The sequence below is a fragment of the Dicentrarchus labrax genome, unplaced genomic scaffold (assembly GCF_905237075.1).
Source record: "Dicentrarchus labrax unplaced genomic scaffold, dlabrax2021, whole genome shotgun sequence".
NCBI lineage: Eukaryota > Metazoa > Chordata > Actinopteri > Moronidae > Dicentrarchus > Dicentrarchus labrax.
In genome coordinates, this window is record NW_026136861.1 from 78,757 (window position 1) to 142,785 (window position 64,029).

The following is a 64,029-nucleotide window of genomic DNA, read 5'->3' on the forward strand; positions in this document are numbered from 1 at the left end:
GGAGCCTGTCTCACCCAGCTCATAGCATGGTCACTGAATGTGAATCCAGAGGTTGTACAGGTCAGTGTGTGAGATTCTCCAGGCCTTTTAACCACTGGTTCAGATTCTGTCAGAGTCTGACCATCAACACCTGTCAAGATAAAACAAATATACAGTGGTCAGTTGCTTTAAGCTAGAAGCATTTTGAAGACAACTTCAACTAAAGATCAGTGAAGATGTTCACCTGCCCAACAGATAGTTAACAGCAGCAGTCCTGTCCTATAGTCCATCATGTTAAACTGTGTGTCCACTGTTCTCTGTCATCCTCTCTGCAGTCAGATAAGTAGAGGTGGAAGACATCTGAGTTTTGCATTGACTCCTCCTCACTGTGTAGAACTGCATTTGACTTGGATCTCAGTTGATGTTTGGTGAAACTGCAGAATGAATGTTCACTGTACATTAGTCATTCCTCCAAGAGTCCCTCTTGCATGTTTCAGTATAATTTGTGCAACAGGTTGACAAACACATTGTTTAAGTTGGTTGACCCTTATTAAAGATTAATTAATAGTTTATTAATTTTACCATACACCTAAAGTGAGTATTTTTAATAACATTTTAATGTAAAGAAATATAAACAAAAAAACCCTAACAAATGTTGTTCATTATGTTACAATGTTGAATTTCTCACAATCTTCCCCCGATGTTGTTTCCCTCCTCGGCATCCTCGGTGTGTTTTCTCCAGAGTTCAGCTGGTAAATCAGCTGTTCTGTCCACTATGCTAACCGGCATTACTACATCAGCTGTTCTCCGGAGTAAACAAACTCAGCGTGCCTGACACTCATTTGTCCTCCTTTTGAGAAAATAAAAAAAATAAAAAAAATAATAACAACTTGACACATTACCTTGTTAGTTTAATTCTTATTGGCTAAAAATGTGTGTCAAAAAAGCTGTGCGAAAATAAGTAATTTCATTGGTTACATTTTCGTGACCTATAAACACATGGCTCATTTGAATATTCAAATAAGCCATGTGTTAATAGCCACAACAGGCGCTCACCCAGTCTGACTGTCAATCAAGCTCTCAGCAACAGAGAACTTAATGTCGGTTGTTGGACTGAAATTTTGAAAATGCTCATACTTATATGTATAGGTAAAGCCTTAGCAAAGCCTGAAAGAGAAGGTGCTGCATTTTTTTTTTTACCCTTTATCTATCCAGATAAAAACATTAAGAACAGTGTCTGTATGATGTTTATTAGACCTATGTAATCTGAATTGGAAGGGCACATTTTGATGAGCTGTATCTTGTATATTTATTATTAGCTATGCGGTATATGTATGCACCTTTATGTAATCTGGTGGAAAAGATAAGATGAGATAAGATATTCCTTTATTTGTCCCACAATGGGAAAATTCCAATGTTACAGCAGCAAAGTGGATATAGAAAAAACAGTATAAAAACAGTAAGAGTACGAAGATAAAAAAATAATTAAAAACACTATGTACAAGAGAAAAAACTAAGAATCCACAAACAACAGATAACACAAATAGTAGCAGCAGCAGTTGCACATGGGCAATATATTGCACAGTGAATATGGAATGGTATTGCACAGTAATTATTGCACATTGTTATTGTATATAAATATTATATATATTAATTAATTATTATTATTGATGCCGAGAATTTTAAGATATTAAAATGTAAAACGGGATCATACCAAACAAATATCTGCTTGCGTGTATGTATGACTGTGTATGCAAAGTGTCCTCCTTTCTGATGTGAAGGAAATGGTCGCCCTAGTGTCCCGGTGGAAGCGGCATTAAAACACGAAATAAAACACAAAAACTCTCTCAAACAACATCGTTAGAGAGGGCAGGACTTCAGAGAGTTACAGTGAAAAAATAAGAACGAACAAAAAGAGAATACAAGTTAAGAAGTTAAAAAAGCAAACTCAAAGGCGGGAGTAACGTAACAGGCAGCATGCAGCTTTCACGCACTACTGATCATCTTAATGTACATATATATATATATAAGAGCATTTCACTTGTATGTGTGAAAGCATTTCAGTAGTATTTATAAGAGCGTTTCGGTAGTGTATATAAGAGCGTTTCAGTTGTATGTGTGAGAGATTTTCAGTAGTGTATATAAGAGCGTTTCAGTTGTATGTGTGAGAGATTTTCAGTAGTGTATATAAGAGCGTTTCAGTTGTATGTGTGAGAGCTTTACAGTACTGTGTGCAAGCAAATTATCTTCCAGTTGTTTATGTGAGAGTGTTTCAGTAGTGTATGTAAGAGCATTTCACATGTGTTTGTGAGAGGTAATTCTGAATAATGTCCCTGACGGCCCCTCATAAATTTGCTCACTGACTGTACTTACTGACTGTATCTGCTTCAAACAGAAATACAGTGACAGCAGCGAGGACCATGTAAATAATATGAGAACTGTCTGCAGGTTTGCATTAAAGACATTTAACAGTTCCCATGTTTGCAGATGTTTGAAGACGACTTAGAGCTGAACTGAAACCAGTGAGACAAAATGCAGAACTTTGGTAGTTTGTGCATTTATAAGTTACTGTTTGTATTTATCATCACATTTTACTTACATGTGCAGTTGGGTCAGAAATATGTAACAAGCCACCATTTGCTTTTTAAAAATTCAGCTGTTTTATTGCAGTAAATTGTCAATATTCTCTCCACAACTTTTAGATATTTCTCTGCAGTTATAGTTAGTGAACATGACAATAATTATTTAATTCCTAGATCCTTTCTTGAGATATAACATATTTTTATATAAAGTATTTATTTCCATACACAATATATGTATTAAAGTAAACGCATTTTGTTTCCACCACTTTCTTGCTGTCTCTCATAAATGGTTGTAATGGAACAACTGAATGTGATGGAAACAATTATGAGTACTATGAATACTTAATGCTAAGGCTCCACCAGCCTGAAAGATGAGTACTGTAGGATTTTGTACAGCTGCTCAACCAACTCCAGTCACTGTGGGTCTCAAGCACAATAATAAACAGCAGAATCTTCAGTCTTCAGACTGTTCATCTGTAGATACACCTGCTGTCTCATTTCCTCCTCCGCTGGACACTGACTTCACTCACCTGAAATGAGAGCCAAGAGGAAGAGACTTTGTACAGCTGTCATGGTGGGAACCTGGCTGAGTCTGCAACTGCAAAGGTTATTATGAAGGATATATAATGTGCAGGCAGAATGGGTGGGGATTGTGTATCAGTGTGTGAATTTGCATTTTACCAGTCAGACATTTTGGAGTTACAGTGTTGATACATAAAGACTAAATCTGTAAGAGAAGGAGGAGTGCTGGAATCAGAGAGAGAAACAGAAACACCAAAAATAAAGATGTTCAGTCTTTCTCCTTTTCTCAGTGTCTTCAATTCAGTGTGAACTGTCTCCTAAAAACTTATTTTGATATTTTGCTTTCTCCTGACTGAGCGTGTTTTTTTTATATTAAGTATTAAGTATATTTCCTTCTATTATTTAATCTAATGTTATCAATATCCTTGTTTTACTGTAAGTCTTTTTGTAACATTTGAATAAATGTATGAATGCCTCTGTCCAATGCAATATACAAATAATCAAATATTGCTACTGATTATAAATCTTCATTAATATTAAAACTTTTTTCAAAGGTCCAGTGTTTAACATTTAGAAGGATCTATTGGCAGAAATGGAACATAATATCCATAGGTGTGTTTTTATTTGTGTATAATCACCTGAAAATAAGAAGAGATGCCACTTAATCCCACACATTGGTCGTTTATGATGTCATTTGTGTCATGATATAAGAACATCATTTCACGCATGAATGAATAAACAGTCGCTCTTTCAGTCTTCCAGCTGTTTATCAAAGGGTGTGAGTATAAAACTCTAGTTCAGTCCAGGGTTTGAGTGTCTGTCAGTTGAGATCAGTGAGATAAGCAGATATGAGAGTCTCCTTATAGTGACAGAGGAGAGAGAAACTTGACACTGACTGCCATCTAGTGTCTTTATAACGGGAACTGCAACATTATTTTTCACTCTCATAATTGTGACTTAACCAAATCATATAAACTTTAACCTTAAATCCCACTGATCCAAGAGGTAAAATTGTTGTCATATCTCAAAGGGGCTTTATTCTATCATTCCAATTTTTAATGATTTTATTAATCAATTTTTATTTATTGACTTCATATTATTCATTGTATATATTTATGTTATTTTATGTTATTTTTAACTTAATTTGTGCCATGGGTTCTGATTTAAAGTATCACTTTAGTAATACCCAATATGCCAGTTAACTGTAGCTTTCCCAAAATAGTAATTATCTGTTTCTTTTCAGATGACATTAACTGCATAACTAATGTTTTCAAAAGAAAGTTAACATTTTTTCTGGCTGTCCCTTGCAGTAGTCTATTCTTGGCTCCAAAGGGACCCCAGTCAGTACTCCTGATATGTTCGGATAAGGGTTAATATGCCTGAAATGTGTACATGTAATATTTATTTGGTCCATTTTTTGATTGAATGATTTCAACTGATTGTTGTGCTGTACTTGGATGTTTTGTGAGGAACTGATCATTAAAACATTTTATTTTTTTTAATGATTTCTGTTGGTGGTTAATAATAATCTTTCAGTTTTCAAAACAACCACAACAAAAGAAAAAAGCCCAATAAAGATAAGTACTGGAGGTTTTTGTACAGCGTTGCTGCTTCCTGTGTCACTGTGAGTCTCGAGCACAATAATAAACAGCAGAATCTTCAGTCTTCAGACTGTTCATCTGCAGATACAGCTGCTGTCTGCTGTTTTCTCTGGAGATGGTAAACCGGCCTTGAACTGACTGAGAGTAGTATTTGCTGCTACCACTGCCACTGTTGATATAAGCAATCCACTCTAGTCCTTTTCCAGGAGCCTGTCTGATCCAGGCCATCCAGTAGCCAGCAAAGTTAAATCCAGAGGCTGTACAGGTCAATCTGTGAGATTCTCCAGGCCTTTTAACCACTGGTTCAGATTCTGTCAGAGTCTGACCATCAACACCTGTCAAACAAAGAAAGCTATTCATGTCATATGTTACATTGGCAGCACAGAATGAAAATATGTCAACTAAAGTTCAGTGAAGATGTTCACCTGCCCAGCAGATAGTTAACAGCAGCAGTCCTGTCCTATAGTCCATCATGTTAAACTGTGTGTCCACTGTTCTCTGTCATCCTCTCTGCAGTCAGATAAGTAGAGGTGGAAGACATCTGAGTTTTGCATTGACTCCTCCTCACAGGGAGGAGAGAACTAGACTGGACTGGTGATATTTTTATTTTTATTTGTCGAACTCAGAGGAAATTTTACAAAAAATCAATACTTTGAGTTTCTCCTTTTGACTTTATTTTTTACGGTGGCCGTGAAACGTGCAAAAAAATGCAAAAGGCCCTATATACCGCCAGTGTTTGCCTTGTCCGTTTGGGGCTACTGTAGAAGCATGGCAAATACAATACAAATAAAATAAGGTAGATAATATTTATAAATATTAATTAATATTATTGTTATTTTTTTAAAATGGAATGAAAATAGTGTGAAATTGAATTCAGTGATCAATTATTCTATTAGAATGTGTTACTGGTTGGCCACATATGTTTCTAGGTATTTGTACAGGTCTGTTGGTGGTTTGTATCACTGTGGGCTGACGTACACAGTAATATACAGTTGTGTCCTCAGGCTGCACATTCTGTCCTGTTAGAGTCACAGAGCTAGTAGAAATGTGTGTTTTGTAAAGGAACTTGTTCTTCAGAGCATTGTTTTGAGAAAAGCTACTTCCACCCCACCGATGCCAAATCCATTGCATTGGTTTTCCTTCACACTGTCTGATCCAACCTGTTGCATAGCTGTTATCAGTCATAGAATAACCAGAGACCTGACAGGTGATGGTGAAGGACTGTCCAGGCTGCACAACCACTGAGTCTGACTGGATGAGATCAATACTGTTCACACCTGTGGAAACAGAAATCAACATTATCTCCATCATTCATCTGACTATTCAGTGTTTCTAATGTGTTTATTAGTGTGAATCCACTGAAAGCTCCTCACAGGATCCAGCTGCCAGCAGCAGTATCAGAGCTACAGAGAACATGTTGATGTTGAAGCTGGACTGATGTGAGCTCTTCTGTCCTCTCACTGACACACACACACACACACACACACACACACACACACACACACACACACACACTTCACTTCCTTATAAGTAACCTTTATTTGCATCTTGAATAATCTTTTATTTAAATCAATTAAACACTGTCGTCTCAAGAGACCAAGAAAGGTAGAGAGAAAAGAACGAAAAAAACTTTTTAAGAAAGAAAGATTTACTCTAAGATAACATTTGCATATGTGCTGTTACATTAAACTACTAATGAACTAACATTTATCTGCTCATTAAAAATTATAAACACAATCTCATATTCCAAATAGAAATATTGTGTGAGTGTAACTTTGTTTTTCAACCAGTTTATCAGTGTTTTTAGGTTATTTCTTTTCATTTTCATTTTCTATTTTTTAATGCAACACCAACCGATTAAATTGATTTGAATGTAGGATTTAGCTGTCTTCAAAATCTGTTATTTTAATTTTAAAAAATCTATTGTTTAATCAACAACAGTAATTGTAAGTATAAGTATAAGATATTTAGGAAAACATTTTAAACTTCTCAAGGAAAAACAGATTTAAAGAAACAATGAAAAATGTGATATAATTAATGACATTAATTAATTAATGTTGTTATCACGCTGATAAATACAAATTGAAACATCACAGCAATGATGAATGTTTAATTTAGAGCTCCTTTAAATTTGGTCCATTTGGAAGCCATCAGTCTACATTGAGTCAAGAAAGGCTAAGATAATGTTATTGTTCTTACAGATACATTTCTGCTCAGCCTCACTAGAAGAGATGATCATCCTGATGAGAGAGCAGCACAGTGTGGAGATTGATCAAGGACTCTGAATTCGGGGTTATTTTAAAAACAACTTGAACAAAGTGGTTTTATTTTCTATCAGTGACTGTCTGTAGTGGTTTCTGTACGGCTCTGTGGCTTCCTGTGCCACTGTGGCTCTCAAGTACAATAATAAACAGCAGAGTCTTCAGTTGTCAGGCTGTTCATCTGCAGATACACCTGGTCCACGTTGTTGTCTCTGGAGATGGTGAAGCGATTCTGGACTGATGTGGAATAAGCTTTAGTGCTTCCACTCGGAGCAGAAATGTAGGCAACCCACTCCAGTCCTTTTCCTTCAGCTTGTCTGATCCAGCCGATATCAGCATCATTATCTGATATTCCTGCATATGTACAGGTCAGTTTGTGGGATTCTCCCGGCCTCTTCACCACTGGTTCAGACTCGGTCAGAGTCTGACTGCAAACACCTGGAGAGAACAGCAGTTTGATCAGAACTAAGCCAAACAGAAACCTTGACACAGAAAAAGAAGAGGACAAAATTTTGTATTCACCAGAAATCAGTGATACCATCAGAAACAGTATACGTGCTGTTAAAGTCATAGTGAAAATGTGTTGTGTGTCTGGATGATGGGTTGCTGTGTCTCCAGTTTGCAGTGAGCTAAATAATAAAGATGGAAGAGATCCAAATTTGCATTGACTCCTCCTCATGGTGTTGAAAAAATAAAAAGGATAACAGTGATATTTATTGACTGAAGGGATCTGATCTACTTACTGAGGGAATACTTTTTGTTGGTTGTATAAAGATATTCATTAGAGGAGTGTTTGCCCAATGTTTGCGTCTTATGTGTTTTTAATTGAGGTTTCAAGGCTGGTTGGACAAGACACAGACCATAAATGGAAACGACTAATATTTGGTGCCAGATTCTGAGCATACAGTATGTAACATACAGACAGTATAAGCAACATATGATTTGGATAGTATCCATCTTCCAAACCACTTGTATTCTTCATGGTCTCAGCTTTTCTTAGCGCACACTGAACAAGGCTGAAACATGTTTAGAGACACACACATTCACACATATAACACATGAAAAAGTTGGAATAGCCATTTTACCTAAATTGCATATGTTCTGACAGAAAAAAAACTTTATAACATATAACATTATTAAACATTTATGTTCCATATTATTATTAACATTAACATTACTGTGCTCAGCATTAAGAACACAGTTGGTCCTTGACTGCCCTCTACAGTTCTAAAGGAGGGACTGCAACTATTTTCCATTTGAACATAATGTAGAGCACAACTCGAGCACAATAATAAACAGCAGAATCTTCAGTCTTCAGACTGTTCATCTGCAGATACACCTGCTGTCTGCTGTTGCCTCTGGAGATGGTGAATCTACCCTGGACTGACTGGGAGTAATAGATCGGAGTACTAGCTGTGCCTATATATGCAATCCACTCCAGTCCTTTTCCAGAAGCCTGTCTGATCCAGGCCATACGGTAGCTGCTGAATGTGAATCCAGAGGTTGTACAGGTCAATCTGTGAGATTCTCCAGGCCTTTTAACCACTGGTTCAGATTCTGTCAGAGTCTGACCATCAACACCTGTCAAACCAAGAAAGATATTCATGTCATATGTTACATTGGTAGTAAAAATGAAAATATATCAAGTCAAAATAATTGAAGATGTTCACCTGCCCAGCAGATAGTTAACAGCAGTAGTCCTGTCCTAGTTTTGCATTGATCCACTAAACTGAAAACCACATTTATTCTAATAATACAAAAATGTTCTTTAAAATGTGTAAATGTCAAGATTGCTTGACTGTGGGCCCAAAATGTTCATTTCCTGAGATTATAGTCTCAGGGCCAGTTTCACAGACAGGGCTTAGATTAAGCACGGAGTAGGCCTTAATTTATAATTAAACTGGAACATTTATGTAGTTTTCATGAACGTGGCTTAAATTTTGTGTAGTTAGTCAGAGACTATGAGGTCCTGGAGTGAGGTAAGCAAGATTAATGAAGAACACCATTGTTAAGTCTCATTAGGTTAAGTGTAAGCACATGCTGTTGGTCTAATGGCACTCAGAACCCAGAATGAAAATAGAAAACATCTTTACTGGTGAGAAAACAATGGCCATCATGTTAAACTGTGTGTCCACTGTTCTCTGTCATTCTCTCTGCAGTCAGATAAGTAGAGGTGGAAGACATCTGAGTTTTGCATTGACTCCTCCTCACAGGGAGGAGTGATGTAGATTGGACTTGGTCATCAGCTGTTAATAAAACAGCATACACATTTTCAAAACAGCCATAGTTACATTGGAATTATTATCATGACACAATATCTCGACTTCATAATGAATAACTTTAGAATAATATTATATTATGTTATATTTCATTTATAAACAGTAGAAGTATTCAACAATTTGCAAGTTTTATTGGAAAAGACCTGAAATGTAATCAGAATCTTAATGGATATGTCACGAATCCCTGGCCGTGATGACTGTTAGGGTGTTTTGTGTTGTCTTGTGTTGTCTTGTGGTGTTTGTGTCACTCTTCTAGCAGTGCTCGGGGGGGGTCTATCTCTGGCTGCTCACACACCTGGCTGAGGTCATCACCACACCTGCTCCTCATCAGTCTTCAGCAGTACTTAGGGAGCAGCCACACATCCAGTCAATGCTGGATTGTTGTGAAGTATTGAGTGTGCTACTGCTTTCCAGCCAGTTATTTATTGTTGCTACTGTTTGTTGCCTGTCTGCTTCTGCCTGCCTGAGCCGTTCTCTTGCTGTCTGTTTTTGTCTGCAACTAACCCTGTCTCTCTGCCTCAGGAATCATTCCCGGGACTCAGCTCTGGAACCCTGTCCACTCAGCCCACGCCTCCTGTAAGCCAGCCACTGGATCCCCACACTCCAGGTCTACCAGCCAGCCACTCTCTGGATCACCCCCACCTCTGGACTCCCACTCTCGCCTGCCAGCTTCCCCTTTTTTTCACTATTCACTCGTTGTCTAATAAACCGCTTAAACTCAACCTCTTGTCCGGTCTGCTTCTGGGTTCCCCTCAGAACCCTGACAGGATACTGTTACGAGTATAGTATAACCAAGTAAGAATTTGGTAAAGCCACCATTATATACTGGGTTGATGGGCAGGTCCACCCCGTAGATGCCAAAGTCTCGGCCGTGCTGTCCTGTCCGATTTCCACATCTAGGTGTGGACTACAGCGTTTCCTACGCATGGCTGGTTATTACCGGTGTTTCTGCAAAAAAACTCTCTGTAGTGGTTGCTCCTCTTACCAATTTGTGTAGCCCTAGTGTTCCTGTGGTGTGGAGTAATGACTGTCAATATGCCTTTGATGCAGCAAAGTCTCTTCTCTCTTCTCTGCAGTGCACCTGTCCTCACTGTGCCTAACTTCTCTCTTGCTTTCAAACTAGTTGTTGATGCTAGTGCTTCAGGAGCTGGTGCTGTGCTGCTGCAAGATGTGTGTGCCATCCAGTGATTGGTATGAAGCTGAGCATAAGTTCAATCAGGAAGACTATGCTGCTCATTCATTTTTTTAATATACTGTTTTTGTTAATCCCCTTTAACAAACAGTTTGCACTTGGGTGTGGGGTGTTACAAGTATAGTGTGGTGTTTAGTTTTGCCTCTGCTCTGTGTGCCTCAGACTGTTTCTCTCTTCACTGTAACAGTGAACTGGTGTTGAAATCATTAGTGGTCTGAGGGCTCCTCCTCTGGTGGCTTCATGTTACAAGTGTTCAGGCACTGAGGGGTTTTTGTTCAGGTCTACTGATGGTTTGTGTTATTGTGTCTCTCTCTGGCACAGTAATACACAGCAGAGTCTTCAGGCTGCACATTCTGTCCGTTTAGAGTCACTGTTTTGCTAGAAGAGTCTATGGAGATACTGAACTTGTTCTTCAGTGAATCTTTGTAGTATGTGTTCCATCCATCACCTGCCCTTCCAATCCACTCCAGTCCTTTTCCTGCAGGCTGTCTGATCCAAGCTGTGGCATAGCTGCTCAGAGAATAAGAGACCTGACAGGTGATGGTCAGACGTTGACCTGGCTGCACAGTCACAGAGGCTGGCTGCGTCAACTGTTCACACTTCACACCTGTTAAAAAAGAAAATGTTTTGTAACAAATGATCAAGTTATACTGCAAAAGAAGAACTGTTGACTTTGACAAATCCAGAGAGACTCACATCCAGCTGCCAACAGCAGCAGCAGAGCTACAGAGAACATAGTTTATGTTGAAACTGACGTGCTGTGAACTCCACTGACAGCCTGATGGGAAGTTTTTATAGCTGAGTAACAAGGAAGGTCACTGAGTTTGCATAGAATCAAACATATGAAGCATCAATGTTGGTCTAACAGGAGCCAATAGAAGAGTCTGTTGACTGTTTTTATATCTGCAGAGTGAAAACATGTCTGAAATCACCTCTGCTTTACATATGATATTTTAACTTTATTACACACTCAACTGTAACATTTTGAAAGTGAAACTTTACATTTACAGTTACAGTTCAATAATAAAAAACTGTAACCTTTGCCTTTTTTTTCTTTCCTATAAACTATTGCCGTCTAAATATTTATTTTAACAACAATTTGGTATTAAAACATTATGTAATTTTTTTTATAATTTCAAACAATGACAAGGATAATTATTCTCTATGTATTAACATGAATGATGGATAATGATATTCATTACAACCAGCACTGCATTAACAATGATGATGTGCATCCATTGAAACCAAAGGAGCAATCGGAATATTGCTTTCTGTGCCATGTTGACAGTGTGTTTATCATGTTTTCAATTGATTGCAGTGTTTTACTGCACCATTAGTTTATGCGTTTATTCACTCACATATTGTATCCGCTGCAAGCAGAAATATAGTGACAGCAAGGATCATGTAAATTGTATGTAAACTTCAGTGTGATGCTGCTGGTTTGCATAAAAATTACTGGACCTGAGGACATTAATCACGTGAGACAGTGCAGGGTCTATCAGCCCACTGAGGATGAGAAAAGACAGTGTTTGCCTAAAAATCCCAGAAAATGTTTGTTACTGCAGGATTAGTTGTCCATCCATCTTCAGTCAGTCTCATAAGCACAAGAACACACAGCAGCCCCTTCAGGCTTCCTGCTGCTCATCTTGAGATCTGCCTTATAATCAAGTTAACACAGGACTTTGACTTTCCATCTGATTGGGTGTAAAATGGCGCACGTTCTGCTGCAACAGCACACACTGTGACTCTGCTTTGTTTCCCCCATCTTCTCCTTCTACTGTATCAAAGTATCATCCAGCCCATCCTCATATACTGCTCCTCCTGTTTTTACAATATGCTAACTGTCACCAAAACAAAGGGGCGCACTGAGTGTGTAACCTGTCATGTATTATTTATTTGATTGTTTGTTTTGTTTTGTTCTGTAGATTTGTTAATTGTGGATAGCGTGTTTCTTTGTTGAGTGTATGGTGTTGCCTGCAGGTGCAGTGATGTGGACATGAATTTCCCCCTTGGAGGACAATAAATTAAATTGAATTGAATTTAATTGAATTTTGTTTAGGATAGAAAAGTATCAACTCTCACAATATCCAGTTTACATGAGCAGCAGGAGTATTACGCTTTAGTTCAGTCCAGAGTTCAAGTGTCAGTCAGTTAAGATCAATGAGAACACCAGATCTTGCGCCCATGATGAATAAAAAACATACTTAATATCAAGCATTTTTACTGCACCAATTTGGAAAAATTCAACAATAAAAGTCCCATATTTATACCTCCAGATTCAACATTTGACCATATTTGAGCTACTGTAAAAAAACTTTGCTCAAAAATTCCTGGCTATGGATGGTATATTTGACTTCTACACATATAAGACTACAAGTATACTTAATATCAAGCATTTTTGCTGCACCAATTTGGAGAAATTCAACAATAAAATTCCATATTTGTACCTGCTTTAACTGTACCTCAAATATAAGAAAATATGCCACTTGGAGATACAAATATGGACTTTTATTATTGAATTTCTCCACATTGGTGCAGTAGAAATGCTTGATATTAAGTATGTTTTTTATTCATCGTGGGTGCATGAAACACTTTAATGTAACATATTTTCATGATAATGCTGAGAATACTTGTACACTCGAAATTTAAGTGCGGCTGATTTGACCACGAAGATCGGAGTAACGGCTGGCTTGACCGCAGTTATTATGTCACAGTCATTATCTCGAGATCTCAAATTAATTGTATCGTTATCTCGGGAAAACAAAGTTTCATTATCTCGAGATCTCGAGAAAATTAACTTGTTATCACAAGTTAACACTTTCATTGCTACGCGGATGACACCCAGCTCTACCTCTCCAGCAAACCAAATTCCACTCTCCCACCTTCCTCCCTCACCGACTGCTTCACCGAGCTCAAATCCTTGTTCTCCTCCAACTTCCTCAAACTCAACAGTGATAAAACCGAATTTCTTTTTATTGGCACTAAATCAACCCTCTCAAAAGCTGACAGTTTTTCCCTCACCATCGACCACTCCTCTGTCTCCCCTTCCCCCCAGGTTAAGAGTCTGGGTGTCATCCTCGACAGCACATTATCTTTCCAATCCCATATCAATAACATCACCCGGTCTGCATATTTCCACCTACGCAATATTAATCGACTCCGCCCCTCCCTTTCTCCCCACTCCACTGCCATCCTTGTACACAGCCTTGTCACCTCCCGCATCGACTACTGCAACTCCCTTCTCTTCGGTCTACCTCACAAATACCTCCATAAACTTCAACTGGTTCAGAACTCTGCAGCTCGAATTATCACCAGAACCCCCTCCATCCACCACATCACCCCTGTTCTACAGCAACTCCACTGGCTCCCGGTAAAACTCCGCATTGACTTCAAAATCCTCCTATTCACGTTCAAGGCCATCCACAACCTCTCCCCTCCTTATCTGTCCGAACTCCTCCACATCGCCAACCCTTCCCGTTCCCTCAGATCTGCCTCCTCTGTCCACCTCTCTGTCCCTCCCGCCCGCCTCGTCACCATGGGGAGCAGGGCTTTCAGCCGCTCTGCCCCCCAACTCTGGAACTCACTCCCACCGGACCTCAGGAACCTGGACTCTCTCACACTCTTCAAATCAAGATTAAAAACTCACCTATTCAGAACTGCCTACCCCACTTAACCATCTACATTGTCTTTTCTTATCTGTTTCTTATTTCTTGCTTTTTTTTTTTTTTTTTTTTGTTGTTGTATGGTGTCCTCGAGTGCCCAGAGAGGCGCCTCTAATAATTTAATGTATTATTATTATTATTATTAAAACGGAGGAAATAAAATGTATGAATGCATGGCCCTTTAGGGCTTCCGTAAGATATAACATATGTTTAAATGAAGTATTTATTTACATAAACACTGCATGTACTAAAGTAAATACATTTTGTTTCCTCCACTTTCTTGCCGTCTCTCAGAAATGGTTTTAATGATTCTACAGAATGCGATGGAAACATTTTCTTGTTTTGTGCTTTAGTTCAGTCCAGAGTTCAAGTGTCAGTCAGTTAAGATCAATGAGAACAGCAGATCTGAGAGTCTCCTTTTAGTAACAGAGGAGAGAGAAAGTTGATACTGACTGCCCTCTAGTGTCTTTATAACTGGAACTGTGACATTATTTTTCACTCTCATACTGTGAGCTACTTTAGATGCCAAATGATATAAACATTAATGTGTAGCTACATGTCTTTCTTTTATTCAGACCTGGACAGTGATTTCAGCAGACTGTTTGGCTGTCAGTGGCTGTTTTTGAAGAAGTGATCATTAAAGGAAGACATTTTATTTATTTAGGTGCTTAATTGTTATTGTTGTTATGATCTTCCTCACAGATTGTTATGTTTTCTTAAAGAAATAAAAGCAAAATAAAAATACAAATCTTTTCTAAAGTAAAGTAAAGATGAGTACTGTAGGATTTTGTACAGCTACTCAACCAACTCCAGTCACTGTGAGTGTCGAGCACAATAATAAACAGCAGAATCTTCAGTCTTCAGGCTGTTCATCTGCAGATACACCTGCTGTCTGCTGTTGTCTCTGGAGATGGTAAACTGGCCTTGAACTGACTGAGAGTAGAATTTGTTACTACTGTCAGTATAGATCAAAGCAATCCACTCCAGTCCTTTTCCAGGAGCCTGTCTGATCCAGTGCATCCAGTAGCTGCTGAATGTGAATCCAGAGGTTGTACAGGTCAATCTGTGAGATTCTCCAGGCCTTTTAACCACTGGTTCAGATTCTGTCAGAGTCTGACCATCAATATCTGTAAGAAAAAATCACATGACTATAGTTTGTACAGAACTATTTATATTAAAAAAGATCAGTGAAGATCTTGGAAAAACTGGAATCAATTTTTAGAAGTCAGTTTAATTGAATTTGCATGAAATGTTACTATCATTATGTCATACTGTTGACCTTATTTTAGCTTTTGCTCTTGCACAAATATTCAGTTACCCCATACAGAGATAAAAGAATCAAAAATCAACCCTGGTTTAACTCCATAACTCATATGTTTAGGTATTGACTCCTCCTCACAGTGTGGAGAGAACCAGACTGGTCATTGCTTATTGTCTATTCAGAGCTGTGACTTGAGTCAAATTAATTTTATTCATGCATCTAAAATTTATGTTAAATTTGAATAGTCTTTCAAAGTTGAATTGTGTACTCTATTTGAAATTTGAAATTGTATTTTTGGTCAAATAATATTCTGCTTAAGAATTATTCACAGAAAAAAGAAAACACAACACACAATTGAAAAATCAAACTCTTATATGTTGTTTTTTTCTTTCTTAAATGAAACCTATGTTGGGCAAAAGTATCTGTCAAATAAGTACATATTACAAAAATAAATGAGATCAAAATAATAATAATTTAGATAATTAATGAGTAAAAACTAGTGCTGTCAAACGATTAAAATATTTAATCGCATTAATGTCATAGTTAACTCGCAACTAATGCAATTTATTCGCACATTTTTATCTATCCTAAATGTCCCTTGATTTCTTTTTGTCCCATTATTTTTCTCATTCTAATGCTCTTATCAAAATGGAGAAGTGGATCGGCTTGCTTTGTGCAAATGTTTGTTTCTTTATTCACCAGAGGCTCAACCCAGCCTCTTATTTCAGAAAGAATGAACAGTAACGGTTAACAATAAAAGGTAAGCCTACTACTTCTTTGCTTTGAGCCAGTTACTCAAACAGACAAGCCTGTTGACATTTTCAGACAACAAGGAATCCATCCATTTCGGCGTCTCTCGCTCACCATCCACTCAAAACGTAACGTCTACTACTCTTAAACAAGTGTGTGCGGCGTGCCTGTTGTTTTGTTTCCGATCTAGCTAGATGCCATGTGGTGTTGTTGTTTTTCTAACGTTACTAGTTGTAGTGAAGACACTGGGATGTTACTGTATATGGCGTTAGTTCAGGGGCTATCACTGAGTTCACACCGGGGTGCCGGCCAGAACACCAACTTAAGGCTAAGTAATGCTCAGAGGTCCACAATGAAGAATGATGATGATAGTGCAGGTGGTTTAATATCCTCTTGCTGGCAATGAGGTCATGCGGTTTTTCTATAGCAAAGGAACAATAACAAATATACACAAATGAATAAGAATAAAGCTCTTAATCACTAATAAACATACTAAAGGAGTACTGAAATTACTACATCCCCAAAATAACAGTCCTGAAACACTCTTCACCTGACTTACTAGCATATTAACACACATATAAACAACATCACATGGTAATATTTAAGTAACACTCACTGTAAGCATTACACTAGCGAGTCGGAGCGATAACAATAACGTAACATGTGACGTGACGTACACTTGATCAGAGGCAGGTGAGCTAAATGCTACAACTAGCTTAAACAGTGACCACATGGCAAGTCTGACAGCTACACATCAGAACAACAAAATAAACTATAGCTGCAGCAACGTAAACACAGTACATCAACAATATATCCGGACATACTCACTTTCCATCCACGCACAGACCACTTGCCGTGGCGTTAATTGTTAATTGAACCGTGAATCCCTCACTCTGCCGTCTCACCGGAGCACACACCTCTCTGACCAAGTACCGTCAGTTACGCTATATAACCAAAGGGGGGTGCTCTTATATGAGCTGACCAACACTACATCTATGAAATCACACACTAAACATAATATGTCCCAACTTTGGGGCCTTTTCTACACTAGTTGTTGCAACCATAGACATATATACATAGACGCTGCATCGACTGTGGAGCGACGTGCCTACAGGGCGGCCATCTTGGAACAGGGCTAGCAGAGGCAGCGGTGCATCAACCTACGAAGGAAAGAGGAACTCCGCAATCTCAAAGTAGAATTAGTCGCTGAATTTTGGACCGATTTCCAAACGTATTGATTTGTTAAAAACGTCACACATGTAGCTATGATACAGGGTGCTTGGATATTTTAAAAGTGCTGGTTTTACTACCCAAATACAAATTCTACTTAATGTTATCAGCAGACGAGCGTCTGACAGAAGATTCATGATTAACTTGAGCACAGCTTTTTTTGTAATTGCAGCATTTCTTTATTCATTAACTTATTCACTTACTGTAGTTACTTACTGTATTTACTGCAAACAGAAATACACTGACAGCAGCCAGGATCATGTAAATCATGTTGTATGAAAACTGCAATGTGATGCTGGTTTGCATAAAGACTTTTAATGGTTTCAGTGTTTGCAGATATTTGAAGACATACAGAGAAAATTGGAGCCCTGAGAGAAAAACAGCTGCTCAAGAACTGAAACCTGTGTGACAAAATACACTATAATAAAAGTCTTTAGATTAGATGAAAACTACTGTAGTTCATTTTTGTCATTATCACAACATTTGTCCTTTGTGTGTGACTGTGTCAGAAATAAGTCTGAATCAAATAGCATGCAGTGTGGTTTATTTGGATTTTTTGTTCTCAGTTTGTTATAATATTATTATTTCCAAATAAAATAAAAATGTAACAAAAACTAAACAATTTGTAACATATGACAGGCACAAGTTTATTTGTGATCATGGAGATATGTAGCTACCTTTCATCCCTAAATAACTACAGTGTATTTCTTGTTTTATTGTATCAAACTGTCAATTGGTCATGAATTGTGGATTTAAATCCAGTCATAAGTCAGTAAATGTAGCATTGTGTGGTGTGTTTTATAATTTTTTAATCTGAGGACATTAATCAGTTGAAACAGTGCAGGGTCTCCTTTTGGAAACAGAAGAGAGAGAAACTTGACACTGACTGTCGTCCAGTGGTTTTATACCAGAAACTCATTTTTATTTTAGTTATTATATTTTTCACTCACATATTATCATGGAGTTTATATCCACATAATTTGCAGTGTCTTAATTTATATAAATGTTTAGTATTTGCAACAGTTGAATTGCTGCAACCAGATTGTGCTGTCTTTGGCCCTTTTATCAACAAGTGCATTTTATTGTGTTTTTTATGTTTTTAATATTTCGTAATAAAATATGAGGAACAGTTTTCTGGACTTAAATTGAGAGACAATTATTAATTTATTCACTAAAATACATCTAAATAAAATGTAATGTAGCATATAAAACTATGTATTAAAAAATCATCATCATCATGTCATATATCATCATATATAATACAAATACTATGAATACTTAATGCACAGACTCTACCAGCCTGAAAGATGAGTACTGTAGGATTTTGTACAGCTGCTCAACCAACTCCAGTCACTGTGGCTCTCGAGCACAATAATAAACAGCAGAATCTTCAGTCTTCAGACTGTTCATCTGCAGATACACCTGCTGTCTGCTGTTGTCTTTGGAGATGGTAAACCGGCCTTGAACTGACTGAGAGTAGCGTTTCCCGTCATTATCATTTTCCACCCAGGCAATCCACTCCAGTCCTTTTCCAGGAGCCTGTCTGATCCAGGCCATATGATAGCTGCTGAATGTGAATCCAGAGGCTGTACAGGTCAATCTGTGAGATTCTCCAGGCCTTTTAACCACTGGTTCAGATTCTGTCAGAGTCTGACCATCAACACCTGTGAAACCAAGAAAGATATATGTTATGTGTTACATTGGTAGTAAAAATGAAAATATGTCAAATCAACATCAGTGAAGATGTTCACCTGCCCAGCAGATAGTTAACAGCAGCAGTCCTGTCCTATAGTCCATCATGTTAAACTGTGTGTCCACTGTTCTCTGTCATCCTCTCTGCAGTCAGATAAGTAGAGGTGGAAGACATCTGAGTTTTGCATTGACTCCTCCTCACAGTGTGGAACTGGATTTGACTTGGATCTCAGTTGATGTTTGGTGAAACTGCAGAATGAATGTTTACTGTACATTAGTCATTCCTCCAAGAGTCCCTCTTGCATGTTTCAGTATAATTTGTGCAACAGGTTGACAAACACATTATTTAAGTTGGTTGACCCTTATTAAAGACCACATTATAGACCACAGTCTGCATCATGGGAAGACCTCGACAATAGTTTACGATTCACCTAAACTGAGTATTTTTAACATTTTAATGTAAATGATTGTCAAATAACACCCTAACAAATCTTGTTCATTATGTTACAATAGTGATTTTCTCACAAAAAACATTTCTTTCAAGTGTTCATAAGTCAAACATTTTCAAGATTTCAGGAAAACAAAAACCTGAGTAGCAATAATAGTGAAGTATACATTTGAGAATATTAATTAAGCATTAAATACAGGAATAACATTCTACATTCAACACTCCTCGGTACATGGATGCCATGAATACCCATGTTTTTCAGTCAATACAAAGAAATTCCATAATTTATATTTCTGAGACAGACCAGAAAAAACACGTTTTGTAAAATGCAACCATTGTATGTTTGATATTATTATTCTATATTATGATGAACTGGGTTTATTCATTTACCTTTTTCAATTCTTATTATCTCTGTTTCTGTCTTCACTGTAACAGTGAACTGGTGTTGAAATCATTAGTGGTCTGAGGGCTCCTCCTCTGGTGGCTTCATGTTACAAGTGTTCCGGCACTGAGGGGTCTTTGCAGTGCCGGCTGTGGCATTATTATTTCTTAGTATGAAAAAAATAAGCCCACATTAATTTAACTGCATAGCAAAGCCTATTAAACAATAATAAGACTTGATTAAGCCCCCCCGCCCCCCTCCTCCTCCTCTACCTGCTCTCTGAGAGATGGTTAAGTTTTCTGACGTCACCCCAGAAACCATTAACAATGTCAAAACGACCAAAACTTTCCGGTGCCCAGGGGAAGGAGAAAAAGAAAAGAAGATGAGGAAAAACACGACATAGACAGAGGTAGAGTAAAGATAATGAGATGAAATGATTTGTCTGTTGCAGAACGATAGTAACCTTTAGCCTAACACGGTTTGTTAATCAATAAATAACATCAGTTCATGTTATGGAGAGGCCTAACAGCTGTTATGGAAAAAAGTAATACTCCCACCTTCTATTTCTCAGGGACATTTGTAAACATTAGATCTATTCAGCAGGTGTTTACATTTGTCTACATTTTTATTTGTATTTATTATTGGTCAGCTAACGTTTGCTCTGCTTGTAACAGTCAGTCAAACACTATTCCTTTCACACACCTTTATATATTAGAGGTGTAAGCCTTGTTGTTTGTTGTGTTACAGTTTAGTAGTGTCTAAAGTGTGTTTATAGTGTTATATAGTGTAGCTTCCTGCCAGAGGGGAGTGGTTCAAAGAGTTTGTGGCCAGGATGGGAGGGGTCAGCCACAATCTTGCCTGCACGCCTCAGGGTCCTAGAGACGTACAGGTCCTGGAGGGATGGCAGGTTGCAGCCGATCGCGAATGATGCAGAATAAATGATGCGCTGAGTCTGCCCTTGTCCTAGGCAGTGGCAGCAGCATACCAGATGGTGATGGATGAGGTGAGGATGGACCCGATGATGGCGGTGTAGAAGTGCACCATCATCGTCTTTGGCAGGTTGAATTTCCCCAGCTGCCGCAGGAAGTACATCCTCTGCTGGGCTTTCTTGGTGAGGGAGCTGATGTTCAGCTCCCACTTGAGGTCCTGGGTGATGATGGTACCCAGGAAGCAGAAGGACTCCGCAGAGTCAACTGGGGAGTCACACAGGATGATGGGGGCGGGTGGGGCTGGGTTCTTTCTAAAGTCCACAACCATCTCCACTGTTTTTAGAGCATTTAGATGGTCAATCTCCCATCTGTAGGCGGACTCATCTCCACCAGAGATGAGCCCAATGGGGGGAGGTGTCATCCGTGAATTTCAGAAGCCTGACAGACTGGTGACTGGAGGTGCAGCTGTTAGTATACAGGGAGAAGAGCAGAGGAGAAAGAACGCAGCCCTGAGGGGATCTGGTGCTGATGGTCTGGGAGTCAGAGACATTTTTCCCCAGCTTCACGTGCTGTTTCCTGTCAGACAGGAAGTCTGTGATCCACCTGCAGGTGGAGTCAGGCACAGTGAACTGGGAGATCTTGTCCTGTAGCAGAGCAGGGATGATGGTGTTAAACGCAGAGCTGAAGTCCACAAACAGGATCCTGGCGTAGGTTCCTGGGGAGTCCAGATGCTGGAGGGTGAAGTGCAGGGCCATGTTTACTGCGATGTTAACCGCATCATCTACAGGCCTGTTGGCTCTGTAGGCGAACTGCAGGGGGTCCAGGAGTGGGTCCGTTATGGCTTTCAGGTGGGAAAGCACAAACGCTTGCTCTTTCTGCAACCATAACTGTCTGAGTTTGGCTGTGAACCAGGGTTTGTGGTTGTTAAAACTCACCCTGGTGCGTGATGGTATACAGCAGTCCTCTACGGTCATTGCCGCTTCAACAGCACAAGTGATCCTCCTGTCACCTCCACCTCAGAAGAACCCAGTGATGCAGCATCAGGAATAAAGGTTCGCTATCACTTGTTTACAGTTTTTATTTTGTAGGTAGTTAAATTTTATACTTTGTGTAGGCTAGTTGTATTAAATTTCTTGTATTATTTATTTTGTAATTCATAATTTTCTTGTGAACTGTTTTGCTTGAGCGACTTGTTTCTCTAAAAATAAAATAAAATGTCAAAGACAAAGCTGTTCAGTTTCTTTCTCTTTAATCTCATCGTACATATGTACAATGACAATAAAGGCATTCTATTCTATTCTATTCTTCTTGCTTGAGTATATGTATGTATATAACTGGCCATGGAATTTTCTGCGATGCAAGGGCGGCACCACCTTAAATCTTGCCTAGGGCGCCAAATTGGTTAGGGCCGGGCCTGGGTTTTTGTTCAGGTCTACTGATTGTTTGTGTTATTGTGTCTCTCTGGCACAGTAATACACAGCAGAGTCTTCAGGCTGCACATTCTGTCCGTTTAGAGTCACTGTGTTACTGGAAGAGTCTAAGTCGATACTGAACTTGTTCTTCAGTGAATCTTTGTAATATGTGCTCCATCCATCACCTGCGATTCCAATCCACTCCAGTCCTTTCCCTGCAGGCTGTCTGATCCAAGCTGTGCGATATCTGCCCAGAGGATAAGAGACCTGACAGGTGATGGTCAGACGTTGACCTGGCTGCACAGTCACAGAGGCTGGCTGTGTCAACTGTTCACACTTCACACCTGTTAAAAAAGAAAATGTTTTGTAACAAATGATCAAGTTAAACTGCAAAAGAAGAACTGTTGACTTCCAGAGAGACTCACATCCAGCTGCCAACAGCAGCAGCAGAGCTACAGAGAACATGGTTTATGTTGAAACTGACGTGCTGTGAACTCCACTGACAGCCTGATGGGAAGTTTTTATAGCTGAGTAACAAGGAAGGTCTCTGAGTTTGCATAGAATCAAACATATGAAGCATCAATGTTGGTCTAACTGGAGCCAATAGAAGAGTTATTATATCTGCAGAGTGAAAACATGTCTGAAATCACCTCTGCTTTACATATGATATTTTAACTTTATTACACACTCAACTGTAACATTTTGAAAGTGAAACTTTACATTTACAGTTACAGTTAAATAATAAAAAACTGTAACCTTTGCTTTTTTTTTCTTTCCTATAAACTATTACAGTCTAAATATTTATTTTGACAACAATTTGGTATTAAAACATTATGTAATTTTTTTTATAATTTCAAACAATGACAAGGATAATTATTCTTTATATGAGTATTAACATGAATGATGGATAATGATATTCATTACAACCAGCACTGCAATAACAATGATGATGTGCATCCATTGAAACCAAAGGAGCAATCGGAATATTGCTTTCTGTGCCATGTTGACAGTGTGTTTATCATGTTTTCAATTGATTGCAGTGTTTTACTGCACCATTAATTTATGCATTTATTCACTCACATATTGTATCCGCTGCAAGCAGAAATATAATGACAGCAAGGATCATGTAAATTGTATGTAAACTTCAGTGTGATGCTGCTGGTTTGCATAAAAATTACTGGACCTGAGGACATTAATCATGTGAGACAGTGCAGGGTCTATCAGCCCACTGAGGATGAGAAAAGAGAGTTTTTGCTTAAAAATCCCAGAAAATGTTTGTTACTGCAGGATTAGTTGTTCATCCATCTTCGATCAGTCTCATAAGCACAAGAACACACAGCAGCTCCTTCAGGCTTCCTGTTGTTCATCTTGAGATCTGCCTTAAAATCAAGTTAACACAGGACTTTGACTTTCCATCTGATTGGGTGTAAAATGGCGCACGCTCTGCTGCAACAGCACACACTGTGACTCTGCTTTGTTTCCCCCCATCTTCTCCTACTACTGTATCAAACTATCATCCAGCCCATCCTCATATACTGCTCCTCCTGTTTTTACAACATGCTAACTGTCACCAACCGGACCAAATTCATACACATCACCAACACAGCGGCCAAGATAATTGGACTCCCCACACCCAATCTCACAGAACTAAACAACAGGGCCATCTCACACATTGCAACCACAATAGAACTGGACATTACACACCCACTGAATCAATATCTCACCCCACTGCCTTCTGGACGGAGGTACCGAACATTGAGGTGCAAGAAAGCTCGCTATGGGAAAAGCCTGATCCCTGCAGCTACTGCTGCTTTAAACAAAGGGGCGCGCTGAGTGTGTAACCTGTCATGTATTATTTATTTGATTGTTTGTTTGTTTGTTTGTTTTGTTCTGTAGATTTGTTAATTGTGGATAGCGTGTTTCTTTGTTGAGTGTATGGTGTTGCCTGCAGGTGCAGTGATGTGGACATGAATTTCCCCCTTGGAGGACAATAAATTGAATTGAATTGAATTGAATTGAATTGAATTTTGTTTAGGATAGAAAAGTATCAACTCTCACAATATCCAGTTTACATGAGCAGCAGGAGTATTACGCTTTAGTTCAGTCCAGAGTTCAAGTGTCAGTCAGTTAAGATCAATGAGAACACCAGATCTTGCGCCCATGATGAATAAAAAACATACTTAATATCAAGCATTTTTACTGCACCAATTTGGAAAAATTCAACAATAAAAGTCCCATATATAGAAAATTAACTCGTTAACACGGGAAAACGGGAAAACGGAGGAAATAAAATGTATGAATGCATGGCCCTTTAGGGCTTCCGTAAGATATAACATATGTTTAAATGAAGTATTTATTTACATAAACACTGCATGTACTAAAGTAAATACATTTTGTTTCCTCCACTTTCTTGCCGTCTCTCAGAAATGGTTTTAATGAATCTACAGAATGTGATGGAAACATTTTCTTGTTTTGTGCTTTAGTTCAGTCCAGAGTTCAAGTGTCAGTCAGTTAAGATCAATGAGAACAGCAGATCTAAGAGTCTCCTTTTAGTAACAGAGGAGAGAGAAAGTTGACACTGACTGCCCTCTAGTGTCTTTATAACTGGAACTGTGACATTATTTTTCACTCTCATACTGTGAGCTACTTTAGATGCCAAATGATATGAACATTAATGTGTAGCTGCATGTCTTTCTTTTATTCAGACCTGGACAGTGATTTCAACAGACTGTTTGGCTGTCATTGGCTGTTTTTGAAGAAGTGATCATTAAAGGAAGATATTTTATATATTTAGGTGCTTAATTGTTATTGTTGTTATGATCTTCCTAATAGATTGTTATGTTTTCTTAAAGAAATAAAAGCAAAATAAAAATACAAATCTTTTCTAAAGTAAAGTAAAGATGAGTACTGTAGGTTTTTGTACAGCTGCTCAACCAACTCCAGTCACTGTGAGTGTCGAGCACAATAATAAACAGCAGAATCTTCAGTCTTCAGACTGTTCATCTGCAGATACACCTGCTGTCTGCTGTTGTCTCTGGAGATGGTAAACCGGCCTTGAACTGACTGGGAGTAGTATTTGCCACTACTGTCAGTATAGATCCAAGCAACCCACTCCAGTCCTTTTCCAGGAGCCTGTCTGACCCAGTGCATGCCGTAGCTGCTGAATGTGAATCCAGAGGCTGTACAGGTCAATCTGTGAGATTCTCCAGGCCTTTTAACCACTGGTTCAGATTCTGTCAGAGTCTGACCATCAACACCTGTTAAACCAAGAAAGATATTCATGTTATGTGTTACATTGGCAGCACAAATACAAATATGTCAACTAAAGATCATTGAAGATGTTCACCTGCCCAGCAGATAGTTAACAGCAGCAGTCCTGTCCTATAGTCCATCATGTTAAACTGTGTGTCCACTGTTCTCTGTCATCCTCTCTGCAGCCAGATAAGTAGAGGTGGAAGACATCTGAGTTTTGCATTGACTCCTCCTCACAGGGAGGAGAGAGCTGGACTGGACGTTTTTGTAATTGATCCTCACTTGTGAAACTGAGCCGTGTAATGTGCTCAACCTCTCATCAAAACTTAGCTTGGGTCCAGTGTTTAACATTTAGGAGGATCTATTGGCAGAAATGGAATATAATATTCATAGGTGTGTTTTCATTAGTGTATAGTCACCTGAAAATAAAAATAGTTGTGTTTTCCTTCCCTTAGATTCAAATAAATCCCACGCTTTGGTCCTTTAAGTTGAAATTTGTGTCATGATATAAGAACATCATTTCATGCATTTGAATAAATAGTTGTGAACTACAGCTAAATGAACACATGAAGCTGCAGTCACTGCTGATCCAGTACTTCAGATGTTCTATTAGTGTTGTGGTGAAGCGAGCTCACAAAGGGTGTGAGTATAAAACTCTAGTTCAGTCCAGGGTTTGAGTGTCAGTCAGTTGAGATCAGTGAGATAAGCAGATATGAGAGTCTCCTTATAGTGACAGAGGAGAGAGAAACTTGACACTGACTGCCATCTAGTGTTTTTATAACGGGAACTGCAACATTATTTTTCATGCCAAACATTATAAACATTAATGTGGCTAAGATATGTAGAATTATTTTTTTGTTTTTTATTCATTCATGTGTTCAGATCCTTTCTTTAATTCATTTATTTGATTTTGTTCAGTGATTTCAGCAGATTGTTGTTCTGTCGTTTGCTATTTTGTGAGGAAGTGATAAGACTTTTGTTTGATGTTATTGTTGTTGGTTGATGATGATCTTTCTTAGAGCCTGTCACGAATCCCCGGCTGTGAGGACTGTTTGGGTGTCTTGTGTTGTCTTGTGGTGTTTGTGTCACTCTTCTGGCAGTGCTCCGAGGGGGGGCGTGTCTATCTCTGGCTGCTCACACACCTGGCTGAGGTCATCACCATACCTGCTCCTCATCAGTCTTCAGCAGTACTTAAGGAGCAGCCACACATCCAGTCAATGCTGGATCGTTGTGAAGTATTGAGTATGCTACTGCTTTCCAGCCAGTTATTTATCGTTGCTACCGTTTGTTGCCTGTCTGCTTCTGCCTGCCTGAGCCGTTCTCTTGCCGTCTGTTTTTGTATGCAGCTAACCGTGTCTCTCTGCCTCAGGAATCATTCCCGGGACTCAGCTCTGGAACCCTGTCCACTCAGCCCACGCCTCCTGTAAGCCAGCCACTGGATCCCCACACTCCAGGTCTACCAGCCAGCCACTCTCTGGATCACCCCCACCTCTGGACTCCCACTCTCGCCTGCCAGCTTCCCCTTTTTTTCACTATTCACTCGTTGTCTAATAAACCGTTTAAACTCAACCTCTTGTCCGATCTGCTTCTGGGTTCCCCTCAGAACCCTAACAGAGCCAGTTTTCACGGCTTAATTAAAAACTATCTATACATTTCACTGCATGGCTTCCCATGAAATTTTGAATTCATTATAAGATCCTGCTGATTACACAGAAAACACTTCATGACCTTGTCTCTAGTTAAACTTCTGATCACTGTCTGTTCCTCATTTCACTTTCCGACCACTCCGATCTTCAAATATTGGCCCTTCATCCCTTGTTCCAACTGCAAAACAAAAGATGACTGCTGTCTCCTATTTTAGCTCCAGCCCTCTGGAATCATCTTCCCCAATCACTGAAATTATCTTTGGACTGTTTAAAGTAGCTTCTAGAAACCAATCTCTATGGACAAGGCTATTTATAGATCTCCTGCCCTGTCTTTTTTTTGTGTGTGTTTTAGTTTGGTCTCTCTGTTATTGTGCTTAATTTATGTTAAGTTTTTATTTTTTTCATTTTTATTTGTTGTTTGTTTGTGAAAAACTTTGTAACTGTAAAGTACTTTATAAATAACACTTTACTTACTTATATATTTTGTGTGTGTGAAACTGTATATCTTCCTATATATAATTATATATATATATATATATATATATATATATATATATATATATATATATAATTTAGTCTTAAACTATGTTCTTTTTTATTTTAATAATTCATTCATCAATTGCTTTTCATTGTGCAATCCTGTATTTTACTATGACAATTAAAGTAAACCTTGAACCAATTACAGTTAAGAACAGTGATACTGTAGAAAGTTAATGTTCTCAGTGGTTGTAAATAGAGGAAGTAGTTTTTGTATGACTCTCCTGTTATTATCTTTCACTGTGTGTCTTCTGGCACAGTAATACACAGCAGAGTCTTCAGGCTGCACATTCTGTCCGTTTAGAGTCACTGTGTTACTGGAAGAGTCCAAGGTGACACTGAATTTTTCTTAAGTGAATCTTTGATGCGTGTATCAGAACTAATCCACTCCAGTCCTTTCCCTGCAGGCTGTCTGATCCAAGCTGTGTAGTAGTCGCTAACAGAATAAGAGACCTGACAGGTGATGGTCAGACGTTGACCTGGCTGCACAGTCACAGAGGCTGGCTGTGTCAACTGTTCACACTTCACACCTGTTAAAAAAGAAAATGTTTTGTAACAAATGATCAAGTTATACTGCAAAAGAAGAACTGTTGACTTTGACAAATCCAGAGAGACTCACATCCAGCTGCCAACAGCAGCAGCAGAGCTACAGAGAACATGGTTTATGTTGAAACTGACGTGCTGTGAACTCCACTGACAGCCTGATGGGAAGTTTTTATAGCTGAGTAACAAGGAAGGTCACTGAGTTTGCATAGAATCAAACATATGAAGCATCAATGTTGTTCTAACTGGAGCCAATAGAAGAGTCTGTTGACTGTTATTATATCTGCAGAGTGAAAACATGCCTGGAAATCACCTCTACTTTACAGATGATTTTTTAAAATATTTTTTGGGGCTTTTATTGCCTTTATGATAGTGACAGCTGAAAACAGACAGGAAAGAGGATGACACACAGCAAAGGGCCACAGATCGGATTTGAACCCTCTGCAGCAAGGACTCAGTACATGGGTTGCCAGCTGTATCCACTGAGCTAACCAGGCGCATATTATATGTTAATTTCAGTACACACTCAACTGTAACATTTTGAAATTTAAACTTTACATTTACACTTAAAGAAACAACTGTAAGCTTTGCTATTTTTATAAACTATTAATAGAAGAGTCTGTTGACTGTTATTATATCTGCAGAGTGAAAACATGCCTGGAAATCACCTCTGCTTTACATATGATATTTTAACGTCATTACACACTCAACTGTACATTTTGAAAATGTCCCTGCATTTACAGAACTGAAACAACTTTAACTTTGCTCTTACTGTAAACTATTACTGTCTAAATGTTGACAATTTTTTCTATAATTGCACACAATAACCAGGATAATTATTCTTAATATGAATATTACCTATTATAACCTGAATCATGGATAATGGAAAACATATTAATTTAAATCCACACTGCAATAACCATGATGACACACTTTGAATATGACGTGAGCTGTTTTCTTGAAAGAATTAATTTACTGTCAGCACCTCCTTCATCACATTCATTGTTAACTTCAAACGTACAGCATGAGGATAATAAAAAACAAAATGGCTGTTGTAATATCGCAGCATTTATTTATTCATTAATTTGCTCACTGATTGTACTGACTGTATCTGCTTCCAAACTGAAATACAGTGACAGCAGTGAGGACCATGTAAATAATATGAGAACTGTCTGCAGGTTTGCATTAAAGACATTTAACAGTTTCCATGTTTGCAGATGTTTGAAGATGACTTAGAGCCTCGAGAGGAAAACAGCTGCTCAGGAACTGAAACCTGTGAGGTATATGAGGTATATTATATGTTTTTGTTTCTTGTGTTATTGGTTTGTTAAATTATTGTGTTTATTTCTAAATAAAATGTGTAAAGGAACAGGTTTGTTGCTGGCCATGGAGATGTAGCTGCCTTTTATCCCTAAATATATATTGCTTGTTTTATTGCATCAACCTGTCAACATTACTCATGAAATAGAACTTTAAATCCAGTCATACATAAGTGGTAATCAGATGTTTGTGTTAGGGGTGTCAAGCTCAAAGAGGCTTCAACATTCAAGTTCAGTCAGGACCACTTTTGTCAAAATATCTTATATTCCAAGCAGAATTTTACATTTGGCGGTATGGCTCTGTTCTGGGACCTCCTTGTCCTAAGGAAAACCTTAAGGCAGGGAGAGCACACCTCCCTGCCCTTCCATGTGCATACATGGAAAAGTTTAAGACAAGGAGAGCGGCAGCAGAGACCCCCCGGGTACAGAACAGAGCAAGCATCAATGGCAATCAGAAAATGACATTGATTAATTAGAAACAACATAAAAAGGAGGAGCTGGGGTGGAGGTGGGTGCAAAAAGGCTTGTAGAGGAGCAGCAGAGATAGGCAGGCAGGCTAAAGCAGCTTAAATAAGGCGCCACGTAGATGTTTGCCAATTGGATGCTTGAGGAAATCAGGTGAGCTGTCAGCTGACTGTGTATGGTATCCAATGGGAAGCTTAGAGGAATCAGCTGATGTATGTTTATGACTAGCTGTGATCATATGATATAGCTGTAACTGAAAGCTAAGCCTGACTTTGTGCCCTGCCTGAACTAACACTATGCTCAATTACTTATATATTTCCATTACGAACATCATAACAAAATGTAAACAGCAGTTTCTGTACATTTTTATAATCATTTTTGTTGTTTGCAGAACAACACATAAAGCCCTGGAACCTGCTCTCTTGTTCTCAGTTATATTATTGTATTATTGACATCATGTGCAGGGAGGGGGGTGGAGGGCTGGGTATCTCAGCAGTTTGAGATCTTTGGTCTGTGTCTTCTATTGTTTTGATTTCCCTTTGAGGTCATCAATCATGTGACACAGTGCAGGGTCCTTCAGCCCAGTGAGGATGAGACAAGACAGAGTTGTTGTTCACTGATCACAATATCCAGTGTACATGAGCGCTCATGTATCAACAGCAGATGTGAGTGTTAGGGCAATGAGATTGTGTTATACATCACGTCCAATACATGTTGACATGTTAAATGTCAAATGCAGTTTAGTTTGGTAGAAAACTACACTTTGGTCTCAATCACTACTTGTAAGCATACTGTTATATAAGAACAGGAAGGGCTGCTATGCTTCAAGCTGCTAATTTATTTGCTAATTTCTCTCCACTGACTTTACATGAACATTACTTGTGACACTATATATGTGTTCATATCCATATATGAGAAAACCCAGAAGTGAATAAGATCACACTGCTGTTTGTTGTGTGGAGGTTTTTGTGCAGCTGCTCCACTGTCTTCAGTCACTGTGTCTCTTCGAGCACAGAAGTAAACAGCAGAATCTTCTGCTGTCAGGCTGTTGACCTCGAGGTACTGAGTGCTGCTGGACACATCTTCAGTCATGATGAAACGACTTTGAAAGGAGCTGGAATAGGTAACAGAGCTTGAACCTGAATTCATGTGACCTATCCATTCCAGAGCTTTCCCTGGCCTCTGTCGAATCCAGGAAAAATAGCCGCTTGTCATGCTATAACCAGATATGATACATGACATCTTCACTGTCTCTCCAGGTCTTTTCACCTCAGAGGGAGTCTGGTCCAGTTTGATCTCAGTCCAAACTCCTGTAACCAAAGAATTATATGTGTCATACATACAATATTAAACATTACATTTTGTTATATAAGAATTGATTTTCTTACCATGAATAGCCATTACAAATAATAAACTCCATACAATCATATTTTCCATTCTATAGTAAATTCACTGCAGTTCACTGATTTCCAACAATCTTTCTAAGATTTATAAGACTGTGTCAGTTGTCCTGCCTAAAATGATTTCACAGTTGCTGTTGGTGTGTTTATAAAGAAGGAAGAGTTTGCATAGACCTCCCTCTACAGGATTAAAAAGGGAAGATAGAAAATGAATGCACTTTAACTGAATATTTGAACAACAGGAAAAACATACAAGGCATTGCACTGTGAACATACTATTAGGAAAATAAACCTCTGTAAATAAAATGGTCTGTAATAATGCTCCTCAATGCTTTGTGTTGTCCAGTCATATTTTCACTATATTTAAATATATTTCTTGCCCAGTTTTAACTTTATTCAGTATGGTCTGACAATACAATGAAATCAACATGAAACAGACTTCCTGTAAAGGATGATGAATTACAGTTTTTACTCTCAAACATCAACAGAAACACTTCCTTCCTTCCTGGATATCAAATACACATATTTTAATATTTTAAATGTGTTTCACCACATAGATTTAGTCTGTTTGCTGAAACTGAAGAATGAATGTTCACTATAGGACTCACTGTTGACTGTGACTCAAAGTAGAATAATTATATATTTTTTTTATTGTGTGATTATTGCCAGAAAGACACTATATATATTTCCAATATGACAATAAACTAAACTAACAAACCTGTATATAAATACTTAACATCTAAACAAATAAACTGTACTGAACATACTCAAAGCAATGAAAGTATCAATTCATTTTGATGTTGAAGCTTTTAATTTCTTATTTATTAACCTTTCTTTATGTAGGTTTTACAGTGAATTTACAGGAACAACTTTCTTAAAAGAGAAGATTTAAATTCTACTTCTCTATATTTGCAAATGAAATGAACATTTAATCCAATGACATAAAATAAAACTGAAATATTCAAATAGAGGAAGTAGTTTTTGTACGACTCTCCTGTTATTGTCTCTCACTGTGTCTGTCGGGCACAGTAAAACACAGCAGAGTCTTCAGGCTGCATATTCTGTCCATTTAGAGTCACTGTGTTACTGGAAGAGTCTAAGGTGACACTGAACTTGTTCTTCAGTTAATCTCTGATGCGTGTATCAGAACTAATCCACTCCAGTCCTTTCCCTGCAGGCTGTCTGATCCAATGTGTGTAGTAGCTGCTCAGAGAATAAGAGACCTGACAGGTGATGGTCAGACGTTGACCTGGCTGCACAGTCACAGAGGCTGGCTGTGTCAACTGTTCACACTTTACACCTGTGGAGGAAAACATGTTGAATATTGAATCAGTGTGATAACAGTGAACAGTCAGTGTGCTGTGATCATACTGTCAGTGTCTCTGCCTCAGTGAGACTCACAGGATCCAGCAGCCAGCAGCAGCAGCAGAGCTACAGAGAACATGGTTGGTATTGAAGGTGATCTGATGGGAGCTTCTCTTCTTCTGCTGCAACTGACAGCATGATATCAAGTCTTTATAGCAGACTGTGAGGAAGTTCACTTTGCATAGAGACACTGAAAGGCTATAAAAGAAGGATCAACTGTCACAGGCAGTCAAAGCTTGGATTTGTCATAAACACTGTTGGGCAAATAACACAATAATGTATTACTCAATACCCTGTACTCTTTTCAAAAGTAATATTATAACTTTACTTATTACACCCTGCCAACACTAATTGGTTACACTGTGTTGTATTACTTTTTTCTGCAGCCCACAACATTTGTAATAAAGTCTGTTTTTGTCCTCACGAAAATAAATTAATTAATTCAATCTTTTAACCAACTTATTATTTTATTATTTGTTATTCAGAGACTTGCAATGGTTTTTACCTGGGGTTGTTATATTGCCTGTGACTGGTTATGTGCATTTATTTATTTATGTTTATATTTATTTTGACAGATATGAAAAAAAAGGATTCATTATTATTTATTCAAGCAACCAGACTGCTGTGCTGTCTGGCTGTTTTGTGAGGAAGTGAATGTTACAGTAATGTGTTTAAATGGTTATAAAACAGAAATATTTCTCATAGTCAGTCCAGTGAGGATGAGTACTGTAAGTTTTTGTACAGCGTTGCTCCTTCCTGTGTCACTGTGGCTCTCGAGCACAATAATAAACAGCAGAATCTTCAGTCTTCAGACTGTTCATCTGCAGATACACCTGCTGTCTGCTGTTGTCTCTGGAGATGGTAAACCGGCCTTGAACTGACTGAGAGTAGTAGATGTTGCTACTGCCACTGTTGATATAAACGATCCACTCCATTCCTTTTCCAGGATCCTGTCTGACCCAGTGCATCCAATAGCTGCTAAATGTGAATCCAGAGCCTGTACAGGTCAATCTGTGAGATTATCCAGGCCTTTTAACCACTGGTTCAGATTCTGTCAGAGTCTGACCATCAACACCTGTCAAGATAAAACAAATATACAGTGGTCAGTTGCTTTAAGCTGGAAGCATTTTGAAAACAACTTCAACTAAAGATCAGTGAAGATGTTCACCTGCCCAGCAGATAGTTAACAGCAGCAGTCCTGTCCTATAGTCCATCATGTTAAACTGTGTGTCCACTGTTCTCTGTCATCCTCTGCAGTCAGATAAGTAGAGGTGGAAGACATCTGAGTTTTGCATTGACTCCTCCTCACAGGGAGGAGAGAGCGAGACTGGACTGGTGATATTTTGATCTTCACTTGTGTAACTCAGAGGAGATTTAACAAAAAATCAATACTTTCTGCTTTTGACTTTATTTTGTACGGTGGCCGTGAAACGTGCAAAAAAATGCAATGTGTTTACCTTGTCCGTTTTGGGCTACTGTAGAAACATGGCGGACCCAAAGCAAGGGGACCCACAGTGTGTGTATATCAAAATATCTCATTCTAAGGCAGCAAACACATAACGATTCCTTCATAAAGGTGATTATACACTAATGAAAACATACATTATATTCCATTCCTGCCAAATCTACAAATGGTATTATTTTCCTTGTTTACTCACTTGCAATGTAACATACAAATTAATTAATGTAGCTAATATTTTTAAATATTAATTAATATTATTGTTATTTGTGTTAAATTGATCGAATGAAAATAGTGTGAAGGTGAATTCAGTTATCAATTCTTCTATTAGAATGTGTTACTGGTTGGTCACATATGTTTATGGGTATTTGTGCAGGTCTGTTGGTGGTTTGTATGACTGTGGGGTAACGTGCACAGTAATACACAGCTGTGTCCTCAGGCTGCACATTCTGTCCTGTTAGAGTCACCGAGCTAGTAGAAATGTGTGTTTTGTAAAGGAACTTGTTCTTCAGAGCATTGTTTTGATAAAAGTCTCCTCCACCCCACCGATGCCAAATCCATTGCATTGGTTTTCCTTCACACTGTCTGATCCAACCTGTTGCATAGCTGTTATCAGTCAAAGAATAACCAGAGACCTGACAGGTGATGGTGAAGGACTGTTCAGACTGCACAACCATTGAGTCTGACTGGATGAGATCAATACTGTTCACACCTGTGGAAACAGAAATCAACATTATCTCCATCATTCATCTGACTATTCAGTGTTTCTAATGTGTTTATTAGTGTGAATCCACTGAAAGCTCCTCACAGGATCCAGCTGCCAGCAGCAGTATCAGAGCTACAGAGAACATGTTGATGTTGAAGCTGAACTGATGTGAGCTCTTCTGTCCTCTCACTGACACACACACACACTTCACTTCCTTATAAGTAACCTTTATTTGCATATTGAATAATCTTTTATTTAAATCAGTTGAAGATGTAAACACTGTGTCGTCTAGAGAGACCAGGCAAGGTAGAGAGAATGTTTTATGTAAAAACAATATTTTTAAGAAAGAAAGATTTACTAAAAGATAACATTTGCATCTGTGCTGTTGCATTAAACTACTAATAAACTCACATTTATCTGCTCATTAAAAAATACAAATACAATAGTTACCTCATATTCCAAATAGAAATATTTTGTGTGAGTGTACCTTTGTTTTTCAACCAGTTGATCAGTGTTTTTAGTTTTTTTCTATTCCTTTTAATTTTCTATTTTTTAATTCACCAACTGATTAAATGGACTTTAATGAACGATAAAACTGGCATTCAAATCTTTTAAATTAGTTTTAAAAAATCTTTTGTTAAAACAACGTCAACAACAGTATTTTGTATCTTTCACGATATTTAAGAAAAAAATGTAAACTTGTCAAGGAACTTGAAAAACCCTGAAAAAAACAGATTGAAAGAAACAATGACAAATATGATATAATTAATGACATTAATGAAATATTTAAAGAATTAATGGGGAGATTGATCAATGACTCTGAATTTTAATATTTTAAAAACTTGTACAAAGTGGTTTTATTTTCTATTAGTGACTGTCTGTAGTGGTTTCTGTATGGCTCTGTGGCTCCCTGTGTCACTGTGGCTCTCGAGCACAATAATAAACAGCAGAATCTTCAGTTGTCAGGCTGTTCATCTGCAGATACACCTGGTCCACTTTGTTGTCTCTGGAGATGGTGAAGCGATTCTGGACTGACGTGGAATAAGCTTTAGTGCTTCCACTCGGAGCAGAAATGTAAGCAACCCACTCCAGTCCTTTTCCTTCAGTTTGTCTGATCCAGCCGATATGAGCATCATTATCTGATATTCCTGCATATGTACAGGTCAGTTTGTGGGATTCTCCCGGCCTCTTCACCACTGGTTCAGACTCGGTCAGAGTCTGACTGCAAACACCTGGGGAGAACAGCAGTTTGATCAGAATACAGCCAAACAGAAACCCTGACACAGAAAAAGAAGAGGGCAGAATTGTGTATTCACCAGAAATCAGTGATACCATCAGAAACAGTATACATGCTGTTAAAGTCATAGTGAAAATGTGTTGTGTGTCTGGATGATGGTTTGCTGTGTCTCCACTTTGCAGTGAGCTAAATAATAAAGATGGAAGAGATCCAAATTGACTCCTCCTCATGGTGTTGAAAAAATAAAAAGGATAACAGTGATATTTATTGACTGAAGGGATCTGATCTACTTACTGAGGGAATACTTTTTGTTGGTTGTATAAAGATAGCCATTAGAGGAGTGTTTGCCCAATGTTTGCTTCTTATGTGTTTTTAATTGAGGTTTCAAGGCTGGTTGGACAAGACCATAAATGGAAACGACTGGATCCAACATTTGGTGCCAGATTCTGAGCATACAGTATGTAACATACAGACAGTATAAGCAACATATGATTTGGATCGTATCTATCTTCCAAACCACTTGTATTCTTCATGGTCTCAGCTTTTCTTAGCCCACACTGAACAAGGCTGAAACATGTTTAGAGACACACACATTCACACATATAACACATGAAAAAGTTGGAATAGCCATTTTACCTAAATTGCATATGTTCTGACAGGGAAGGGAAGCCATCAGATTTGGATGAAAACTTTATAACATAACATTATTATACATTTATGTTCAATAGTATCATTAACATTAACATTACTGTACTCAGCATTAAGAACACAGTCGGTCCTTGACTGCCCTCTACGGTTCTAAAGGAGGGACTGCAACTATTTTACATTCGAACATAATGTAACTTGTGAATCCTTAAAATACAGAAAGATGGTTGTGTTTGAAGCTCTGCCATACTCTGTAAACCTGTCCCTGCCTCTCTGCTAGTACATGCTGGGATACACTCAACAGTTAAAATAAGCTGTAGAAAAAGGAAATATGGATGATTATTGATGATTGTATATTATGGTTTAGCACAGATATCACATGTGATTTTCAACATGAACAGGTGTAAGTGTACGTTCATATGTATGGTTTTTAGTACAAACCAGTGTCTATATTCCTTGAACTTCAGCATGTGTATCCATTTTCTGTATCATTCTGTATATATACAAATAAATTGAAACTAATTTCAACTTAATGGAAGTTAAACCCACAATCTTATGAGATATAGCAGTTTTTCAGTCCAGTGGGGATGAATAAAGATACGTATTGCTGCTCAACCAACTCCAGTCACTATAAACCAAGTAACTACCTGTCTAACACAAATAACCATGGAATCACTTTTCAGGCCCTCCAACTCCCTCAGTTCTCCCCATTGTTACAAAGCCACAGCAATGTTGACTCTGGTTTGACCTCTTGCTTAATGCAACCTCTATTTGATCGTAGCCTTTTTTTTTTTTTACTTCTGTTTCTCTTCCCTTGCTTTGTGTAGCAGTGCTAGCTGTTGTAGGTATAGGTGGAACTAAAAACTTTGGCTGCACTTTTTCTGCCATTCTAGCTCTGTAGCTTTAGCAATATATCTGCCCAACCTTGTGAAAACTCTGTTCATGGGCAAACCCTGTACAGGCAGAGAGGTAGGAAGGTAGGTAGGACAGCTAATTATTTCATTTTGGCGGAATTAACTTAAACTAACCCATAACCCTAACCCTATGACAGTGTGGGATTATTACAGGCCTGGGATACCCACACATACCTGATTTTGTTTTTGTTTTTTTCAGAGCATTTGATATACTGATTGCTGTTGAGAAATTCAACAAATATTACAAAAAACTGACTAACCCAACACCCTAACCCCATGACTGACCCTGAGCAGCTGAAAGAGACAGATAGGATTTTGTACAGCTGCTCAACCAACTCCAGTCACTGTGAGTCTCGAGCACAATAATAAACAGCAGAATCTTCAGTCTTCAGACTGTTCATCTGCAGATACACCTGCTGTCTGCTGTTGTCTCTGGAGATGGTAAACCGGCCTTGAACTGACCGGGAGTAGTAGATGTAGCTACTGTCATATCTGATATTGGCAACCCACTCCAGTCCTTTTCCAGGAGCCTGTCTGACCCAGGCCATCCAGTAGCCAGCAAAGTTAAATCCAGAGGCTGTACAGGTCAATCTGTGAGATTCTCCAGGCCTTTTAACCACTGGTTCAGATTCTGTCAGAGTCTGACAATCAACACCTGTTAAACCAATAAAGATGTATGTTATTTGTTACATTGGCAGCACAAAATGAAAATATGTCAAATCAACATCAGTGAAGATGTTCACCTGCCCAGCAGATAGTTAACAGCAGCAGTCCTGTCCTATAGTCCATCATGTTAAACTGTGTGTCCACTGTTCTCTGTCATCCTCTCTGCAGTCAGATAAGTAGAGGTGGAAGACATCTGAGTTTTGCATTGACTCCTCCTCACAGTGTGGAACTGGATTTGACACGGATCTCAGTTACTGAGTAAATTTAATTACATTTTTACAGAAATAGGACACCTTAAGAAACGTTGTTTATTATGTTATACTGTGGATTTCTTCACAAAGTGTTCATAAGTCAGATATCAGGGGAATGAAAACATCAGTTGGAATAGATGTTATGAGTCAGTAAAAACTAAAAGCTTTGTCACTGTCTGCAGTCAAATAATTAAAGGTTGAAGACAACTACGTTCTGCATTGACTCGTCCTCACAGGGAGGACAGAGTTTGGTCTTTAGTTTGTTGCACTTGAGAAACGATAATGTAGGAGTTGTTACATCAGCCAAATAAATCTGATTCAGGCAAATCTGAATGTAAGACTTGTTTAATTTGAATTGTCTTCAAGAGTTGAAATGTTTTTTTTTTCTGTCATTTTATAATAACACAAACTAAAACCAGAAACTGTCTATGAGAAACAAATAATATATGATGGCACAATTTAAAAAAAAATATTAATGTTAAGTAGAGGATTAGAACATAAAACAAGAAAATTTGATTTATGATCTGTGATGTGACTCTATGTGTTATCTGTATTTGTAAGATTAAAATAACTTTTTTTGGTGCCTTAAAATCTCATTTTATTTAATTCTCTGTCCATCAGGGAGTAACTGTCCAACACATACTCACTCACTGGGAGCATGGCTGATGGTGGCGACTGTATAGTTCAATCACAACCTTATGGAAGTTCTGACAGTTTGTTTAAAGGCACAGTTTCTGAATACTGGCTGTGTGCATTTCTCTGTGGAATGAGCTTTTTGATACTTTCAAAGTATTTATACAGCACCTACCTGCGTTATAATCACACAAGAAATGGAAATCTTACTTTCCACAATATGGGACCTTTAATTATTGAAATATAAGAGAAAATGTTTCACTCCTGCCTTATAGATCAAAAGATGTGGATATTATTAACCAGTACATTGTGGTAGATAAGCACATTAAAACATAAAAAAGAGGAAGTGACAAACCACAGCCTCAGCTGGTGCTTTCACATTGTTTGTTTCTCTGTATGTGTAGGTACGATGCCACACTGGTTTTAAGATCTCCTGCTGCCTCCTTTTGGTGACTGTGAAGATAAGTTGTTTGAGGTTTTTGTAAAGCTTCTTTGCTCACTTAGATGACTGTGGCTCTGGCACAGTAATACACAGCAGAGTCCTCTGGCTTTAGGTTGGACAGTCTCAGATACACCATGCTGTTGCTATTATCTCTGGTGATTTCTATTCGTCCTTGCACACTGCTGGCATACATTGTTTTACTTGCATCATAGTAAATGAGCCCCATCCATTCCAGTGCTTTCCCTGCAGGCTGTCTGATCCAGTGCATTCCAGACTGACTGAAATCAAATCCAGTTCCCCTGCAGGAAAGACTGAGGGCTTCTTGAGGCTTCTTCAACACTGAAGTGGAGGGAATGGACTCGAGAGCCTGGCCATTCAAACCTACCAAAGAAACAGATGTTAAAGGACACAAGTGAGAATGAGAGAGAAATAAACAGCAGAACATTAAATGTGTGCATTCTCTGATCAGTATTGCAGCATGAAGCAACGTACAGGGCAGACAGAGTGCTGTCAGCAGTACAGACAGTTTGTCCATCATCTTGAGACTGAAGATGTGAACTCAGATGCTGCAGAAGTAAACCCTCTGAAAGCTCTGGATTTGCATTGGCAGTTTTTAAGGGAGGGGCTTATTTGTATAATAGATTTGAAATATATCAAATACATCTCCAAGCTAAAAAATAATTTTTGATTCTTAACTCTGCATATATGGTATATAACACTGTGAACGGGGCTCTTGAGTACATTTAGCTTCTAATAATTATGTACTTTTACTAAAGTAAAAGCCTTATTATGAAGTGTTACCTTTATTTCAGTACACAGCCTTTAGAAAATCTTCTTGTAAAGCTGCTCACAGGGGAATTCATTTGTTAAGTTCATTATGACAGATCTACCGTTACAAGTTCTCTGTTTGCAATGAGGGATCAAATATGAGCATCAAAACCATGTGACATGAAATCATGATGTGTCTTGAATGTAAATGAAATCAAAATTGGAAGATATACGGTGCAATGATACTTGATGACAGCCTGGGCGACCTCCTTCAGGCCAGCGAATGAGAGAAACAGCCTGATCTTAATAATAAGTGTGTTTCTCTCTTCACTGTAACAATGAACTGGTGTTGAAATCATTAGTGGTCTGAGGGCTCCTCCTCTGGTGGCTTCATGTTACAAGTGTTCAGGCACTGAGGGGTTTTTGTTCAGGTCTACTGATGGTTTGTGTTATTGTGTCTCTCTGGCACAGTAATACACAGCAGAGTCTTCAGGCTGCACATTCTGTCCGTTTAGAGTCACTGTTTTACTCGAAGAGTATAAGGTGATACTGAACTTGTTCTTCAGTGAATCTTTGTAATATGTTGTGTAACCAACACCTGCCCTTCCAATCCACTTCCTGCAGGCTGTCTGATCCAAGCTGTGGGAGCGCTGCCCAGAGAATAAGAGACCTGACAGGTGATGGTCAGACGTTGACCTGGCTGCACAGTCACAGAGGCTGGCTGTGTCAACTGTTCACACTTCACACCTGTTAAAAAAGAAAATGTTTTGTAACAAATGATCAAGTTATACTGCAAAAGAAGAACTGTTGACTTTGACAAATCCAGAGAGACTCACATCCAGCTGCCAACAGCAGCAGCAGAGCTACAGAGAACATGGTTTATGTTGAAACTGACGTGCTGTGAACTCCACTGACAGCCTGATGAGAAGTTTTTATAGCTGAGTTTATAGCTTTGTGCAGCTGCTCCACTGTCTTCAGTCACTGTGGTTTATCGAGCACAGAAGTAAACAGCAGAATCTTCTGCTGTCAGGCTGTTGATTTGGAGGTACTGAGTGCTGCTGGGTACATCTTGAGTAAAGCTGAAACGGCTTTGAAATGAACTGGCATAGCTTGGAGTGTTTGTATTTGTGTTTATCCACCCAATCCACTCCAGAGCTTTCCCTGGCCTCTGTCTTATCCAGTTAATAGCATAGCTTGTCATGCTATAACCAGATGTGATACATGACATCTTCACTGTCTCTCCAGGTCTTTTCACCTCAGAGGGAGTCTGGTCCAGTTTGATCTCACTCCAAACTCCTGTAACCAAAGAAATGATGATCATCTTACATAAAAGATTAAACATTACATGTTGTTATATCTGAATTGATTTTCTTACCATGAATAGCCATTACAAATAATAAACTCCAGACAATCATATTTTCCATTCTATAGTAAATTCTGCAGCTCACTGATTTCTGATCAAAGTCTTTCTAAGATTTATAAGACTGTGTCAGTTGTCCTGCCTAAAATGATTTCACAGTTTCTGTTGGTGTGTTTATAAAGAAGGAAGAGTTTGCATAGACCTCCCTCTACAGCAGACTGTTTGGCTGTCATTGGCTGTTTTGTGAAGAAGTGACAATCAAAGAAAGACATTTTATTTATTTAGGTGTTTAATTGTTATTCTTGTTGGATGATCTTCCTCACAGACCTTTATGACAGGAAACAAGGGGGAGAGGGAGAACACAGGGAAACACAGGGAAAACAACTGAGGTCACGGCTGAAGGATTATCCTTTTAAGTCAAACACATTTAAATACTCAACTTCTCTGTCAGGAAGTAACAAACCACACAAACTCTACTGACTCTTTTATTTGTTTAAATTACCTTTGAAACATGTGTGGAACTTCACTTCCTTGTGAGAAACATCTGTTTGTATGTTGTTGATTATATTTAAATAGTTTTTCACAAATATTTGACTGTATTGCTGTATGCAGATGTTCGATGCTTGGAGCCTCCAGAGGAAAACAGATGTTCAGGAACTGAAAGCTTTGTGACAATATGCAAATCAAGTTGCTTTTCTTTATCATTTCATCATTGTACAGGAAAACAATGATTAGCTTATTGGTGACTGGCTATAATATAGACAGTTTAACATTGTTGCTGAAACAGAGTTTGGAACTTCATTCACTTACTCCAACACCTCAGCTGTAGCTTTCATTTGAATGTAAAATCCTGCAAACTACAAAAAAGATGAGGTAATCAGAGAAAATGTCATGTTATACATTTCGAGAAAACATTTTATGGTATAATTGGTGTTTATACTATTTTAGAGATGATCTTGTATCTGAAACCATTTTTATTTTATCTCTCAGTTTGCAAAGCACATGTCTCTCTTGTTCAGGTGGTGAGTCCAAAGGTAGTATTTACACATCTTTGGGAGGCAGGAATTTGTATTTAAGCTTTCTCAAGAGATCAGGTTTTCCCATTTAGTAGTATGATTTACAGATTTAAGTGATATAAGCTTTTAAAGAGATACATGTTTCATGTGAGATACATTAGTGTGGGACTGTCAGCCTAGTAAGGATGAGTACTGTAAGATTCTTTGTAGAGCTGCTGAGTGTCTCAGTTTACTTTGTGGCTCTGAACACAATAATAAACAGCATATATATGGTCATATATATGCATGGCAAGTCATAAGACATATGAAGAAATGTGGACACAGTTTCATCACTACTACAGAACATGTATACCACTGTATAAAACAGAAAGTAGTCCTTCTGCATCATCTGTAAACATTTCTTCCAAGGACAAAGGCACAAAAATGAAAAATAAACAATCTTGAAAAGAAAAAGAGGCTTTAAATTCTAATTGTCTATATTTGCAAATTTATTTAACATTTATTCAAACGAGATAAAATAGGACTTTTAAAAGAAAAACAGTCTCATAGCAAATCAAGTAATACTGAATGAACAGTGTTACCAGTGTTGGTGGTTAATAGAGGAAGTATTTTTTGTACGACTCTGCTGTTATTGTCTCTCACTGTGTATCTCTGGCACAGTAATACACAGCAGAGTCTTCAGGCTGCACATTCTGTCCGTTTAGAGTTACTGTGTTACCAGAAGAGTCTAAGTCGATACTGAACTTGTTCTTCAGTGAATCCTTGTAATATGAATCTCCAACAGCTGCCATTCCAATCCACTCCAGTCCTTTCCCTGCAGGCTGTCTGATCCAAGCTGTGCAGGCGCTGCTAACAGAATAAGAGACCTGACAGGTGATGGTCAGACGTTGACCTGGCTGCACAGTCACAGAGGATGGCTGTGTCAACTGTTCACACTTCACACCTGTTAAAAAAGAAAATGTTTTGTAACAAATGATCAAGTTATACTGCAAAAGAAGAAGTGCTGACTTTGACAAATCCAGAGAGACTCACATCCAGCTGCCAACAGCAGCAGCAGAGCTACAGAGAACATGGTTTATGTTGAAACTGAAGTGCTGTGAACTCCACTGACAGCCTGATGGGAAGTTTTTATAGCTGAGTAACAAGGAAGGTCACTGAGTTTGCATAGAATCAAACATATGAAGCATCAATGTTGGTCTAACTGGAGCCAATAGAAGAGTCTGTTGACTGTTATTATATCTGCAGAGTGAAAACATGCCTGGAAATCACCTCTGCTTTACATATGATATTTTAACTTTATTACACACTCAACTGTAACATTTTTAAACAGAATGTGATGGAAACATTTTCTTGTTTTGTGCTTTAGTTCAGTCCAGAGTTCAAGTGTCAGTCAGTTAAGATCAATGAGAACAGCAGATCTGAGTTTCTCCTTTTAGTAACAGAGGAGAGAGAAAGTTGACACTGACTGCCCTCTAGTGTCTTTATAACTGGAACTGTGACATTATTTTTCACTCTCATACTGTGAGCTACTTTAGATGCCAAATGATATAAACATTAATGTGTAGCTGCATGTCTTTCTTTTATTCAGACCTGGACAGTGATTTCAGCAGACTGTTTGGCTGTCATTGGCTGATTTGTGAAGAAGTGATCATTAAAGGAAGATATTGTATTTATTTAGGTGATTCATTGTTATTGGTGTTGGATGATCTTCCTCACAGATTGTTATGTTTTCTTAAAAAAAAAAAAGAAGCAAAATGCAAATCTTTCTGAAGTAAAGTAAAGATGAGTACTGTAGGATTTTGTACAGCTGCTCAACCAACTCCAGTCACTGTGAGTCTCGAGCACAATAATAAACAGCAGAATCTTCAGTCTTCAGACTGTTCATCTGCAGATACACCTGCTGTCTGTTGTTGTCTCTGGAGATGGTAAACCGGCCTTTAAATGACTGAGAGTAGTAGATGCTACCACTGCCACAGCTGATATTGGCAACCCACTCCAGTCCTTTTCCAGCAGCCTGTCTGATCCAAGCATTTGTGTAATGGCTACCAAACCCTGAATATGTGCAGGTCAGTCTGTGAGACTCTCCAGGCCTTTTAACCACTGGTTCAGACTCAGTCAGTGTTTGACCCTGAGTACCTCCAGACAGTTAAACACATCATTAGTTACTGTAATGCAGCCATATTGTCTTTGTATCAGGAGGTTTGTCAGACAAACAATGATTGTTCTTACCTGCACAGTTAATAGACAGGATGAGAAAAACAACCAAATAATCCGGTCTGATCATTGTAAAAGCCAGTTGTCTCTGTCCAGTCCACAGTGTGTATGATTTAGTCTCTGTCCTTCACTCTGCAACACATATGTAGAGATGGAAGAGATCAGAGTTTTGCATTGACTCCTCCTCCTCACAGAGAACACACCACATCTCACACATCTCCGAAAAAGATGATTTAGATCATTTTATATTATAATGATCATTTTTAATGATGACAATGTCCATCTAGTTATTTAACCTGATGTTTATACCAAATTGTATCTATTTATATTGTTCTGTAGCATTTAGTGAGCCATCCATATTTGATTTGATTTGATTTGATTTGATTCAACTTTATTGTCATTGTAAGTACCGGTACAAACAACGAAATGCAGTTAGCATCAACCAGAAGTGCAAAGTAGTAAAGTGCAATTTACAAATGTAGAGAAAAATGTAAAGAAAAAGTATTAATAACATTATAGATATATGAATGAATATGCTGGCAAGATATTTACATTATGAACAGAGATATTAAAAGTATGAACAGATTAACATAATAAATATAGAGGCAATAAAGTGTAAGATATTTACAGTATGAGTTCAGTGGGAGTTCAGGGGGGTGGGGGGTCTCCTCGACCCAGAGTTTAGCAGACTGACAGCTGATGAAAAAAGCTGTTCCTGAGCTTGCTAAAAAGTTCACCAGAATCTGAGGAGACAGATGGGTCTTCTTGAGTTTCCTCAAGAAGAAGAGATGTTGGTAAGCCTTTTTAATCAGGGTTGAGGAGTTCAGGGTCCAAGCAAGGTCCTCAGAGATGTGGACACCCAGAAACTTGAAGTTGGGGACACGCTCAACCTCGGTTCCGTTAATACAGATGGAGGTGTGTGTGCCGCCATTCTTTTTCCTGAAGTCCACAATGATCTCTTTGGTCTTCTTGGAGTTGATGGCCAGGTTGTTGTTGGCGCACCAAGTCACCAGGTGCCGGACCTCCTCCCTGTAGTCCGACTCCTATATACTGAATATATCATGCATTAATATATTCTCAACACCTGCTGTTAACAATCAATAAAGGGAACATTATTAATCATTAATATTGTATGGAAAAAAATATGAGGAATGTAAGACTGAGAAACAGGAAGACACAAACCACAACATCAGCTGTTGTTTTCATAGTGTGTATGTGTTTGTTAGACTCTCCAGTTTGAGTTATCTGACTTTATGTCTTCTGCTGCCACCTGTTGGTCTTTGTAAACAAATGTTCTGTGGAGTTTTTGTAAAGCCTCTCTGCTCCCTTTAACCACTGAGTCTCTGGCACAGTAATACACAGCAGAGTCCTCTGGCTTTAAGTTGGACAGTCTCAGATACACCATGCTGTTGCTGTCATCTCTACTGATTTCTGCACGTCCTCGCACACTGCTGGCATATGTGTTACTACTGGCATCAGAAAAGCCGCTCCCTATCCATTCCAGTCCTTTTCCTGCAGGTTGTCTGATCCAGCTCATAACACAGCAGCTAAATGTGAAGCCAGATCCCCTGCAGGACAGACTGACAGTCTCTCCAGGCTTTTTCACTACTGAACTGGAAGTAATGGACTCCATACTCTGACCTGTACAACCTGATGAGATGAAAGGAGAGAGGAACCACAGAAGAAAGTGAGACAGTCATCTGAGAAGTTTTCTGGTATCACTGACTGACCATCAATCCATGTTGTCTGATAAAAGATAAAACAGCAAGAAGCAGGAGAACTCACAGGGCAGAGAGAGAGCAACCAGCAGAAGATTGAGTGTGTTCATCATCCTGAGGCTGGAGATGTGACCTCTGATGCTCCACACAAAGTACAAGAGCAGTCAGCAGGACAGAAGTACACTGCACAGACTGAAGATTTGCATCAGGATATCATGTGGAGGGAGGGGCTCATTTACAGCCTCTCTGTTAGAGTTTCATTTAGTATAATTTATCATTTGTTAGTTTTTTAATGTATTGTAAAGTAAAGATGAGTGCTGTAGGATTTTGTACAGCTGCTCAACCAACTCCAGTCACTGTGAGTCTCGAGCTCAATAATAAACAGCAGAATCTTCAGTTCAGTCAGGACCACTTTGTCAAAATATCTTATATTCCAAGCAGAATTACATTTGGCAGTATGGCTCTGTTCTGGGACCTCCTTGTCCTTCCGCGTGCCTACGTGGAAAACCTTAAGGCAGGGAGAGCACACCTCCCTGCCCTTCCATGTGCATACATGGAAAAGTTTAAGACAAGGAGAGCGGCAGCAGAGACCCCAGGGTACAGAACAGAGCAGCATCAATGGCAATCAGAAAATGACATTGATTAATTAGAAACAACATAAAAAGGAGGAGCTGGGGTGGAGGTGGGTGCAAAAGGCTTGTAGAGGGGGCAGCAGAGATAGGCAGGCAGGCTAAAGCAGCTTAAATAAGGCGCCATGCAGGAGAGCACACCTCCCTGCCCTTCCATGTGCATACATGGAAAAGTTTAAGACAAGGAGAGCGGCAGCAGAGACCCCCAAAGAACCATACCAGGCAACCTCCCTTCCATGAGCTACATGGAAGTGCCAGTAAGAGGAGCCAGCAGCGCAATTTTTGTAAGAAATAAATAACAGTAATAAAGCCAATAATTTATGCAGATACTAGTTTAAGTAACTTGGCTGAGGATTAATAAAGAGATCCCTCAGAAGTTATGCTCGAAGAATATTTAAATTAAGCCAGCAAAACATATTTCCCAAACAGAGTGTTATATTTGGTGGTGTGGCTCTGTATGGGACCTCCTTGTCCTTCCACATGCCTACGTGGAAAACCTTAAGGCAGGGAGAGCACATCTCCCTGCCCTTCCATGTGCATTCACGGAAAAGTTTAAGACAAGGAGAGCGGCAGCAGAGACCCCCAAAGAACCACACCAGGCAACCTCCCTTCCATGAGCTACATGGAAGTGCCAGTAAGAGGAGCCAGCAGGACTATAAACCAATACATCTAAGCAGACACTAGTGAAGTACATGGCTAAGTATACTAGAGATATCCCCAGAAATTTGCTATACATTAATGAATTTAAGCCGGAAATTACAGGGCACTCATTGCTTTTGAGCATCAAGAATTGCTTGGCCTCAGGCCGGAGATATCGTTCGTAAGCAGATAATGAACATTATCATAGCCTTAGCGTCGAGACAGGAGCTACGGATGCTGCATTTGTTGCTGCTCCTATGCGAATTGAATGGAGGAGTTATTTAATGTAGATTAGCTAAGCCAGATCGCATATACTGAGCAGTAGATAGCCTGTAGGATTGCATGGTTGTGTTTAGTCTAACACGGTTTGAGAAAATGGGGGGCAAGTCAGCTGGATGGCGCTGCCTCCGGGCACAGCTGGCGAAATTCTGCAATTCAAACCGGTACAAAATCAGCAATTGTTATCCAAGCATGGAATATGAGATGCTCTAATAATGAATTTACCCAACATAGATAACCAAGTGAGGCGCCTTACAAATCTATTAATGAATGGAACTGAAGAACGCCCTTGTAAATGATGTTGGCAGTTGCCTCATTGTCGCAAAAACATGATTGTTTCCTTGACCAGTCTTTTCCTCACAGAAACATGAAACAATTGGTACATTCATTAAAAAGGTAGAAGAGGCATTAGCTGGCGAGATGACAGTATTTTAGCCATATGTCTGTGAACCACTGATTATTAAAATACCCCCCCAAAACCTACAGAAGGGCGGTTATCATACAGGTCAATCATGCCACTTCTACTGTATGCTTGAATTAATTATATCTCCATTATGTCTGTACACAACACCGAAAACTGTGGATCCATTGCTCTTCCCTAAATTGCCTCTCATGTCTGCTCCCTGTCCTCTAAGCTCAGCAAAGCTGTTCATTAGTGATCTAGTAGATCATAGCAGTCACACTATTAGACCTTGCTGTTGACATAAGCTCCCAGGGTGAACTGGCACACAGTGTTCGATTCATTTATATGTACTCAATATGCTGCATCTTTTTATAATTAATGGCAAATGATGATTCTAGCTGCTCATTGTAAAAGAAGGAGATGCCATACCATTATCACACAGAAGAGATCGGGACTGGGGCTCGGATCTGCAGCCCTCATCCAAGCTCACCATATCATGGAGTGCTCTATAAATCGGAGAGGTCCAGAAGCCTGGATATAAGGGAACTTCCCTTATATCACACATGCCAATTTAAGATGTCTAAGCAAGGAGAGCAGTTCTCTTTTTGGAAATTACTACTGCCTGCTGCTTCATTACCTCTCTGATGCGATTTGCATCGGTACACTATCTAGAGTGAAGCCTAGAACTCTAGCCTTACAGGGCCTGATGTTTCTCCTTGGATAGCAGAAGACCTAATGTTTTAAAGGTATATTTAAGAGCAAAAATGCATGGTCTGATTTTGAATTGATAGTCAACTAACAGAAAATCGTCTACGAGATGGAGCACGAAAGCAGTTGCAGTTATTAAAGAATCCAGCAGAGAGCCTCTGACAAGTGTCAAATATGTGGGGCTGCTGTAACAACCAAGGTGAGCCTAACTGAGAAGTAAATTTCTCTTCATTTAAACCGAACAGATACCAATGTGAAGGTGTAATACATGACTTAAATGCATCTGTGACATCTGCCTTGGCTAGCCATGCGCCTCTACATGCTTTTTTAATCAACTGATGGCTTTGTAGATTATAGCATAAAATAAGGAAAAAAATAAAAATAAGAGGATTTAAACTATTTATGCCTTAGTTTCGCCTTTGCAAGAGCAGATAAATTAATAATTATGTTTATTTATTTTCCCTGAATATTTCCTGGTAGCTATACCTTAATGCTTGTTGAGGAGGCGACTTATGAATGACCAATATGAACCTTTGTTATCCTTTCTTCAGTAAAGCATCGACTATCTCAGCTCTTTCAAAGCAGATTGTAGGTTTTGCAACCAAGTCAGCCCAGCTAAGAACCATGAACCAGCCCTATAACAGATAATTCACTAACAGTGTTTAGATGCTTTCTTAGCTCCTTCCCCAGCTCAGGGACGTTTACTGGGGTTGAAGGTTTCTCTCTCATGCCCCCTTTTTGAGAGGCAGCACGTTCTTCCCTATGGTGATTGGGACTGCACTTCCCAGCATTCTCGGCGGGAATGTGACGCCGTCAAAACAAGCTGCTGTGACGTCATCGTCAAGCGCTGCACCTGTGGGACCACGCGCTCTACCTGCAGACAGCGAGGAGGGAAACAGGCCAACTGCGGACGAAGACTGGCTGGCCTGACGTGCCGAACCAAACCCTGGACCCTTGAACTAGTGATGGGCAAATTAAGCTTTTGTGAAGCACTGAACCACTTGAGCCAGTTGTTTCAAAAATGGGTTCACTACTTGAAGCTTCAGTTACAGTGACCTCTACTGGCAAAGTGCAAGGCTGCAGTCAAATTAGGAAGGCTAGTTGATGGACATGAGGCTTTTAATTACATACTCGCATGCACACATCTAGGGAGCAGTGTTTTTGTAGAAAACACCTTTTGTTCTGAAGCATGTTTGCTTTGATCACCCTTGGATTTAAAGTGTATTTGCTTTAAAAATTTGTATCTATATGTGGCGGGGGTTGCGAACAAAAATGAATGTGCTCTCAATGGGAATCTTAGGTTGCACGACAACGCCACCTTGGGAATTGCACCCAAGGAATTATTTTACACTGACCAAAAACACAGGTTCGTTCCACTCGACAGGCAAGACACGTGGTTCCCAGTTTACAAAAATACTTTATTTAATAAATATATATATCATTATAAAAAATAGCATTCATCCCAATAAATGAAAAAGGGAGCCTAATCAGGGGCTGAGGCCTACTGGTGGGGAAAGAGCAGGTGAAGGGGAAGGGGACTCAACAAAATTAAATTAAAGAAAAAGGGTTCACCCAGACACACGTGGCAGTCACACACTGTGGTATCACCGAATCCAAGGAAGCACAGCACACAAGAAGGAGGGACACCACCACCCACGTCACCAGCACCACCACCAGCCTGCAGCCACTGAGAAGGGAAAGCAAAAGTTACAATGGAAGTATTTAACACAAAATACAATACTATAATAAAAACAAGATACAACATAAAGCAGGAAATAGTTAACCAATTAAGCTTACCAAGCTAGTTAATCAAAACAATAAAGTATAACAAAACAAGTAATACAAAACTAAGGGAGTAACTCCTCATCATCGTTCAGCTAAAATAAAAAGGGATAAACAGATTAAAAGTATGGTGTCTGCCGTTCACCATGCAAGCCGGCTGTAGCCAAAAGCCACCAAGCAGCCAGAGCCGCAGAACAAGGCAGCAAGGAATAAGTGACTGCAGAGGCAAGGCAGGGGACAATGTCACATACAGCAGCAGAGACACAGCTATGCAGCTAGCAGTAGGGGAACAACAGCAGACATATAGTCAACAAAGCGGTATAAACAACACAGCAACCGTGTGTTTAACGGCAGAGGCAAAGCGGTGCGGACAAAGCAATGTAGATAAATCAGTGTAGACAAAGCATAGACAAAACACCGACAAAGCAGAGACAAGGCAGAGACAAACAGAGACAAAACAGCAGCGGTCCCAATCAGCTGGTGGTGAAGGCACGTGAATCACCACCTGTAGATTTCGGCCAGCTGACGAGCATTCCCTGTCAATAAACATACCATTAGCACAGCTAAACTACATTAATCAAAGCTTTTGAGAGTTAGATTTAAGGTAGCATACCTGTATTCAAAGTCAAACCTGCACAAGGAGAGGGAGGGAGAGAGAGACCCACACGGCAGCGGACATCTACCTGTGACCACACTAGCGTTAGCTACAGGATAGCATTCGGTGTAACACAGAGAGAGAGGACACTTACCACCGCCAGAGAGAACCAAGGTCTAACCGGAGCATGGAGCACAAAGCACGGGGCACTCGGTCGCTGCTCTGCAGTGAAAACACACAGGCTTTAAGCAACAGGACACAGTAAAAGATGAAACACAGCAGTAGCCGCAGCAGTGGCATGGAGCATTACCTGCACAGGCAAACACCTGACCCGGAAATGATGCGTTAGTGAGCGTGCGAGAAGGAGGGCCGTACTTATATACTACCACCCCAATGGTCTGCAGCCGCAATTAACTGCCGCATGACAGCCCTATGTCTATGCTGCTACATTCTACCCCGCCTCCTTGGATCGTCGTCCCGACGATCAACAAAGTGAGGCTAGTACAACAAGCTAACTCCAAGGTCTAAACAAGGCAGAGACTGAGTTGGACACAGAAGCAGGAGGATTAGCGGCACAAGCATCTCCAGCAGACCGTGGGAAATGATGCACATTTGAATGCTGACCAGCCGTTTGACGTGTGGTCCGGCGTGGGCCCATATTACTGGAATCAGGACAAGTGACAGAGGGAAGGACTAGAGATGTTAATGCTCCGGACAGTGCTGCAGGCACTTGAGGCACAGCTGATCTGGTGGAGGGCATGGCAGAAGTTGCCACATAAGATGGTTGGTCTAAGATCAACAAATCATACTCAAATGAAGGCTCCTCTGCTGGTGGTGATTCCTCGCCAGAGGTCGAGTTATGAGAAGTGGCAGGACCAGGTGAGTCCACCATTACAACAGCCTTCAGCCTAGTGCGGTGGACCTGTCTGACTTTGGTCTCGTTGTCCATTGGCGCAATAGTATACACCGCGCCGCCTTCTTTAGGCATTCTCAACACACGATACTTCACAGAACTCCACCGATCCCCGGATCTTCTGGGGCCCCCTAGCACTTAAGTCACGCAAATACACAAGCTGCCCTTCCTGCAATGGCAAATCTCTGACATGCTGATCGTGAACTCGCTTCCGCCGATCAGCAGCATGTTTCAAGCGCTCTCGTGCTCCTTCAAATGCTACATGCAAACGGGCTTGGTGCTCTTGAACCCACTCATGGATAGAGCCACCAACAGGACTCTCAACTCGACCCAACAAGAAATCAATGGGCAGTCTGGGTTCCTGCCCGAACATCAGGAAAAAGGGTGACTCTCCGGTTGACTGGTGGGGGGTTGTGTTATAACAATACAACACCTGAGGCAGACACACATGCCAATCCCTTTTCCGGGACACTGGCAAGGTACGCAGCAAGTTGTGGAGCGTCCGGTTAAAACGCTCGCACTGACCATTTCCTTCCGGATGGTATGGGGTAGTGCGTGATTTTACAATCCCATACAGGTCACACAACTGCTGAATGAGGGTGCTTTCAAAGTTACGGCCCTGGTCAGAATGCAAACGAGCAGGGACGCCAAACTTATAAAACCACTCCGACACCAAAACCCTGGCCACAGTAGCAGCACGCTGATCCCGAGTAGGGATAGCCACAGTGTACTTACTAAAAACATCTGTAAGCACCAAAACATTCTCTAAACCATTCTGGGCTGGGTCTAGAGTCGTGTAATCGATGGCAAGGATTTCATTAGGGCGGGAAGCCAAAAGATGCCCCATAAAGCTATGTGCTTTTGGGTGCACATCTTTGGCCACTTGACACCGCTCACATCTCTGACACCATTGAGCCACCTCGGAAGACATACCGGGCCAGTAGCATCGGGACCGAAGGAGCGCCAATGTTCGCTCCACCCCCTGGTGACCATGCTCCTGGTGCACCTGGGTCAGAACCTGATCTATCCATGCTTTTGGCAACACCAACTGAAACATGGCTTCGGCTCCATCAGGGCGACACACCCTTCGGTACAGGACACCGTCCCTCTCCAGTAGGCGATCCCACTGCCTGAGCAAAACCAGCGTGGGCTGGGAGAGCCGTGCCCGCTCCTCACCACTGGGACGCTGGTTCTCCCTCCAAAAAGGCAACAGTTCCTGTATCACAGGGTCAGACTGCTGAGCGAGATGGAGTTCAGAACAAGTGTGCTGGGGCAAGGCGGCAGTGGCAGCCTGGGTCGCCTCTGCCTTTCCCAACCCCAGAGCTTGCTGCAAAGAATTGGGCATCGCAGTGCCTGGAAGCATCGCAGCGACATCCTGGGGACCAGGTGGATGCTGACGGGAGAGAGCATCTGCGTTAGTGTTGCTCTTCCCTGATCGGTACTTTATCTCGAAGTCAAAAGAAGCTAACTGGGCGGCCCACCTCTGCTCAGTAGCAGCCAGCTTAGCCGAAGACAGATGACTAAGGGGGTTGTTATCAGTGTACACCACACATTTGTTACCCAACAAGTACTCTCGAAATTTCTCCGTCATGGCCCACTTAAGGGCCAAAAACTCGAGTTTCATGGAGCTGTAATTTACCATGTTCCTCTCGGTGGGTCGCAGGCCCCTGCTAGCGTAGGCTATAGGCCTCACCTTGCCTGCCTGAGCCTGGGAAAGGACTGCACCCAAGCCACCATAGCTTGCATCAACTTCCAAGATGAAGGGAAGAGAAAAGTCTGCATAAGCCAACACTGGTGCCATGGTGAGCTTAGCTTTCAGTGTTTCAAAGCTCTGGTTACACTCATCATTCCAACACCTAGACAGCCGCTGCTCAGTCTTCTTGTTGGTCTTAGTGCCACCACATTCGGCCACCACCCTATGCAGAGGAGCTGCCAGTTTGGCAAATCCTTCCACGAAGCGCCGATAGTAACTGGCAAAACCAAGAAAGGAACGAAGCTCTGAGGCAGTAGTAGGAATCGGCCAATTGGCAACCACTTCAATCTTGCCTGGATCTGTGGAGACACCGTCGGCCGAAATCACATGGCCCAAATAATTCACCTCTTTGCGAAAGAATGAGCACTTACTGAGCTTGGCCTTGAGGCCCTCATGCCGAAGTCTTTCCAGCACCACCTGGAGCCTCTCCACATGCTGTTCCACAGTAGAGGAAAACACCACAATATCATCCAGATATAACAGCAAGGACTGACACTGCTGGTCACCAAAGATGCGTTGCATTAACCTCTGGAAAGTGCTGGGCGCGTTACAGAGCCCAAAAGGCATTCTGTTCCATTCGAACAAACCAAAAGGGGTGCAAAAAGCAGTCTTCGGCCGGTCAGCCTCAGTGACTGGCAACTGGTTATAACCACTGGTCAAGTCCAGGGTTGAGAACCAGCGAGCACCCGACAAGGCATCCAACGACTCCTCTATACGTGGCAGAGGAAAGGCATCTCTTCGGGTCTTACTATTGAGCTGCCTATAGTCAACACACATGCGCATGCTGCCATCTTTCTTTCGTACCAACACGATAGGGGACGCATAGGGGCTGCTACTCTCCCGAATGATTTGAGATGAGAGTAGACGATTGATGTGCTCCTTCACCACCTCATACTCTGAGGGTGGGATGCGCCTATGGCGCTGCCTCACTGGAGTATCGTCTACCAAAGGGATGTCATGGGAGATTAGATTTGTACAGCCCAGATCAGTATCATTGATGGAAAAGACTGAGGAATACTGTTGAAGCAGGGACTTCACTGGACCCTGTTCCTCCACAGACAAAGGTGACAAATCCACACTCTCCACCTGCTGCACACTAGGGGAAGCGGTCTGAGAAGACACGGTGGCCACACCCGATGGCACCTCAGTGACCCCGGAAGGAAGGCTGACCACATTCACAAAATCCAGTGTGCCGACAACAGTGCGGGGGTACAAAACAACATCATTACAGCCAACATTAATGACAGGTATGTAGGCGGTGCCCCTGATGACACGAACCAAAGAAGGGGAAGCAAGCAACCCAGCAGGTAAACCAGCCTCTAAAGGCTGGAATAGCACCGTAGACCCGGAGTACTGCTCAGAACATGTGGCTGCCACGATTTTCATTACCCCACCAGGAATCTGCCAACCCCTCTTACCCCTGACCTTCACTTTCCCGGGAACATCCTGGGACGCGACATCGCTAACACGATGGCACTGTTGCAGTGCCTGCACAACTGGCTCAGGGGCCTTTGAGATACAGACCTGGGAAAACAACGTTTCCCCATACTGGCCAAAAAGTTCCTGGTAGCACTTGCGGATCACGTTCATCCCCAAAATACCCGGCACTTTAGAAGGCACCCCACCAGGTGGGTCCCTCACTACCAACACACCACAGTGGGGCATCAGTTTACCACAAAGTTGCACGTCAAGCTCCAAGTACCCAAGGTAAGGAATAGTCAGACCGTTGGCAGCTCTAAGCTCCAACCAGTGACAAGAACGGAGACGCTCCTGGCCCCAAGGCTCGAGATGCTGGCGGAAAAAGCTCTCAGAAATAGTAGACACCATGGAGCCGGTGTCTACCAGACAAGGAACCTTCACTCCACCCATGTCCACATCTAAATGGGGACACGACGAAATCAATCCAGACGCATCCAAATCGCGTGAAGCAGCTTGTGAGCCAGTAGCAGCCCCACCCAAACTGTGACTCTGCAGTTTGGTGGGTACTAGTTTTCCGACCCAGAAGCAAAATGAGACTGCCTACCAGGATTAGATGGAGGCTGTGAATGGGATTGTGAGCGGGGAGCATGCACTCTACACTCCCTCGCAAAATGGCCAGGCTGATTGCAGCGCCTGCATAGCATTGGGCCAGTACGAGGTGGGTGACTGTGCTGATGAGAGACCTGCAGCCGAGCAATGCTTTCAGTGAGCTTATTAAGCTGCTCTTGCTGACGCTGTAGCATCTCCCTCATCTCACCCATCTCTGACACGGGGGGAAGAAATGCCCTGCGGGTTACCTTAAACACCATACTGAACACCAAACACTAAGGGGACTGAATGACTGCGGCCCCTCACACCGCTGGGTAGACCTTCAAGCTCCCACTGAATCGCCTCTGCTCTAACAGCAAGCAGGGTGTAATTGGGCTGTCTACGCACTAACTGCTTCAACTCACGACGCAGGGCACTGTCCAGCACATGCTCAACAAATTGGTCTCTCAAAAGAGCTTCTGCATTTGGCACTTCAATAGGTGCACGCTGCTTCACCTTCTCCATGAGGCCCATCAAAGCGAGGAGAACTCTTGAAGAGTCTCTCCCTCCTGCTGCCTTCTGGAGAAGAAAGCCTTCTGCAGAGCAACATAAGACTCCGAACACCCGTACAGCTCCTGTAAAATAGCCAATACTCTATCAGGGTCCTCTCTCTCTGTGCTAGGGCGATACTTTAGCTCCTCCCTAGCTTCACCCTCTAAGTGGTCAGACAGGAAAAATGCCTGGTCAGACCGGGATAAACGTCGGGACCTCATACACGCCTGTATTTCCTCCCTCCACTCACTCAACCCCATACCCGTCCTTCCCCTAAAAACAGGACACTTCCTATCACGGGGCACAAACACCAGCCTCTCTGTTACAGGGACACTGGAAGTAGAAGGGGCAGTAGGTGGCACAAAAGAGGTGGACGGTAAGGCACTAGAGCCAGCCTGTTCCTGTCGTAACCGCTCGTTATCAGCCTTTAACTGTTTAATCAGATCTCTAAGTTCCTGTAACTCTTCCTCCATAGCTACAATAAAACTCAAACTACTACCTAGGCCTAATCTGCTATACCAAATCTCACCAAAACTGGCACGAAGGTCCACTGGAAACCACTGCTGCTTTGTCTCTTTAAATTCGTGCAGATGCCTACAAGAAAAACAACATTAGTACACCAGAGAAAAAAACACAAGGGAAAAAAAATAAAACCCACAAGGAACACACGTCTTTGCCTGTTGGAAGAGTAGATCCTGCCGACAACGCCAGATTGTGGCGGGGGTTGCGAACAAAAATGAATGTGCTCTCAATGGGAATCTTAGGTTGCACGACAACGCCACCTTTGGAATTGCACCCAAGGAATTATTTTACACTGACCAAAAACACAGGTTCGTTCCACTCGACAGGCAAGACACGTGGTTCCCAGTTTACAAAAATACTTTATTTAATAAATATATATATCATTATAAAAAATAGCATTCATCCCAATAAATGAAAAAGGGAGCCTAATCAGGGGCTGAGGCCTACTGGTGGGGAAAGAGCAGGTGAAGGGGAAGGGGACTCAACAAAATTAAATTAAAGAAAAAGGGTTCACCCAGACACACGTGGCAGTCACACTGTGGTATCACCGAATCCAAGGAAGCACAGCACACAAGAAGGAGGGACACCACCACCCACGTCACCAGCACCACCACCAGCCTGCAGCCACTGAGAAGGGAAAGCAAAAGTTACAATGGAAGTATTTAACACAAAATACAATACTATAATAAAAACAAGATACAACATAAAGCAGGAAATAGTTAACCAATTAAGCTTACCAAGCTAGTTAATCAAAACAATAAAGTATAACAAAACAAGTAATACAAAACTAAGGGATTAACTCCTCACCATCGTTCAGCTTAAATAAAAAGGGATAAACAGATTAAAAGTATGGTGTCTGCCGTTCACCATGCAAGCCGGCTGTAGCCAAAAGCCACCAAGCAGCCAGAGCCGCAGAACAAGGCAACAAGGAATAAGTGACTGCAGAGGCAAGGCAGGGGACAATGTCACATACAGCAGCAGAGACACAGCTATGCAGCTAGCAGTAGGGGAACAACAGCAGACATATAGTCAACAAAGCGGTATAAACAACACAGCAACCGTGTGTTTAACGGCAGAGGCAAAGCGGTGCGGACAAAGCAATGTAGATAAATCAGTGTAGACAAAGCATAGACAAAACACCGACAAAGCAGCGACAAGGCAGAGACAAACAGAGACAAAACAGCAGCGGTCCCAATCAGCTGGTGGTGAAGGCACGTGAATCACCACCTGTAGATTTCGGCCAGCTGACGAGCATTCCCTGTCAATAAACATACCATTAGCATAGCTAAACTACATTAATCAAAGCTTTTGAGAGTTAGATTTAAGGTAGCATACCTGTATTCAAAGTCAAACCTGCACAGGGAGAGGGAGGGAGAGAGAGACCCACACGGCAGCGGACATCTACCTGTGACCACACTAGCGTTAGCTACAGGATAGCATTCGGTGTAACACAGAGAGAGAGGACACTTACCACCGCCAGAGAGAACCAAGGTCTAACCGGAGCATGGAGCACAAAGCACGGGGCACTCGGTCGCTGCTCTGCAGTGAAAACACACAGGCTTTAAGCAACAGGACACAGTAAAAGATGAAACACAGCAGTAGCCGCAGCAGTGGCATGGAGCATTACCTGCACAGGCAAACACCTGACCCGGAAATGATGCGTTAGTGAGCGTGCGAGGAGGAGGGCCGTACTTATATACTACCACCCCAATGGTCAGCAGCCGCAATTAACTGCCGCATGACAGCCCTATGTCTATGCTGCTACATATATCATGTTCTATTTACAAATAAAGATTGATGAATGTGTGTATTATGTTATTGAGGAGAGAATGCTGGGGAAATATTGTATAGGTTGGGGTGTGCTTGTGTAACTATGACAGGAGGGGATTGGGAACAGTCAAAGATTTTTATTAAGGTACATTATTTTTTCAACGGTTTTTGGATTGAGCCGGTTCCTTTTTTTTGCTCACGATTTCTCCACATTTGGAGAATACTCGCTCACATGGAACACTTGTTGCTGGTGTGCATAAAAATTGTTTCGCCAATATATACAAATGAGGGTACACATTTCGATGTTTGGACCAGTAATCTAGTGGATCTTCAGATCTTTCCAGTGGTGGGTCAACCATGTACCGCTGCACCTCTACTGTGGCATCTGCTGTGGCATTCCTTGCCCTCCTGGCTTCAGACGCATCTCTATCCAAAGTTGCCCAAAGGTTAATATCTGAAAGACAAACATGATGGCAGTCATCAGTACTGAAAGCTTTCAATTTTTATCTAATTTAACTACTTATTTACTTTATACTTATTTACTACTCTATTATAACATTACCTGTGGATGGTGGATTTCCAACATTTGCTGGTTGATCTGATGTTGAAGGCTGTTCTTCAGTAGGGGTGTCTCTTATTATTTGGGAACACTGTGCAGTCAGGCGTTTTACTGATGATTGTGCTTGTACCTGGTTGTAAAAGCCTAGGGTTGTAAATCTTGGGTCCAGCAGTGTTGACAGGTTCAGTGCAGTTTGGTTCTCTGTTGTGTCAAATTTGTTGAGCATCACCGACACCAAGTTCTGTCCCAGTTGTTTTGCAGTGTCATGGCTTATGTTTCCCACTGTGTCATATAAGTACAGCATCAACATCTTTATCATAGGGATGACCTTTGACCCTGAGACCCTCTTCTCCTCTGACAGCTCTACTGTTGCCTGGTAAAAGGGGCCCAGCAATTGCAGGCATGCAGAAGCTGTCTCATAGTCCTCGGAGAACAGAGGTCTCACATCTGTTTTCAGCGTTGCAAGAGCTGCCCCCACTGACTGTCTCTCTTTAAAAGACGTTGCAGCATTAGGAAGGTGCTGTTCCAGCATGTGTCCACCTCCTGAATCAGCTTCATTACAGGACGGTTCATCTGCTCCTGCACTTCTTTGAGCTTTTCTCTTGCTGTTGTGCTGGTTTTAAAAAGTGTGACCACTTTGCGTGCCCTTGTGCGAAGGTCTTCTAGGCCAGGAGTCGCATCAAGAGACTTCTTCACCACTAAATTAAGCGAATGAGCAAAGCAAAGTGCATGTCTTAAATTTAAGCTTCTGACAGAGGCAACCATGTTAGCTCCCTGCATCTGTAACAATTGATGTTACTTTGCCTTCAATGCTCCATTCTTCCATGAGAGACCTCGTTGCAGCAGTAATGTTGGCAGCTGTATGGGCTTCAGGGAAAGGCAACACTCCCAAAAAGCACTGTGGCCAGCTTCACAGACTCATCCAGATAATGGCACGTCACTGCTAGATATGCGTCCATATTAATGGAGGTCCACATATCCGCAGTCAGGCTCACAGCCTCTACCCTCTGAATTACAGCCTTGGCCTTGGTTTTCTCCACCTCCATACCTCTGAACCACCATGTTCTTCAGAGCTCGTCGGGATGGAAGACTATATGTGGGATCAAGCAATGCCACAAACTCCTTGAAGCCACAGTCATCCACGATGGAAAAGGCTGCGAGTCTTTCACCACCATATTGACAAGAGCTTCATCGAGCTTTCGCTTTTGGTCCACAAAGAAAGAAAGAAAGAAAGAAAGAAAGAAAGAAAATGAATAAAAGAAAATAAGGATTTATGTGAAATTGCATTTCTATGAAGCAGGTCTATGAGTCATGGAATACAGTCATATCATATTGTGTTAGTGTGTCTAGTTAATAATGATATAATACATACCTTGATTTGTGTTGCCCTGGTTCACAGCAGCTCCATGCTTGGCAGTGAAGTGACTAATCATGGAGGAAGTATTGCCGTGATACTTCAGTTCAGCCGAACACACCAAGCACTGGACCTGTAGAGAAAGCCATTTGTAAATAAAAATGTCTATACAGCTATAGCCTAATGGCTACACTAATCATACACATTATTTTAGTGTGTTGCTACTTATTATAAACTTGAGATGGACCATAGCTATAGTAGTGTACTGGTAGTTACTGTTGTATATGTAACTTTACTTTTCCTACTTTACATATTAAACAGCACACCTACCTTATCAGGAGCGACCAAATTGAAGTGTTCCCACATGTTAGAACGACCTCTCTTCCTGGCTGGCTCCATAATGAATCAATACAAACGTAATGAATCAATACAAACGCAATGAATCAATACAAACGCAATGAAACAATACAAACGCGATAACTCTGCAACTACGATAACAACCCACAAATTGTGCATTGTTTAGAGCGTTTATAAAGTGTTAATGGCGCTCAAATTCAAAACTGTTTCAACCTGTCACCTGTCGGAATCGGGGCAGTGAATCACCTGATTGGACCACGAACCAGTCAGCTGATTCATTCAGGCAACGAAACAGTTGCTGCTTCGGACGTCATTTGTCACATGATTTTTTTTCGGACCAAAGCAAGCTTTGAAGCAGTGGTTCTAGGGAATTGTAGTTCAGGGTTCGAAGCACGTATCGAAGCTTCAGTGTCACACTGCCATCACTACCTTGAACCCATGACGGCAAGCGACAACCGGATGTTGGACAGAACTGACAAGCAAGACAGGTGGAGCCGGCCGCTGCGCCTGGGACCCGCGCTCCCCTGGAAGGCAGCGCAGCGCCGGAGCCGGAGCCGGGACCGCAGCGGAACCGCAGCGGAGGCGCAGGAGCAATTCCTCCCCCCTTCTGCGGACCCTCCAGAACCAGAGCAGCCGGACACAACTGCGGATGTTGTTCAAAGCGACACTCTCCCCAACAGCCGAGATCGCTGCTGAGACTTCACAATGCAATCGACCCGCCATGATACTCACCGCAGACAGGACAAGTAGAAACAAACGGCAAACGGCAAACGACAAACCACAAGTAACGCACACAACATCCTGGCAAAAGGCTTGTAGAGGGAGCAGCAGAGATAGGCAGGCAGGCTAAAGCAGCTTAAATAAGGCGCCATGCATGATGTTTGCCAATTGGATGCTTGAGGAAATCAGGTGAGCTGTCAGCTGACTGTGTATGGTATCCAATGGGAAGCTTAGAGGAATCAGCTGATGTATGTTTATGACTAGCTGTGCTCGTATGATATAGCTGTAACTGAAAGCTAAGCCTGACTTCGTGCCCTGCCTGAACTAACGCTATGCTCAATTCTTCAGACTGTTCATCTGCAGATACACCTGCTGTCTGCTGTTGTCTCTGGAGATGGTAAACCGGCCTTGAACTGACTGAGAGTAGTAGATCTCAGCACTGTCATATCTGATATAAGCGATCCACTCAAGTCCTTTTCCAGGAGCCTGTCTGACCCAGTGCATGCTGTGGTCACTAAATGTGAATCCAGAGGTTGTACAGGTCAATCTGTGAGATTCTCCAGGCCTTTTAACCACTGGTTCAGATTCTGTCAGAGTCTGACCATCAACACCTGTCAAAAGAAGAAAGATATGCATGTCATGTGTTACACTGGCACACGTAAAATATGTCAACCAAAGATCAGTGAAGATGTTCACCTGCCCAGCAGATAGTTAACAGCAGCAGTCCTGTCCTATAGTCCATCATGTTAAACTGTGTGTCCACTGTTCTCTGTCATCCTCTCTGCAGTCAGATAAGTAGAGGTGGAAGACATCTGAGTTTTGCATTGACTCCTCCTCACAGTGTGGAACTGGATTTGACTTGGATCTCAGTTGATGTTTGGTGAAACTGCAGAATGAATGTTTACTGTACATTAGTCATTCCTCCAAGAGTCCCTCTTGCATGTTTCAGTATAATTTGTGCAACAGGTTGACAAACACATTATTTAAGTTGGTTGACCCTTATTAAAGACCACATTATAGACCACAGTCTGCATCATGTGAAGACCTCGACAATAGTTTATTAATTTTACCATACACCTAAAGTGAGTATTTTTAATTACATTTTAATGTAAAGAAATATCAAAAAACCTACAAGGTAACAAATGTGAATTTGAATTTGAATTTCTCACAAGAAAATCTCTTTCAAGTGTTCATATATCATACTATTTTCAAGACTCAAGGGACCAAATACCCAAGTAGTAATAAGAGTGAAGAATACATTTGAGAATATTAATTAAGCATTAAACAGGAATAACATGCAACTTTTCAGTACATGGATGCCATTATTAACCATGTTTTTCAGTCAATACAAAGAAATTCCATAATTTATATTTCTGAGACAGACAGAACGACATCTTTCATAAAATGCAACCACTATATGTTTGATAAAGTTTTCTGTATTCAATATTATAATGAACCGTGTTTTATTCCTTTACCTTTTTCTTCATTCTTATCATGTCTGTTTCTCTCTTTACTGTAACAGTGAACTGGTGTTGAAATCATTAGTGGTCTGAGGGCTCCTCTGGTGGCTTCATGTTACAAGTGTTCAGGCACTGAAGGGTTTTTGTTCAGGTCTACTGATGGTTTGTGTCATTGTGTCCCTCCAGCACAGTAATACACAGCAGAGTCTTCAGGCTGCACATTCTGTCCGTTTAGAGTCACTGTGTTACTGGAAGAGTCTAAATCGATACTGAACTTGTTCTTCAGTGA

General features: G+C 40.6%; 1 long non-coding RNA gene and 6 gene segments (V, D, J or C); all 7 read right to left on the bottom strand.

Moving 5' to 3' along the window:
- Window positions 1-4,694: 4,694 nt before the first annotated feature.
- LOC127360218 (immunoglobulin heavy variable 3-23-like) lies at window positions 4,695-5,213 on the bottom strand. The segment is given in 2 exon segments: window positions 4,695-5,019; window positions 5,110-5,213. Coding segments are annotated over 2 exon segments (366 nt in total).
- A 1,566-nt stretch (window positions 5,214-6,779) lies between these two features.
- LOC127360226 (immunoglobulin heavy variable 3-48-like) lies at window positions 6,780-36,258 on the bottom strand. The segment is given in 2 exon segments: window positions 6,780-7,383; window positions 36,191-36,258. Coding segments are annotated over 2 exon segments (354 nt in total).
- LOC127360219 (immunoglobulin heavy variable 3-23-like) lies at window positions 10,594-28,393 on the bottom strand. The segment is given in 3 exon segments: window positions 10,594-10,946; window positions 22,450-22,526; window positions 28,237-28,393. Coding segments are annotated over 3 exon segments (366 nt in total).
- On the bottom strand, window positions 18,217-19,325 carry LOC127360222 (immunoglobulin heavy variable 3-30-3-like). The segment is given in 2 exon segments: window positions 18,217-18,983; window positions 19,071-19,325. Coding segments are annotated over 2 exon segments (363 nt in total).
- LOC127360223 (immunoglobulin heavy variable 3-33-like) lies at window positions 25,102-25,628 on the bottom strand. The segment is given in 2 exon segments: window positions 25,102-25,439; window positions 25,529-25,628. Coding segments are annotated over 2 exon segments (363 nt in total).
- Window positions 36,259-43,270: 7,012 nt separating the features above from the next.
- On the bottom strand, window positions 43,271-44,590 carry LOC127360228 (Ig heavy chain V region 5A-like). The segment is given in 2 exon segments: window positions 43,271-43,749; window positions 43,839-44,590. Coding segments are annotated over 2 exon segments (345 nt in total).
- A 6,203-nt stretch (window positions 44,591-50,793) lies between these two features.
- LOC127360234 (uncharacterized) lies at window positions 50,794-57,724 on the bottom strand. The gene is made up of 2 exons (XR_007883356.1): window positions 57,528-57,724; window positions 50,794-51,083 (listed from the first exon to the last, which is right to left on the bottom strand). It is a non-coding gene; the product is annotated as an uncharacterized LOC127360234 (long non-coding RNA).
- Between the last annotated feature and the right edge of the window lie 6,305 nt (window positions 57,725-64,029).